Source organism: Heliconius melpomene, chromosome 4 (assembly GCF_056956725.1).
Source record: "Heliconius melpomene rosina isolate 202511_hmr_F chromosome 4, ASM5695672v1, whole genome shotgun sequence".
Lineage (NCBI taxonomy): Eukaryota > Metazoa > Arthropoda > Insecta > Lepidoptera > Nymphalidae > Heliconius > Heliconius melpomene.
Genome location: NC_140392.1, coordinates 2412791 through 2484879, shown reverse-complemented (window position 1 = coordinate 2484879; position 72089 = coordinate 2412791). Strand labels below are relative to the sequence as shown.

General features: G+C 32.9%; 1 protein-coding gene and 1 non-coding gene across 2 annotated transcripts; one reads left to right on the top strand and one right to left on the bottom strand.

Moving 5' to 3' along the window:
* Positions 1-20308: 20308 nt before the first annotated feature.
* LOC146539407 (furin-like protease 2) lies at positions 20309-67316 on the bottom strand. The gene is made up of 12 exons (XM_085208191.1): positions 67038-67316; positions 38481-38585; positions 32088-32210; positions 29084-29218; positions 28027-28334; positions 26199-27959; positions 26003-26118; positions 25379-25496; positions 24751-25305; positions 23631-23731; positions 22860-23044; positions 20309-22017 (listed from the first exon to the last, which is right to left on the bottom strand). Exons 1-12 carry the CDS (start codon positions 67176-67178, stop codon positions 21844-21846), a joined length of 3822 nt encoding a protein of 1273 aa, XP_085064317.1. The 5' UTR covers positions 67179-67316; the 3' UTR covers positions 20309-21843.
* Positions 33200-33270, top strand: TRNAG-CCC (transfer RNA glycine (anticodon CCC)). The gene has a single exon. It is a non-coding gene; the product is annotated as a tRNA-Gly (tRNA).
* Positions 67317-72089: the final 4773 nt, after the last annotated feature.

Genomic DNA, 72089 nt, shown 5'->3' with positions numbered 1-72089 from the left:
CCTTTGTCACAGTTACAGATTTAGTTCAACTACGCAAAGGCATTATATAGTAAAAAGGAAATATTCTAATCGGAATCGTCAAACATTTAATTTATTCGGAACATTAAGGTTTATATTTCATCATAAACATCCAAAGAAATTAGGACAGTAATTCGACGAAGCGAAACAAAGAAAATTATGCCATCATTTTATACAGTTTTGAATCTCAAAATATAGTTTCAATTCCTTAAATGCTATTGTTTCACGTTCTCTGCCGTTTTTGTAGGCTTTACATAAAACTTTGTTGGTTTCTTGCTCCAGTTGTTTATTTTCAGTTTTATATTATAATGTAATAAATTAAATAAATAAATTAGCTTCACGCTGTATATCATATACAGTAGAGTAGGCAGCTTACGTAGTGTTGGGACACTCCATTCTTCATTTTAAATCTTATTTTTCGGGGCATTGCATGTTGAGTGGTGGCACGCTAAACGCTTTGCCTCGACACCAGAGAGAAGAAATAGAAATACAAATTTAAATAAATATTTTATTCATTCTCCTCGAGTGGGGATCGAGCCCACAACCAGTCGGTTTTACAGTTGCACTCTGTGCCCCTGCGCCACGACTGGCCTCTAACTTTCTTATACATTATGGTAATTTAATGACCTTCATATTATAACACGAGGACTTACTTACTGATGGCGAAAAGAGTAGAACGGAGAAGTTGGACACTTATGTTATTTTTGGCTAGTTTGGTTATATTGGACAAAACTTGAAGCTAAGGTGAAAAATAAATAACTTTAAAATAAAGAATCGAATTAACAACCACAATTACATTAAAAAAATGTGTCAACTGTATCTACAACTTGTGTTCGTCCCCTCTCTCTCTTCTCTTCTAAAGATACATATGTCCTTTGCAGTTTCACATTAAAAAAAATTGCTTTAGCTTCATTTTTATTGTTTGTACGAAAGGGTGGGGAAGTAAAAAAATCTATTGAGTCAACAGAAGGTACCAAGATTTCCCACGAGTGCCGCTGACCAACGCTTTGCAGTAAAATGAGGTCCATGTAACGGGGGGGAGGACAAATATTGGTACCAAAAGTTTTTTTCAGGATTTATAGGAACCGGATAACGTTGATTGGGTTATGTACGGAACTCGCGTCTATCAACCAATAAAATGTATAAAAACTTTTATATGGACCTATAAAATGTTACCCTAAAGTTAGTCTAGTAGATTATGCTATTCGGATAGCTGTGTGGCTTTTTATTCCTTTTTTTTTTACTTTCTAGATGATTGAAAATGGTTATTTCTTTTGTTTAAAATATCGATATTTAAAAATTATAAAATGGTTGTGATATCGACATTGTTCGAAGAATTGATGACGTGACAATGGGCGGAACACATGGACGTTGAAGAACCGATGGACGTTGGGATATGCAGATTCCATAGAAACATAGCCAGTAAGTGTTTGGCTTGGAAATCATCGAATTTCATGACTGTAGAATATTAAATGCAATATAATAGATATTTCGGGCAACGATTATGATTTGAAGTTGTCGCCTAAATCGGTCAGAGGATGATCATTATCATTATATCTCTCTTCCTACCTGGCTTTGGACGTTAGGTACGTCCCAAACCAAAAAATCAATTAAAAAAATATGATATTATGATATTTAGAAAATTAAGAATTTTGTGAGAAATTGGTGTTAAACTTGATCTCCTAACCGCCAGAGTAAAAATTTAGTCAAATACAAAATACAGTGCCACCTTGGTCTCATGCAAAATTATGAGGAAAAAATTCAAATTCTATTTCCGAGAATGCTCCTGCCTAAAATGAAAAGCACTCGCAAGGATATTACGTAGAACATCTAACAGCCACGACTTTGAAAACTTGTTTAATCTAACTTGTGGCATTTTAGCCTATTTTTCTACCAGATAAAGGGTTTACCTTTGGTTTCTTTTGAAAAAAATCTTTTACTGTTTTTTTTCGTAAAATAACGTAAATATTTTAAAAAAGTGTAAAAAATACTACTACTAAAAAAGGCAAATACAAAATTGTTTTATTCATATTATATATCGATTTTTTTTTTTTCGTATTTTAACTTCATATTTTAAGCTTCAAAGCTTAAATATTTTTACAAAAGAAATATATCCCGATGAATACAATACGAGGGCACACAAAGTACTGGTAAACCAAGTTCACTGACATCATAGGTCATCTTAAATATTTAAATTGCAAAGCCACTTGATATTTGCATGTCTGGAACATTTTTTATTTTATCCGACTGCGGTCGAGAACGGAGAGGTTATGAGTTATTAGTAATTTGTTTGTCTATTACTGTTTTTTTTATGTATTTTTTTACACAATACTGTGCAAGTTATTGTGAGATCGTGTCTTTATTATTTTGAACTATTAAAATGAATTAAGAATATGATAATGAAGATGATGAATCCAATACTCCAGAATGTTTATACGTAACGCTACCTGTAAGATAAGGTCGCCTTTGCCTACTATCTCAATGCCTGCATAAAATGTACTTTTATTTTTTTTTATTCTATTTTTTATTTTTATTTTGCTTGTAGAAGGATTTCTTTTGTGTGCAAAAATTGAGATCAAATTTGAGCTCATTTCAGTTACAGTCTAAATTTTGTTGTTGTCGTGGCAGTTAAATGTCTAATAACTTTGACTGCCACACAGATAAATATTTTTCTTTTCCTTGTCTCTACAATATAATATTATAAGACATTGGCTTTTATCTGTAAAATAACGTGATACTTGTCATAGAAATAAAAACTGATATTCCACTGTGCTTTTAAAGGTTTAAGCAGAAAAGTCCATCTATTTGTTCACCAGACTAAATCTCTTTCCAGATGAACACTTTAAAACCATAAATTATACATTATACAAATTCAAATGTTTGCGTTAACCGCGAACACACTTTTCTTGTTGGTAACCGAAAATTTGAAAGCTTGATACAACGTCCTGGCAAGTCGCCAGACATGCTAATATAAGTTATGTTCAATATGTATATATCCTGAAGGAAAAAGTCAAATAAATTACTTTAGAATAGTCCGTTCCCGTAGGAATTTCTGGAAGTCCAGTCTAAATGGTCCCGTACTGCTCAAGGATACTATATGCTAAATTTCATCTTTCTAAACTGTGTATTTTTGGCTGTCTGTCAGTCAGCATCTCAACAGTTTAATATAACAGTTTTTTTTTAGCTTAACGATATATTAGCACATAGCAAGGTGGGCAGAGGAAAAAGAGATTACCCAGCGTTAAGTTACTCCGGTTCCGTTTAAGAAAAGGAGAAAGACTTGTTTTTAATTGTTTGTTCTGGCAACACAAAGGGTGGCGTTAAGCTCCGCTACTCAACCTGTAATGTCTCAAATTGAAATGGATAGAGCAGTGTCTTTTCACTGTCTGCTGTCTGCCTACTCTGCACGGGATCAAAAAGGATATAATTATATATTTATTATTATTTAGTCTATTGTGATTCAAATTAAATGAAAACCTTCTTTACTATTTGTGCTATGTAACTTTACGTATTTCCAAAGTTTGCACGCCATGTTTCACTAAAATAATGTTAACTGGTATTTTAATTAATTATTCTCTTTGTTTTGAATCAAAAGACGTTCCTTAGATTTCTAAGCTCATATTAATTTTGCTGTTACAGTATAATTAATCTTTAAAATTCCAAACAAATTTGTGAGCATTTCTTTAACTGAAAATGAGTACAAATTATTATAAAAATATAAATTTAAATACTGGGATAGCATTTTATGAACTCTTCTCGGGGAACTAATTGCATATTTTCCAACTTTATATAAATACTAGCGGCCCGCCCACGGCTTCGCCCGCGTGAACTACATTATTATTAATTTCTGTCTCCATGAGTACTTACGTCCTATAAGTGACGTCCATGCAAAATTTGCGACTCGTAGCATTTGTAGTAACGAAGTTTCATACAAACTTTCAACTCCAAAAACAACCCCTTAGAAGTCGAATATTGCAAATTCCTGTCTTAGCGAGCACCTACGTCCTATAAATAACTCCTATGCAAAATTTGAGATTCCTAGCACATGTAGTTTCTGAGATTTCGTGATGAGTGAGTGACCTTTCGATTTTATATATATAGATAAAAATAGTTATCCGTAAAACGGAACCCACAGCCCAACAACCATAATATCATGAAAAAGTAACGAAGTATTTATAATTTAAACACTTTTGTTGGATTACCCAGTGTTAACACGCTGTATTGAGTAGAACTCAACGCCGCACCTTGTCTTGTCAACGTCCACTATAACTAAATCCAGTCAAATACACTAACAACAATAACAAGGCGACTAAAATAGTTTAAATACAATAATTTTTAGTTTACAATATGTTCACAAATAGTGTTACGTGAAATGGCAGGAATAAGCGTGTAATTGAGCCTGAAGAGCTGTAAAGGGAGCACACTGCGATGCGACGATAAACACCCTCTAAGGAGTGCAAAGTATCGTGGATACTTTAAAATGCTTCTATAATATATTTCTATCTTGAATTTGTAGATTTTTGTTGGTGTTTTTATTAATATTTTTAAAGTATTGTACCTTGATATCGTCTTACGTATTGTTATTTTTATCCGTCTTTAAAAAAGAAGATTATCATTTTAAAAAATACATATGGAGTCTTGTTGGAATTGAATAATATTTAAGTATAGGCTTCCTAGCGTGTGTATTTCATAAATGTGTGTATGTTTAAATATGTTTTTTATTTATCTATCATTTTTTCGGGAAATAAGAGTCGAATTGAAATTAATTTCCTAGGATTTTTTAATCTTTATAAAAAAATAATTAATTTATATTTTTCTATTCGTCGTCCGCAACTTTGACTGCGTGAACACGTAAAATGGAAAATCTCATTATTTCCCTTTCCGTAGGAAATTCTAAAAATCCTCTTTCAGTGCTATCCTACGCTCCCTAACCTAATTACATACCCAAAACTCATCTTTCTTCCCAACAATTTTGTTTCTGCGTTGTCTGTGAGTCTCTAAATAATGGAATAGTTTTAACTTACCCCAAGATATAGATAAAAAATAATGATTATAAAAAAATTCTTTACAATCCGTTCATTTCATGAAAACTACATAGAACGACCATTAAAATCCTTAATCTCGATGCCATAAAAATAAGAAATCGAGTTTAATAAAGAAGCCAGCAGTTTATTTAAGACGAAATTTTGTCGGTAATGGCCCAGTTGAGGTTTCAGAACAAGATGTCCGTACAATGGCCGTTCATCCATTGTTGTTTAGCCTTTTGTTCCTCTAAGTAGGAAAATGAAAGGGTTCTTTAAGAATATGCTGATAAATTTAAACTATTATTAATAGTATTTTTATCTATTTTTGGTCAACTGTATATGTCGTTTGTTTATCTGTGGCTGCTAAGAAAGTGGTTAACATCAATTAGTAGATTGTATGGTTAATGTACTGTAGTCGCGACGGCCCTGGGCTCGATCCTCACTCAAGGCATTGAACTACTATCATATCCTCGCTCTGGTACCAAGAACAAAACGCAGTGTTAAGTTCTGCTACGTAACACGAAATGGTTCATACGCAATTACATGAAAACGGGAAACGTAGCGTCTTAAATCCGTCTTCCATATTATATTTAGGATACTATGCGAAGCTATAAAAAAAAATAAGTGAACCATCACTAACACATCACTACACCATACCTACCAAAAGTGAAAAATGGGAAATATCAATATTATCTTACTCCTAAACTATAACAAAAAACGTTAACCAAAAATCAAAAATATTGTGACAATAAATTCACAAATCATTTATTGCACTCGAAAGAAGAATAAGATTCTGAGCTTTCTAATTTAGAACATCGTAATATCTGACAGGCGGCTTCACTTTTAAAGCTTATCCAGGCCTCACTCATTAATCAACGTCCAAAGCTTGGGCCCTCAAAAATTCGGTGTTCTTTGTTCGGTATTCCGTCGATATTCGAGTCATGATTCCAACAAAACAGATTAAGTTCGAATTGAATGTTGTAATACCGTTACTTTTTAGTACAAATGTAATGATTTTTTTTTTTCATTGCTAGATGGATGGATAGTTGTATTAAAATACAGTGATGGTAATAGCAAAACAGAAGAGTAGATAGAGGGAACCTAGTTGTAAGACACTCCGTTCCTGTTTTCCGTTTTAAGCGTTTCATTTTAAGTGGTGGAACTCAACCACGTTTTGCCTCGACAGTGAAGAAATGAAAATATACATAAATAAATATTTCATTTCATCAGATAATAGGAAAACATGGCTAATTATCAATAATTCTTAGTGGATACCATCTTGATTGAATATTTTTTTAAGCAAATTGTTGTCCAGAACTTCATTTGCGTGAAATACAAAAAGCCGTGTAGTTGTAGCTGTACTATATGGCCACGATTCAGTTAAAAAACCGGCTAACTGCCTACCGAGGGGTCAGTATCAATTTCAGGTTCGTTGATGTTGAAATGAACGTTGAAATGTGAAATGAACTACAATTATGAATTCTACTCACTCTTAACCGTTTTTTATAAATATCCATACCAAAAATGTAACTAAATAAAAAAAAACGGATTGTTGAATGGAAAACACACAAAGGAGAATGCACGTTAAAAAGAGATCCAGCTAAGATACTGCAAAAAAAACGTCTTACCTAAAAAAAGGGAAAGACTTAACGTTGCAGCAGTACATGAGACAATTGAGAAATCGTTGGCGGTCTACTGCGACGTGAGACCACGGGCTACTGCACAATATTCGAATCGTCAAATTTTCAAAGGCTCAAGAGTAAAATTAAAAAATATAAAATACACAAAATAACTTCCTTCCCCATCTATCCATAAAACAAAATTTATTAAGCATCATCAAACGAAGATTCGGAACTTTAAAAGCCTTTTGGATTCAAGAAATGAATAATCCTTTCCAATTTGACTACGCTTTTTGTCCGGACAATAGAGTCCATTGAGAATAACGACGGTTTAAAACAAAACAGGCCATTTGACTGCTGACGGGATTGCTGAGAGATTCACGACTTCGCGTTGAATTAATAAGTTGATTGACGATTGTATAACCTTTGATGACGTTCAACGGTTGAATTGTAAGATAGATTGCTTATTCTGTGTTTTTCAATTAATTTTATTTTTTTACAACACACATTCTATTAAAAATGAGAAAAGAAAAATGAGTAAATACATTTAAAAGCAGCGTAAAAAAATTATGTACCAATGATATTCATTCACGTATCTACAATTTGATGTTAGTTATTTTTAGAAAACTAATATCTGTTTTTGTATTAATTTTACCAAAAATAATTAAAATTGAAAGAAGCTTATTTTGTCCTTCAAAATCCAAATCAATTTTCCTATATCTATAATTTGTTCAAGTACTAAAAATTCCCAAGAAAATGTAAAACGGGGCAAACGTAAAAAGGTGTATAGCTTTACGATTTCAATTAAGATAGAACGATGGATCGCACGAATCGGAATATCAAAGGATTTAGCTCTTGACGAAACGGAATTCCTTTCGTTTAAAGCGGTTTAGATGGACATATTTCACTATTATTCGAAGGAAGGTTTATTTTTGCCATTATGCACATGTAAAAATAATGTATGGAATAAAAAAAATAATGTTTACAGCTTATAGTTTTAAAATTGTAATGATATAATTATTATGTATTTGTTATATATGCAACCTTGGCACATTTGGAATGGAATACATATAGGTCCATTAGATTATTAATAATACTCTAAATTCAAAATAAACTAAATTTATTAATAATAAATGTACATAAAATAAACAAATCTCCTCCAAATTACAAGCTAACCATTTGTTTGCACTAATTAATATTAACAATAACGTTTTAGGGATTTTATCAAAAAAGCTTTTGGGAAATGACTAATTAGTCGAAAGCGTAGAATAATTTCTATAATGAAATCGGCTTAAAAATGTTTCATTAGACCAAATTAATAATCAAAAGTTAATTCTATTCAAAAGCGAACAATCGACGCTCATCAAGACTAACATTAATTTAGTATCTTTAGAATTACATAATTAATAAAATTATGTGTAATTTAATATATTATACATATGTACGTATAGGAATAATTAATGATATTCATAAAATATTTTTTTGCAAGTTACTATAGTTTCTTCATGCCTATTACCTTTTACACTGTCTTGAACTCCTTCCTCCTTCCTTCTTACCACTCACTCTCGTTTCATAAATCTTTTTTATCATTCTTTTGTCACTCATTTTTTGACGTACCCAAACACCTGATCACGTTTTTCTTCATTCTTATTATATATAGCGTTCGCTAGTACCTTTATGCGCTGTTATATAATAGTTGCCATTTTTTCAATTTAGACAAGGCGCTGTTAATTCTGTTACTATACGAAAGCAAGCAATAGCTTTTAAGCATTCATTTCGTATTTTCTACTCTAAACATTCTACTGAGCAGGTTTTCCAGGTATACCACTCCATTCACTTGTTGCTCTAACTTCACTTCTTGTCTATTTGCGTAGAGGCTTAGATATTTTTTGACGTGTTAGCAGAGAGATTTTCGTACCAGAAGGTAGAAAATGGCGCTTTGTTTCAATTAGAAGCTGCATTTTCTTCCAGCTTCACGTTTTTTTCTGCATTCAGCAGAGTAGGCATAAAGTACTAGGCTAGTGTCCTTGCGTAATGGTCTTTGCGCCAAATTTCGATAATGAAATAGCATTAAAATATAATATTATAATTAAGCTACAATGCCAATAACTTGATAAGAAACTCTAGCGTTTCAAAGGATTATCGTATTTAGGACATAAGCTGACGATAAATCCGAATTAGTTGGGTTTGTTTTGGCGTCTAATTCCTAGATAAAGGCGCCGTTGTCCTTATAACTTACTTGGTTCTATAGGTACACAGTTGCCAATTATTTAGACTTTATAAGTTTTATAATTTTTCTCAGTATTGATTTTTTTACGCGTAGGAAGGTACGCGGAGAGTACTAAGAATCGGGACACTTACTTTTTTGCTTCTCCCGAATTCGTGATGAGTGGTGGAAATTATCACTGCGCTTTGTCTAATGAGAACGAAGAAATAAAAAATATTTGATCATATCATTTGCCATAGATATCATTGCCCTATTTGATGTTAAGACCAGTTTGTAATATCTTCAACTTGAGAAAAACCGACAGACACTAGGTTCTCTCCGAATTCCCCGTTAGACGGTAAATTGTATGAAGTTTTAAGCATAAAAGGTATTGATATAGCTCAATGTTCTATCATTTACGACATCACCACCATCTGGATACTCTATTACTATGGGATTATGGGTTCAATTTCCACTTCAGAGAATGAAATATTTAGACATAACGCAGCATTGAGGCTCCTCAACACGAAATCCCTTAGCACAACGCGTTTAGCGTGTCTTAATGCAAGGTTTCCAGGTTCCGTCTACCTTCAGATACGATATGTGCGGGATACCGTGATATAGCGTGAACCCAAAAAAATAGTTTAATAACTCTATTCTTTCAATTCTCCGAATACAGTCACACAAACCAGTTTTATTATGATAACTATGATAATATGAAATTTAGTTGTATAGATATATATAGTGCCATTTTCACTAACCCAACGTCAACGCTAATAACTTTATGACTATTCTAAATGACCTCTGACCGTTTATTGTTGCCGCACGCTATTATTTTTTGTACCATAATATCAATTTAGTTTTACGTGTATACTAGTAAATTTGATTATTCGTACTTAGATTAGTTTTTATTGACGAAATTGCTTTTTGAATATTCTTTTATAAGAAAATTTCTTGAAAAAATTGGTCTAATCTTCTATTTCTATTTAAATTCGAGACATTGAATGTAGAGTTAACTTAGCACCGTTGTGGAAATTAATATTTTTTTTTCCCGAGTGGCGACCGGATCAATAGCCATCGTGTCATAATAGGATAGGCGGAGGGAACCTGGGAACCTAGTGTTAAGACAACCCGTTCCCATTAGATAATTCCGATCCCCACTTTCTGTTACCAGAGCGAGGAAAAGAAAATATTAAATATTTCATTCCCCCGAGAGGTAATCGAACTCACAACCATAGCTTTTACAGTCGCATTTTAAATCTAATATTATTTTAAATATTTGTGGGAATGAAACCCACAATAATAATTGCATTAAATACATAATTGTGCCAAAATGGCGGTGTTCTATCTATCAGCAATTCCCTTTTACGAGTGTTTTATTATGCCAAAACTAGTTAGTCTAGCTTTTTATTAACGAAATTGTATATGTATAATATTTTTGGTTGATGATAATGGAATTTGAGCTTTTAGTAAAATATTAAAACATTTTGGTTGATTCACTTTCATCAATTTAGAATATTAAATATTTGTTTTATATAGAAGTATAGTAAGCAAAGAGTACTCGGGGTAATTAATTATTATCATTTCTTCGCTCCGGTAACAAGATGAAACGCGGTGTTTAGTTCCGCCAATCAACACGCGATGTCACTAATATTGGGCTGTTCCTGGAAAACGGAGTGTCCTAACATTATTCCCCTAACTTACGATATGCCCCCCTTCACCCAACGTGAAGTTACAAAGTATAATTTGTCTTAGTTAAAGTAAAATGTTATTGGCAAATTATTCTGTCTTCAACGTTCTCACTCCCCTGTGGCGCAGTAGTACAGCATCTGACTGCAAAATACGATAGTTACGGATTCGATCTTTATTTTGGGCACTTGATTATTTTTAAATTGTATCTATCGTGAGGATTGCATCTTATCACTATATTTTTCTGCTTAGATTGCTATATGCGAGGTATATATTGTACCTAAAATAGTGAATTAATCTGTTAATATTAAATTTAATATCATAATTAATTTTAAAAAACTAAAATAATTCTAGTGCAAAATTTTCTATTTATCTACAAATAAGGCGAGCCGCTCCTCTTTGACAAGGGTCAAATATCGTTTCACATTTCATACATACATATATCCGCACACTTTTTTGTAGACGTGGCCTCCATATATTAAGAAAAATAACAAGAACAAAAATTTTTTTTAAATAATATGAGTTTATATAAAATATTTTACTAAAAAGAATTCTGCCAATATAAGCGACGTTTTATTAATTTTGGCCACAGTCCTATTGACCTATTCGATCTGTTGAGCGGTCACAAGCGAGGTCCTTAAGATATATCATTTGGTTTTCTATCATTATGTGGCCTACGAGGCGCAGGTGCTCAACAGTGTAACTGTAACGTGACGATTGTGAGTTCGATCCCCACTCGAAGGAATGAATTATTGTTTATTAATATATTCAATTCTTCACTCTGAAACCAAAGCAAGTGCCCGGCGCTGAGTTCTGCCAGTCAACACACAATGCCTAAAAAAATTCAACATAAGCTGAGGAACGGAGTCTCTTAATAGGTTCCCTCTGCTTACCCTGCTATGTGCCGGATACAGGGCTAAGCGTAAAAAAATAACTAATAAAAATATCTAATAAAATAACAATAGCTATTATAATCACACTATTTTTGAAACCAATTTAGGTTGAAAAAAATATACAATTTCCATTGAACATTACCATTCAATATATATACGGATACGGAACGGAACGGATTCCTGAAAGGTACATTCGTGTAATGAGCCTCACGTCGAGGTATGATAAATTGACTTGAGGTGTCCAATCCTCGTGCGTGACATAGTAGAGTAACGGTTATTGACAGCTCGGGGTGGAGCCTAACCTTATTAAATAATATCGAAGGTAATATTATGAAATTTCAGCTAGTGTTATAGTGTAGAGTATCGTACTGTAAAGGTTAATGGGTTCAATTCTGATAGAAAATATCGTCTTAAAAAGGCGGTCTTGGTGCAGCGGCATAAGGGAGTGACTGTAACGCGACGGTTACATCTCCACTCGAGGAAGAGAAATATTTATTTACGTTTATATTTCCATTTCTTCGCTTTAGTGTCGAGGCAAAGCGCGGCGTGGAGTTCTGCCACTCAACACGCAATTCCGGAATTCGGCAGAAAGTGGGGAACGGATTGTCTTAACATTAGGTACACGGTGCGTGGTCAATCTTCTTTTTTTTACAAAGTAACAAAATACCAATCTCCAAAATCCTTTTAGTAAAAAAGCTTTATTAACTTTCACGAATTACTAAATTTTTGATGGAAAGTACAGATTCATCAGTTTCTATCTCGAGATTACCGCCAGAAAGTCCGTAACAATTTAAATTGAGTTCATTAAAAAGAAAATCGCGAACCAAACCGTAGTACCACCTAATTTGACCAAACTTCAAAAAATAGAAATTCGGAATTTTGTGACGAATAAACTCTTTTATAGGCACCAAAGTTGATGCCGCTCGCAAAATAAGTCATTTTCAGTGTGTAATAACACTGTAAATATGTCAGAAAACTCTTATTTAATGAAACCAATCAATCTCTCCTTTTATTTATATTATTTAAAATAATTTAAGTAAAACAAATATGTATTTAAAATGAACTTACATATAGCAAGTAAAACATATACAACAGATAAATAAAAACCGATTTCAAACCACCCAGCTGGAATTGAAAATTAAAGTTTTCAAAGCAGAAATGATGGAAAATAGTTTGTTAGTCTTAAAAATATTAACAGATGGCAATCTAGATCCGCTCTAAAAGAGACTAGAAGCTTCAAACGGCGCTAGGATGTGTTCGCGTTGGACGTAAAAAAATGTTCTAAGTAAATCCTTATAGGGAAATCCAATATTTTTAGAGTATTTTTAGAGCCCGGCGCCCTTATAGGATAAAGTGATCCGTGATGAAAGTTGTCCATATCTATCAAGATGTCTATATATTAGGTCTATATAGACATCTTGATGATCGTCTATCCGTCTGTCAAGACCAATCTCGAGATGATTATCTGATCGCTTGTCAAGACCAAATATCTCAGAATAGCCTGGATGTATGAAGCTAAAATTAATATTAAATATCCAGGTCTACGATCTTTTAAAGAACATGACAACAACAAAAAATTAAGCTCGTAAGTAAACGTAATCAAATGGACAAAGACAGCTGCAATCTCAACTTTGTTATTTTTTTTATTTACAGTTAAAAAGTGCGGTGTTAAGTTACGTCACTCAATACACAATACTTCGAATTCGGATGAAAAACGTGTAAGTGTTTTTTTTTTTAACTTTAATAAGAAAAATGAATAAATGAGTACAACAAAATGTCATGTATTCATTTATTTCTTATATTTTTGGAAAGAACGCTTTTTGACTAACTAAGCTTAATATTATATTGTTAAATTCAATTTCAACTTCAACTCTATCAATAATATAAATAAGTAATAATAAAAAAACTATGATACTAATTAACTTTAGGTTTATTATATTGTTTGTTGATAGCCAAAATCTATTGTTGACGTGCTCCATTTCTCACGCACTAACATTATTAATCGTTTATAATTTCGATAATACTTAACTATGATGTATGATGACTCTAACATAAACAGAAAGACGAGAACGGAGTGTCTTGACACAAAATTAATGAGTTAAGTGCAGATGAAATTTAACGTATCACGTCATTTATGACGTCCCCATACAATGCGAACACGCGTTAAGATAATAAAATTTAAAAGGGCAAACTTCGTCGGGTACGGGATGGAATGAAAAGTGATTTGCCTAATCCACTTCTCAATTTTCCAACCCACTGGGCCCCCGAATTTAAATCCACTATACTATGAACTAACTTCCACTTGTTTGTTTATGTTCTTCAAGTGTTAATTTTTAAATTGGCCGTTATTTGTGTTGTTCCTTTTAAATAAAAATATCTATCATTTTTAGTTAGACTTTAATTAATTAAATTATTAATATTAAGCAAATAATAAATAATATTTAGGTTGATCTGTCTGTTTGTCCTCCTAACTTTCTGTCTTCTATCTATTCTATAATAACTCTATAAAACACAGGAGATATGATTTTTTTTGATCTTTATAAAATAAAAATATATATCAAAGAAAGCTCACCTGGTTAAAAGGTAATTTTTGTATGTAATATTATAAAAAATCTATAAAACACTAGTTTTTCCTGCGATTTCTGGCACGTGCAACTATATTTATTAACCTTTATAATATTAGTAGGTATAAATTTAAAGATATATTAAACACATTACCCTCTACATTCAATATCGGACAAGCAATATATTAAACAGAACGAATAATAACGTCAGCAAATAGTCGAGATCGTAGCAGATATCTCAACGCTATCGCCGACGGCCGCATTGTCGTTAGAATTTTTTATTAATTACTAACATAAAAATGATTTATGGAGGGCATCTAGAAACAATGTGGGGGATCCCGTATTTATTGGACGGCCCGAATATTTGTCACTAAGATATATAACGAGTTCGTTCTTATATTTCTGACATTTTACTTTCGTAAGCCTCAAATAACGAACGGTCTTCAAACAATGCTCTGGTACCAGAGGCTGGTCGTTTAAATTTTGTAAGAAAGTCATAAAAATTTTTGGCTGCGGTTAAGTTGAGTTAGATAAATTTCGATTATCTTGTAAAGGTACCAATGATATTTGTAGACGAAAAATTGGGAATATTCGATTCATGTAAATTCAGAGCTAAACACCGCAGTCTATCTTGCCATAATAGGGCTTACCTGCTTCTTTAAAAAATCGATTCTGTGGAATTCTGCGTGTGGAATTCAATGCCTCGTTTTGTCCTTTCTAGAAAAAGGAAAAAGAAAAAAACATTGACCAATAGAAAATCCACAACCATCGTGTTCAGTATCATATTAAAAATATTTTGAGATATTATGTGACCATATAAATTATGCAAATTTTTAAATTAACCTATTGTTAGAAAACGGAAGCAGTAACGTTTTTAAAATAAACTCGATAAAAACACTTACCATCTATATGTTTGCAACGTACTCAGACAGAGGTTCCTCGTAATTACAATAAGTGACATGTATCACTCAATAACAACACTACACATCAGATACCTTCCAATCAGGGCTTCCACCTTCAAGCAACTGTTCCCGTTTGACACAATTCCAATGCTTTTATTTTCTAAATCTACCCACATTTACACTTGTACTATAATAATGTTAAAAGCAGCTGATTATTAATAAAAAATAAACTGTATCGTTGAGAAATAAATAGATATTTCATAATAATTTTTAGATTAAACATTCCCGTTTCAAAACAAAGAACTGAAGTAAAGTTTTGACAAATGGTTGTCGGTGCGGAAGTCGGCGCTTAGACCGTATACACAAACCCTGGCACTGTATACTGATGTTTATTCTATAAAATTATATTGTCAATTATTTGATTGTAAATGTTTTAATTAATTATGTTATTTAAAAAATTATACTTTTTAATTATGAATTAATAGTGTATATTAATAGTGTTTGTCTGTGGACGGAACGTTTCCCATTGAGAGGAGTGAATTATTATAATTTCCTCGCGGCGTTGAATGCCGTCACTACTTAACATTAGGTTCTCATTTTTTACCCTGTCATAAATGGAATAAAAAAATGAAGCTACAAAAAATTAAAAAATAAAATCCTTCCTACATTAGACTCGTCTTCCCATGTAGGTATAAAGCCGTATTTTAAATAATAAAAAGGGACGAAATACCGAGTTTATTTGCTCGCTCAGAATAAATCTCTGAGATTCATTTGTACAATTTTGTTTTTCAAATGGCCTGTACGTACAAATACAATATGAAATAAACATTAGAATTTCTCATGAAGATTGATGAGGGCAGGGTTATCCTGGAACTGGCTTATCGAAAGGTTATATGTTTAACCTTGGGTTGAATTAAAATGCTAAGTCAGCCAGATTGTTTTATTTTGTTTCAAATTTTGGTCCTAATTTCTCTGTTACGTACTTAATTAACATTAATCTTAATCTAACTTAAAATGACGTTAAAAATCTAACGATATTGAGTTGTAGCTTTGGTGACAATACGACAATGTTTGAGCTGGTCTGATAAAGGGGCCAGAACCTAAATAGTGGATCTCTTCAGACAATACCAGCATGCCACTCGGATTTACCTGATATATCTATTTTTTTGTGCACAATTAACGCTACTATTTTTTAACTAAGCCGTCGTGACGCAGTGGCACAAGCGTGTAACTGTAAACAAGACGCTCCCACTCGAGGGAATAAATTAATATTTATTAATATTTTAATTTCTTCGCTTCGGTAACAAGGCAGAGTGCGGCGTTGAGTTCCCCCAGTCAACACACAACGCCTTGAATATGCGGCAAAAAGTGGGGAACGGAATGTCTTAACAGTAGGTTCCCTCTGCCTACCCTGCTATATGCGGAATGCAGCGTGAAGCTGAAAAATAAATATTTTTAGAATCAAATCGTTGCCCGCTTGGGCTTTCTCTGTTTTTGCATTAGCAGGTTATTTTACTCGTATTTATTTTATCATAGGCACCTTTAGAACGTAGTCCTTATATTTTGCTAATAGAAATTATTATAATTATAACTTTAATATTTCGTGATAAACGAATAAGTATAATAAAATTTTATGATTCCAAAAATTATAAGGGAAAGAAAGAAATTACTGCGCTTGTATATTGCTTTTAAAGTCATGTCATTATTAAACATCATAAATCACTCTAATGATATAGAAGCGATGTGGCGCAGTTGAAAATATTTTTTGTACCGCCCCTTGCACGCCATTGTCGCCAGTTCTAATACTAATGTTAATATTTTTTATACCTTCGAAAATATAAGAAAAACGAGTACATAACCAATTATATATACATACTTATAAAATATCTGGTGATGAGCACCGGGTCTAGGTCACCTTGTCACCTTGGTCAAACCAAGCAGTAAAAAAAATTACGTAAAATCATTCCCTGGAATATATTCGTACCCATAAACAATTATAATAATATTTTTAGTATGTCCACATATGATTAACACTAAATATTATTATGTAGTTCCCACTTTTTGCCAAATACTGGATTGCAGATGGTTGCTGTGGTGGAACTCAATGGCTTTGCCTTTTTACCAGAGCTAAGAAATAAAAATATTAAATATTTCATTTCATCGGAAAGGAATCGAACTCACAACCTATTGCGTTTACAGTTGCCCACTTGTGTCAGTGAGCCACAACTGGACTCAAATTTGTTGTTATCAGAATCTTAACAACAAAATTGTTGTTAAGAAAATTATTTTCAACAAACTAATATTCCATAGCGAATACCAAAATGCAGGGAAATGTCACAGCGGCGGAAAATGTGACTCTATAATATGCTCCATTCATCGGGAACCAAAGGAAATACAGGCTTATTTTCTCCACAGCGTTTGTTCCTTTCCAGAAGATGTATTTTCGGATGCGACAGTGTTTATCTCGAGTGTTGGGATTATACACACGGCTAGTGGAAATTTTAGACGATGTTGTATTTTTTTAATTTCTTTACTAGCAACCCGCGGCTTCGCCCGCTTTAAATATATAATTATTAATTTACTAATAGGCATTATTTTAAATCATATATGAAGTCGTCGTGACACAGGGGTACAAAAGGGTAACTGTACCGCGAGGGTTGTAGGTTTGATCTCCACTCGAGGGAATGAATTAATATTTTCATTTCTTCGCTCTGGCACCAAAGCAAATAATCGGTGAAAAGTGGAGAACGAAGGGTCAAATTGAATATACAAGATTTCTCACACACTAACACGACAATTTAAACAAAATCTTGTAAATATGTTTTAAAAAAGCTATATATGTTTAGAAAATAGAGGGAAAGAATGTCCCAACACCGGATTTTCTCCTGTTCCTTCGAAATATACTTAAAAATAATATATTTAGATTTCCATTTCCAAGGCTCGTGTGTTCCATAAGTTACGTATTATTGTCAAGAGCGGCAGTAATCTGTTTTTATTGTCGCGCCGCTAATGCCCTCATTTTTAAGTGCTACCCCATATTATTATATTCAGTAATGAATATAAAACGTCATATCACAGTGTTGTATATATTATGTTCACCTTATATGAGATTGTAAATTATATACAGAGAAGAAGAAGAAGGAGAGAGAAATTCTTTTTTTATTTCTCATGTTTGTCATATTTAGTGGAGTATCAAAAAAGACGTAATCATACTGAAAGCGGAAATATTTTAAGCTGAACGTGCGTCTGGTTTTCGGTGACAGTAGTGGATTCAATAATACTATTTGTCCCCTCTGGTAACGATTTAAAGCGCAGCGTTGAGTTCTGCTACTCTACACACAATGTCTTGAAAATTGCAGCACTTGGGAAAGAAGCTTTTTTTATCCTCACGCAGTATCCCGAACAGAGCAAGGCGGGCAGAGTAAACCTGGGAATTAAGTGAGAAGTGAGTGCGATGAGTTTCGAAAAACAACGCCACGCTTTACCTTGACATCAGACCGAAAAAATGAAAACATTAAATATTTCATTTCCTCGAGTGGAAATCGAACTCACAACCTGTCGCGTTTGCAGTGAAATACTTGTGCCCCTGCGCCTTGATTAGGCACTATAATGATAGAAATAGTTAATGATAATTATTTCTATCATTATATAGGCCAATTATTGGTGTTATTACTGACAAAATATATGATATTTATTTACGACTCCATGTTTGAATTGTGTAATACAAGCTTATATAATTTTCTACTCCGAAGCCAGAAATTATCGTAAATAAAATATTTCAGCGACGATATCGACCGACATCAGTACAGCCCATTTTCTACTTAACGACTAAAGTCACGTGCATAATTCACGTATAATCGATAAATCGTTTAGTCAAAGCATTATATGCAAGTGGTTTAATATTAGTTTGTATATTATACTTACTTAATAGGATACTGATTATATAGCTGTAGTTTATTTGGTTGAACGAGGTAATGAAAAGCGGAGTGTCTAAACTCTAGGCACTCTCTGCTTACCCTGCTGCATCCAGGATACAGCCTGAAGCTAAAAGCAAAGTGTTTGTAATAAGCATCTATCACGTTTTGGGATATGCAGCGAAAAGTACGCTTGAGCTAATCAGGAAAGGAAACTCTATGACGCAAAAGTTATAAATTTGACATGTCTGTTTGTTTGACTTGTCTCTTCGTGTGTCTGTCTGTGAAACTGTAGCTCCTGAATGAATGAACCGATTTGACTGCAGGTTTCTTAATCGAAAGCCTTGTTCATAGTGGTGGTTCTTAGCTATATTTTATAAAAATCGGTTTAGTTGTTTAAGACTTTGCCAAAATGACGTAGTGATATTTTTCATCTGGATTTTTTAATTTTAAATTTTGCGAGTTAAAGTATTTACATCACTTTTAAAGTAGATTTTATTGTCCTACATTTAAGCATACGATAAGTTCAAATATATTAATAATAATAATAAATACCTGCTTCTATTATATTTCTATAATATTGATGATGAAAAACAATATAATTAATAATCCCTATATAATAATAGATTAGATACTCAAATATTTACGTCCGGCCATCTGTCACCATAACTTGGGGTCTCGGGGGGATTCTTCATTTATCATCCCCCAAGCATTTGTTCGGTTCGGAGGACTCACCTGTCAAAACTTCACGTTGTTTATGGTGTCCAATCTTTGGAGTTTCTTTTGTTTTGTTTTGTTTTTTTTTTTGGATTTTGTATTTTGGATATACATTGATTTGTTCTCAGTGTTGTTGTGAAGATGGCTTATAATTTTGCCTTGTATTTTATTAGTCGAAAGTTTTTCCCGCATAACCGGGAAGACAGAGAGAACTCTATTAAAATTGCGTGTTGAGTGGCGGAACTCGGCGTCGTGCTTCGTATACCAGAGCAGAAATAAAGATAATTTAAATATTATTCCTCAAGTGGGAAACGAACTTACAATCATCACGTCTATAGTAAAACTGTTCCACTGAATCCCTATGTTTAATGTTATATACGGTTACGCAGTTCTTGAATAGTGGATAATGCAGATTTAAATACTTCTACAAAAGTGTAAATGTTTATGTTATTTACTGCTATTTAATAAATTAAACCTAATTACTTATTCTAGCTTCACGTTCTATCCCGCACACCGCAAAGGAAGCAAAGGGAACCCAATGTTTCACTTAATTTTAAAGACTTTGCGTATGGAAAAACTCAACGACGTACTTTTTCTTGTTACTAGAGCAACAAGAACATAACTGATGCTATCGAATGAAAATCAAACCCACTATCACCACATTTACAGTCTAACCACTGAGCCACGACCTGTTCAAACAACACTTAAATATTGAAATAAAGGGGGTTCCAGGGGGTTTCCAGGTGAAATAAAACAAACACATGCTCGTCATAAAAACCATCAATATATTTACATTGTAATTATTTACATATGTACAGAATGCCAACTAAATGTGTAGTATAATATAAATTATTTATTCCTATATACACCGCGGGATAATTTTATATGAAAATGATACTACAAACATTGATATAATTTAGACAGACATAGACAGGGAAGTAATCTAGTGTTAGAACACTTTTGTCATGTGGTCTCCATTTTCCACAAAATTTTTAAACATTGCGACTTTAGTGGTGGAACTTAACGCCGCGTTAAGTTAATGTATTGTGTGAAGTATTATAATTAAACTGTCTTCGAAAATCTTATTTTAAATGTATTAGACATTATTAATAATAATAATTTCTCCTTTGTAACCTTTCTCATATCAATGTTTGTAGTATTTGTGTTTTCCAATTACACATAAATAATACGATAGTATTTTCCGAAGTTATATAACTACATTGAACCCAATGTTTGCGGCTATTTAAAGAAGTTATTATATAGAAAGTAAATATTAAATATTTAATTTTAAAAATTAGAATAAGTTAATAAATTAAAATAATTGTAACAATTAAAATAATTAACCTACACACAAATGAGATCGTTTTCGAAAAAATATTAATATTGTAAAAAATAAATTAAAAATTAAATTAAATCAGCTTCACGCTGTATCCCGCACACACCAGAGATTGTAGGCAGAGGGAAACCTAGTGTTAAGACACTCTGTTCCCCACATTTTTGCCGAATTGGAGGTATTGCGTGTTGAGTGGAAATCTCGACACCGAGACCTTGAGAGAAGAAATGGAAATATAAATTTAAATAATTACATAATTTCCTCGAGTGGGAATCGAACCCTCAACCAGTCGCGTTTAGTCACACTTTGTGCTCCTGCGCCACGACTGGCTTAAAAAATAAATATATAAAAGTAATCTTTGGTACACCTTTCAAAACGTAATTTCGCACGGCCTCCGCTGAAAATATTAGCTTTTTACATCCCCTTTTATGTTCAAGTCGGAACATAATTAAAAAGATAATGAAATATTTCATAAATTATACTTTTTAATATCAGCAATGTTCGAGTAAATTATTATTTCAGTGGATTTTGTTTAATTACATATCATACAAATTGACGTTGTACTGAATGACCGTTACATAAGAGTTTTAAAATAAAATTATTTTATATATTTTAATTATTCAATAACGATAGAACGACATAAATATATAAATATTATAGAATTAGAATAAAATAAACAAAAAAACGTGTCCATTCTAAGCATCCAATCATCCTCAACTAAAAAAAGTCGACAAAAATCGTAGGAAAAAAATTAAGCAATTACCAATTTTTACCTTTCAACCGTATTACTAAGCAAAACACCTAACTTCCATTCACTTGGTCGATTTAACCGACCGTTTCAAAAATAATTATGGCCTTTACGAAATCGTTATTTTATATACACGATAAAACCTATAGACACATCTACATATCAGTCTGCAGTGTAAATTAATACTAAACGTATATTGACTTAAGGTTTAAATTGCTAAGTTGGTTCAGATAGTTGAGGAGTTCCTCCTGTTGAGGTCCGGACCTCATTCGGCTTTACCCTCAAAGTGGTGCTGGACAAACTGACAGAAGTATAATCTTCGTCGATTGATGTTAGCTGAGAATAAACGGTTCTGGGGAATGGCGTTGGGTGCTTTCTTCTTTTTGTTAACTGTAAATAAAAAAAATAATTAATTTGTTAGAATGTAAGAATAATTAATCGAGATCGTCGTGGCACAGTTTGTCTGTAAGTGCGACGGTTGTAGTTTCGATTCCCACTCAGGAGAATGAATTATTATTTAATAATGTTTTCATTACTTCGCATCTAGGTTCCCTCTGCCTTCCCTGCGTGTATCTAAAAACAAGCATTCCTCTGTCAAATATTTAAACATATAATCTCCAAGTAAACATTTAAAAAACTATAATTTTGTTAAAATCCCTCTCACGCTTGATGTCATTATACTATTACAGAACAGCTTAAATCAATTAAGTTGGTCATCAGCTACCCTGCTCTCATGTTAATTATGAGCTATTAGGTATTTAGCTGTCCTATTCTAGTCTATGAATGAACTAACATAATTATAGTCTATATATCCAAATCCTCATTATAATATTTTTTAACTTGACGTTCGTTCTCAATCATTTTTTGGACTGGGAATCGAACCCACAACTGTGCACGCACGTTTGTGTCATTACGCCACAACTCGTCCCATATTGTTATTATTATTTTATCTTATCAAAGAACTTAGTGTTACTTTACTTTCAGACCAAATTATTTTATCAGAGAGTAATCTAACACACACTATTAGAGACAAACACGTACAAACTCCCGTTTGCTCGTTCTCTATGTTACAAATATTATAAATGTAAAAAAATGTATATAATAAAAATAAGTTAAGCGGGCGAAGCCTTATTAGGGTCGTTAGTACATTATGAAACCCGAAAAATTGATGCATATTTAAACTATATCATAGCTAGCGTTTATATAAATAACTCACCCTTAGGTCAACTTACCCTTAATAACACAATAACGACGCATATAGCCACAACTGTCGCGCCGGCACTCAGCAACACTAATAAATCACGGTCGAGATTGGTGGACTCCTTCGCGTGGTTCACAAAAAACGAAGCTGTCATATGAGCACCGATGTTGTCAGCGATACGACGCTTCCCAGCGGATGAGCCGTTTAGACAGCCGCCTGGAAAAAAAATTCTTTATAATAAATACTGAAAATATTTTTATACTCAATATACTCTATACATAAATTTTTAAAAAAATTATGTATAGAGATTTTATGTATGGAAAACATTTATTATAGAGTATATTTATACTCTATAATAAATGTTTTCCAAAAAAGGAATCTGGCTCTTTAAATTATAAAATTATAAACCCTACATTCCCAGTGACTTTTGCTGATTACATTTTTAAACTAGAATGTGATAAGTTTGTCCCATATTAGTCCAAGAATTGTAATATTTCGGACACTACAGTTATTCCTTTTAATTTCGTCTTCTTCAAAGAATTGTAACAATATTTATGAAATAAAAGCAAATAAAATAATTATACACATAAAAATTTGAGATTTTCGCGGCGCAGAGCTACGGCGATTGTGAAAGAGACAGTTGTGTGTTCAATTATTACTCTGTGGAAGAATGTATTATTTTCACATTCCCCGTAACTAATAAGAGGATGAAGCGTTGTCAGCCCCACTCAACACACAATGCTAAGAAAATTGAAGCTCAATAAAAAACAAAAATAAAATAAAGAGAATTAACAAATCTTACCCATATCCTTATCACAGTGACAACAATCACTTGTTTGATTCGTATTCAAATAAAAGGACACCATGCTCTCTGTACAACACGGCAGGCATTTATGATTCACTCTGGAATGAAAAAAAGTCTATAGCAAAAACTTCATCTAACATTTTTTACGTTAATGCAAAAGAATTTTTAATTTGCGCTTTAAAGCGAATAATATCAGAAACTGTGAAAATATGTCAACAATATAAAATGTTAAAAATGATAATGCAAACGAAATTATGATATAATTTTATTCTATTTAAAAAAAAATGAAACGTTCATTCAGTGAGACCGAATATAATAATATAAAGGATATTTCAAAGTCATTAAAATAAATGCTTTCCTGGGTTTTATACTGAAAAGTAATGTAAATTATGATTTATGTAAGATATAAAATACTTCATTTAGACACCGAATTTGGGGACAGTACAAGTATACTTTTATGTTAAATTTAGAAAGTACTTAAAGTTCAGAATTAAATTTCTAGATACTGTTCAAACTCAGGTTCAAATTTTAAATATAAAATAAAAAATTGGTGAAAAATAAAATATTGTAACATTAATACTGTGAAATGAATTATTTACTAGCGCACCACAACGCAGGTACAATGGGTCACATCTAATGGATAACGGCTTGTAATATAGCACTATACAAATTGAACTAGTAGTTATTAAGATTAACGTGTTCTACAATATAAACTCTCCAGTTTTATAATATTAAAATACAGATATAAAAACAAAATAAAAAATAGAAAAATATAACATTAATGGGATTGAATGGTATATCATGTAAACGTAAAATATAACCTTATCAGAAAATTGTGTATTTATTGGTAACTATCCATTTGGTTACCAACAAACGCTCATTCGTTCAAAAACAGGTATCAAAGGTGAATTAAAGTTTTATAGGGCAAAGTTAAAATGAGTTTCACATGGGACCACTTTATAGATAAATATCACGACCTCTGATATTCATTGGTGTATGTTGTAATATTTCCTTTGATGACAAAAATAATCGAAGTAGTAGTAGGAAGTAGACTTGTATTATTGAAAGCATTTTTTATTTAATAATTAATGTTAAATATAATATAGAAATCACTCACCTATCTAATCTTAATGGATGAGCGCAAGTAACACAGCTAGTAGGTCCAGGTCCTGAGCAAGACCGACATGAGTCGTGACATGGACGGCAGGTCCTCGTTCTAGGCTCATAATATTGAGAACTAAGGCACTCAACGCATAAACCGCTTTCTAAAGAAAAATGTGGCGGACAAGATGTACACCTTTGGGGGCCAGCACCGTGGCAGTCCTGGCAATAATGATGACATCGTCTACAACTGTCTCCCCAAGGGAAAAAGTTTTGAGGGCATTCAGGCCTACATTCGCCTGCTGCTAGTCTCCAATCTATCGGGCAAGATGCACATTGATCTCTCCTAGGACCAGTGCAGGTTTCACAGGACAAGTAACACTTGGAACATATCCCTTCATCAGGATAGTACCCTGGGGCACATGTAGCCCTACATGTGCCAGATTGCAATCGCAACGAAACAGCACACGATGTACAGTTCAACCTTGACACACAATTCGTGCATGTGTGTGGACATTTAGAACAACTTCCAGCCGTCTGATAGTACCCTTGTCCGCATTCCGCTACGCACCTAAAACGAAACTTTTGTTAGGCGAATTCTCGACACGGGTATAGAAGGGTCCGCCTTAATAAAGAGCCCTCACCTCGATCCCTGCAATAACAGCGGGCTTGAACAAGATAAACAGTCCCACTCATTTGGTCCGCTACATTTCTCACAAGTGGAATGACAATTTTTACACCGCCCTCCCTCGTAATATTCATCTGTAAATAAAGACTTTTTAAACAAAGGATTGTGATGGCGCGACGTAAAAGCTTCGGTATCTGTTAAATTGACATTTTTCAACTCCTGTTCACGCTCATGTAAAAATGCTTTGTAGAGCTTTGTGTGTCATTTCATACTTCTTCTTACAAAACATAAAGGAATGCGAGAACAAATACCGAAACATGGACTATACGAGAATACGAGAATATTTAGTAAGCTTTTATTTTATATATTTAATGTAAAATAATATATATAGATAAATAAATATTTTTAATAGGTGTTATTAAGTATATTTAAATATACTATGTATAAAAATTTTTAGAATGATTATTCTACAATTTATACGTATAAATTGTTTTTAGCGAATTAAGTTACAAAAATATAATTACAAAAAATACTACCATAAATTACCTATAGGTATATAAAGAAATTCCGTTTTAAATTTTACATAAAATATATACAGTATTGAACTAAAAATAAGTAACAAATATATTTAAAAACATACTTGTATCGCACTTCTGGTTCCCATCTGGCTGGCACCGGCCCCTCTTAGTGAGCATCCACTTTTCTTTACAAACAGAACAAACTGCATAAGTGCAAATCGAACAACCAATGGCGCACCTAAAACAACACAAATTTCCGGCATTTAAAAACGGAAATGGTCGGATATAAAACAAGGGTAAGGCTGAATTAACACTCACGGTATGCATTCTCGTTTTTGAACGTCTGCATAATTCCCGGCGGGACATTTGGATACACAGCGCCCCTTGAACGCGTAATTGCCGATTCGACATGATACACACTCTGTTTCACTCGATCCACTGCAAGATTCACACGATTCGTGGCATTGCATGCAACCTAAATTATCTTTTCGAAATGTGCCCAACGGACAGGTTGCTAAACAAGATCCGTTATACAGCACGTAGCTATGTGCACACGAGGAGCACATGTCTGCTTTTTCTGAACACGTATCGCAATGTTCCGCGCAAGGAAAGCAAGCGTTTGCGTCTTGATCTTCGTAATAACCGTCAGGGCACTGTTGAAGACATACCGCTAAGTCGATTACTAGTAAATGTGCTGGAGCACAAGTAAGGCAAGAATCTTGTCCAGCTCCAGCACAAGTTTCACATGACTCGTGGCAAGGCCAGCACACCCCGCCCTGGTTGACAAAACTTCTTGGTGGACATCTAGATACACAAGAATTATCCAAACGGTAATGTTTACAAGCAACACATTGAGTAGGGCCTTTTCCGTAACATCCTTGAGAATCGCACTCTGGGTCGCACATTCTCTGCACTTGTTTATCGTTAGCATCAGCCAAAACATTTTTCCTTTGAGCCGATGGAATATTTTTCGGATAGTTTCGTCTATCTGAAATACCAAGTTCGATTTCGTTGAGAAATTGGGAATATTCAGACGCATCGTAGACATCGTTAATGTGATAGGTTTTTTCTTCTTGTGGAACGTTATTGGAGTTGAAATAACTTTTATTTCGCAATCGTATGGGATTTGTAGATGTTCCGTAGAAAATAAGTTGCCATTTTTTCAGGACGCCTGGTTGCGTAACGTGATTATTTCCTGCGTTTATTATTTGAAGTGTCCATCGACCTTCCGCATTTTCACCCCAAAAATGTACGCTTAAAAATGGCCAGTCGTCGAAGTTTGAACTAGTCGCATCGTGTGTTCTCTCAAATAATAAAGTGGACGTAGTGCCCATCGGCGACGTAAGCAGGATTCGTAAATTACCTCTTGGAAAAAAACTCAGTGATATTTTACATTGAACGTGTTCCAAAAATCTGACCTCATTCATTGTGCCACTACAGCCATTAACGTCCATATGAACGGATATCGTATAGCCGAAAGATGTTTCTATCGACCTGTCCTCGTTTATTTCTTGGGACTTACATATGTGTTGTGGCGGTACATTCACCCACTGCTCCGCAAGCGAGACCATTTGACCTGCGTCCATAAGACCGTAACCAAATTTATGACTCACTTTCCGTTTCACACCGTTAACGATCCAACCCTCCTCCTTTTCTAAAGGTTGGGACCTCGATGTCATTACAATGAGATGTTGCATGTCTCTCCAAGTTAATAACGAATTCGCTTCTAAAGCGAGAGCACAAATTCCCGCAGCTAATGGGGCGGAGGCAGACGTGCCCGTATGATCGACGGTGCAGATATGATCCGGTCGTAATTGAACATCCATATCCACGGTCGCGACGCTTTTATCCCTTCCCGGCGTACCCGAACTATATGTCGAAGCTAATGTCGAAGAACATTCTTCTAAATACCAAGGTTTATAGCCCCCTTGTGTAGCACTAGATATTGATATCGTGAATATGCTATTCGCGTAGCCATCACAGTTACAGGAATCGGTGTGCCTACCGCCGTTCCCTGACGCCCATATAAAAATAGAGCCTTTTCCCCCTCTGCCATTTGTGACACCGTTTATAAAAGCCCTGAAACAAAAAGTAGTTTTTAATGAGCTCGCCTCTAGCCATCTCTTTTATCGTTATTAGACAATACCTTCTAGCTAAGGGGCCTGGTCCGTCAACGGTTTTCCCGTCGTCCTCGGGTCCCCAGGAAGCGCTATAGATATCTATGTGGTGGGTGTTGAAGCCGAGTGCTTTAGCTTCCACTGCGTCGTTAACTAGGCCGTCTAGCATTCTCACGCCTCCTATGCTGGCGTTGTATGCGATGCCGACACCACAATATAGGTTGTAGGCGACCGCAGCGACTTCGCCGGCACAGCGGGTGCCATGTTTATTATCGCCATTGTCCTGCGGCGTGGGATCCGTGTCGTTTCCATTTATGTCGGTCGATGCCGCCGGGTCCTGGACATTTGTATAAATTCTATATATTTCACAGAAAATGTGGCTATTTAACGCAAAAAATACTTATTATTTATAAACATTTTAAAGAAATGCTCAACCCTTAGTAAAAATAAATTACAGCTGTAAATTCGCGTATAGTAAATTATATAACCACAATCTAGCACAGTAAGTGGTAGTTGAACTTTGGACGTAAATTAAGGTTACTTAATGCTACATAAATAATTCCAATTGTTAGCAGTAAACAGAACCCATGGCATTATACGTCGCAATCGATAGTGAAACCACAAATGTATCCTGAAATCCCTTGAAAGCAATGAAACTTAAGTAAGTAGGGGGAGCTAACTCACCCTATGAGCATTATATAAATGAAGAAGCCAGTACTGTTCCAACGAACTAACTATCCCATAAAATTGGCTTCTATTTCTGAAGCGAGAGCAAATTTGTAAGGAAAATTACGCTATTAAACTTTTCATGCTGGAATAAGCTAAAAAGTCATTTTTGTAACTTTTTAGTTCTGATACTAGAAATTTTTGCGTTAAAGTTTTTTAATATTAGCATACATGCTTTCACTTTTATAAGTTTGTTAAATTATTTATATATTATTTCTTTATTTTATGAGATAATTATAATCAATTCTTTAAAAAAAATCTACTCGAATTTTATGAAAAATAGTTTTATTTTATGCAGAATTCAAAATACTTCTAACGAAAACAACCAAAAAAAATTATACATAGAAATAGTCTATTTACATAATTTTGTATCAGATCCGGGTGATTGGGTTGGATACCATCATCTAGTATCGTTATAACGACGCCCTTGCCGGTGTACCCTTTACGCCACGCGGTCCCAACGTTCATGTCCAGGCCATCTGCGGCACCGCCGTTCTGGAAATCAGACTCATTAGAAGGAATCTCAATTATTAAAATGAAAATTCTTCAGATGCCTTGGCGCTGTGTGGTTGTAAAAGCGATGGTTGTTAATTCAAGTCTCACTAAAAAAAAATATTCAGAAATGGCAAGGCAAGAATGCGACTGAAAAAGGTTACAGGTTCGATCGGGATGTTCGCTTCTCACTCAACACGCAATGCCTCGAGAATTTGGCGGAAAGTGGGGAACGGAGTGTTTACACACTATGTTCCCAGGTTCCCCATGCCCACCCTATACTATATGCGATATAAAGCATGAAGATAGAAAAATATAAAAATATAATACCATAAACAAAAAAACTTGAAATATACATAATATAAAGGACAAAAGTTAGTAGCTCAGTTGCGTAGTACAGTTTTATTATTGTATTCTATATAAGCGTTATATTGTATTTCAGGCCATTAAACAATAAAGGAATAGTAACACGCCTTATTAATTTTTCTACCATTGAATATCTAAAAAAATATATTTTATATTTATGCCGGTTCCTCTGTTCGACCCCGAGTGGAAATCGATTATAATAATATATGTTCAACGTGTAACGTTTGTGAGGCCAGTCGTGGCGCAGAGATACAACCGTGCGTCTGTAAACGCAAAGGTTGTAGGTTCAATCGCTCCTTTAGGAAATAAAATATTTAATATTTTCATTCAACACTCTGGTAAGAAGGCGTTAAGTTCCGCTACTCAACACTGACTCCAGAACTCAGCGAAAACGCAATATATTTTAGACGAACAGAAAATGTAGAATTTATGAAATCTATAAAAATATGTTAAAATAAATTAAATAATATTTATAAACTCAGGCGTCAAAGAATTCAAAGGAAAAAAGTAATTGCCTTGTGTTATTTTATTTAATTAATCTTAGGTCGGAAATGAAAAAATATTCTGTAAAAATGTATGAGGCTAATTTTAGGTTCGACCAAAAATAACAGTAATAACCTTAATTATGTTTTCGTTTTAATTGGTCTTTATGAATTTAATGCATTCTATTTAAAAATAGGAATAAACATTTCAGTAAAATTACCTATATATATTGCTACTGATATATAAAAATTGCTCCAGTTGGATTTGAATCCAGATTCATTATACAAGCTGTAATTCGATTGACAGATCAGCGGTGGTCTATGAGTAGGGGACCTCAGTACCTTTCCATTTTACCCCCATGTATGTTCAGCGATTTTCAATGATTCAGCAGATATTGGGGTATTTTTGATTATTTGACAAAAACCGGATTAAACAAAAATTTTCAAATGCAGCTCGACTAGTGGGTGTGCTCTCGTGATTTTTTTCTGAGTGGTGTTGAATTCAACACAACTTTGCCTCGTTACTTTAGCAATTAGAAAAAATATTAAAATATCCTTCAATGCCACGAGAGGGAATTGAACCCATAACTGCCGTGCTTACTGTCGCATACTGGTGCCCATTCTACGACGATCTCAATTTTAAAATCTAACCCAACAAATTTCAACACAAGCAAAAATACAAAAAGAAAATTTTAATACAATCACAAACTAATAAAATACTTAAGTACAAAAGACTAAGTTAAATAAAAAGTATCTCATTCCTTAGAGTAGGGCAATAAAGAGATACAATCAGTGCTCGTACATGATTTTGAGGCGAACGAACCCTTCGCGTTGCAGACAAAGAAATTAAAACGGGTGGTATGTTGTAATAGAAAATAAAGGATTCTTCAAGATATATAATGTTATATGAAATAACATCAAGTGTGGAAGTGTAAAGGCGATAGGTTGTAGATTCAATGAAGAAATGAAATATTTTATATTTTCATTCTCAAAGTGCAGCGTTGAGTTGCGCTACTTGCAATATAACAATTCGGCGGAAAGTGGAGAACGGAAGTTATAGATAGAGCGTAAAGCTAAAAAAACTTTTAGTTACGCAACTAAAGCATTCAAGCTTAGTGAAGCAGTATAACTAGTAGTGTATTTGTTATACGTTACACGTTGTTATTCACGCTTAACCTATTAACCATTTTCCGCTTTCCGCTTATTTAAGATAATTAGATACTATGCTTTAGTTTCATACTCTACTATCTACTATCTCGCAAATATCCAAGGATAACCTATCGTTAATACACTTTGTATTTTTTATTAGAACCTGGGATCCTAGTGTTAAAACACTCAACTCACATTATAACATTACATATATCATTTGCTTCAGTAGGAATCGAACATATCTAATTTAAGCTTAAATGTGTCTTTCGATCGTATCAAAGAATGTTTTTGTTTGTTCTTTGTTTAATTTCATTGTTTCTAACTGAGTGACAGGTAACGCATGGCAGGAACTACAGGTTGAAATTTAAAGGTTCCTGGGGAGTGTAGGAGAGTAGGTAATTAGAAGAATTTCCCGAAATTAGAAATTAGAGATAGGGAAAACAAGGGATTTTGGAATTTATTCATAAAACCGACGGCGTTTACGGTGAAGACTAGTATATATATTGTTAGCAAACTCGTGTAAAAGAGGATAGATGTAAGTGAATAAGACTATATCATAGGCAGTTGCTTGTAGGCAACCGCCCTTATTGGAGGGAAACTCGTGGGAAGTATGGTTATTGGGTGATACATATCACTTATTGCAATTATGTAGAATCTCTTACCAAATAATTAAGAAACATAGATGATATGAGTTTTTATCTTGTTCTTTAAAAAAACGTTAACCGTTTTCGATTTCTAACAATATACTAATTTTACTAACGAAAATATCTTCCACTTAAAGGTGTCCTCATTTTACTTTATTATAATTTTATTTTTATACTATACTTTTATAAAATGTTCCGTATCATTTCGTATCAGAATCATATAAAACTTACCAAATACCATTGTTCCTTGAATAAGGGATCTGGGAACGACGGCATAGACTGTCGTAACACGTGCCTGGGACGGTGATCCCGTTTTACCCTCCGCAGCTCTCTCTGCTGCATCACCCATCTTACCTGTTAACAATGAAAACAATTGATTATTTACTAAGTTTATGTATGTACTGAGAATGACAAAAAAATCGCTAAAACAGCGATTTCTTCCACGGAACCTTAAGGCATAGGACGTAAAGGGCTGGGGGTGTGAATAGAACATAAAATTAAAAAAATATACAGTACTAGTAATACATACAGATCTACATACAAACTTACATGTGATCATTAAACTTACATCCTATATCTTATAAAACAAAGTCGCTTTTTGTGTCTGTCTGAACTTTCTAACTCTTCTTCTTCTAAACCACCCAACGGATTTGGATGCGGTATTCACCATTAGGTCGAGTATTTCTCAGGGAAGGTTTATATATAGTTTATTATTTGTACATTCTTATGTAAATTAACATAAATACGATAAATGTGTCTAAAGTCCTACCCGCTGAGACACTTTCGCGCATGCGCTGCTTTAATGGTAAATACTACATGAAAAAAATGTACTGGAGTATTGTTCCTCTTAATAAGATATACAAAAAAGTCCGCGATGGCATATTCGTATCTTTTAAGAATAACGTGTAGTGATCATATTTCTGTCTAAAAATAGTAATTTCAATATATTTTTTATTGTGAGGGATATTTTTCCATAATGGTATTAATCCTTATCCTTTAAAATACTTTATTAAATTTCTACGTTAAACGAAGATAAAATTTGCTTTTTAAACTATTTCGAAATTGCGAATAGTTTTAGAGAAAAACGCATTTAATTATTGACACATCACGCCGTTCACACATCAACTGTATTGAGTCAAGTTTCACTTATCCCTTACTCTCAGCATATAAATAAGTATATTAGTTACGTTGGCCATTTAATGTAGATCAAAACTGTCTTTTCTGTTTTTCATTTTCATAAGTACTTTAGAAGTTGTTACAATATCAAAAAATCCTTGCTGCGAAACGCGCCTCGCGACGTTATGCTTATACAAGCGAGTCCGCCGCGCCCGCCTGCCTTACACGCATCGGTGGTTCAGTGGTAGAATGCTCGCCTCCCACGCGGGCAGCCCGGGTTCAATTCCCGGCCGATGCATTCTATTTAATTTTCGTTACAGGCAGCCACGTAGTGCTTGCTTTTCATCAGGGACAGAATACCCTCTTCAGCATTAACCACAAGCTCGAAAAAAAAACCCGCCTGCCTTTATAGCAACGAAGATTTAGATGCGTTTGCACTAATTATATTGGATATAATAATTAATATATTGGATAATTCGAGTTTAATGTATAATTTAATGTCATTTAACTATCTAAAAATAGTAATTTAAATATATTTTAATAAGTACTTGAAAAGATTAGTAGCACAGATTTAAAATTACGGTACCTACTAAAAAATCCTTGCTGTGTAAAACAATTGGAAAATCCTTACTGAAACTACGAAAATGCGGGTTGCAGTAGGGTTTAATTAATTTTCACATTATCTTAAGTGCTTTGCAAACATACATTATATGAATAATCCAGTAGTAAAAGCGGGGGAAGCCGCAATAGGGTCGCTAGTATTATATATAACCTGTAGCTTAAAAGTGTAAAAGCGAAAACAATATAAAAGATAAAAGACGCACCGAAGATATGAAAATGGCGTTTCTAGCCAAATACTGATATAACTGTTGATTGATTGATTTCTCGAAATATGGCGTTTCGAGCGTGCCAGTTGAGCACAATTCATTTCGCCAATGTCACGTTGTATGGAAAACACACGAAGGAAATTGACCGAATATAACTGTTCACGTAACTTTTATAATAAGTGACAATGACGTTTATCATTGTCAAACTTTTAAATTTTTCATTTAATGGCATAAATAGAAGTATATTTGGCACGTTTGGAACGCCATAACCAAAAAAAAACAAGCTAACTAGAAGTGTATTTGTCAATTTATCTAACAGAATTAGTCTAATGAAAGGAACAATAATAACGATAAACCCTCTAATACCTTCTAATAGATATTCAGTGCTTTCAAAGCTAGTACAGTCTGTCTATATGTAATATTGCTTGTCTATATATAACTATAATATAGTTTGGTATGGTGCAATATTATGTATAGACAAGAATACTCGCTTTGAATTCATGTAAGATGCTAAACTTAGAACTTCATTGGTGTTATTTCGTCTATAAATAAGATTTAGAGGTGAAATTATTACATTTCCTTTAGCTAGGAAGTAAGAACTTAGTGTTAAAATACTATGTTCTCCAAATTACTCTCATTCAGAGGAAAGTGAGGAACGAAAGTGTCTTAATAGAAATATTTTAACACTGGGTCCCCTTTGTCTACTCTGCTTATTGCTGGATACAGTATGAAGTTCAAAAATAAGGGTTCTTTTTTTCCTTAAAAAGAAAGAACCCTAAAAATATTGAGACCTTATTTCTGTATCAAGGTCTTGTATATATTAAAATTTATATGACATCTAAGATTCCACCTTGACCCAAGTTACAGTGTATCAGACAAACCACTGCCCTTGAAATTTCTCAACTTAACCCCACTACATTATTCATGAAGTAAAAGCTTGGGATGTGTGTAGAAAAAAGAAAAGATATAACATACATTTTATGAAAGAAAAAAATAATTAGAATTCTGTGAATGATAATACTTTCATCGTTATATGTTAGATGCAATATTTTTTTTTAATAAAAAGTTTTTATGAGCTTATTAGTAACAGTTGCAGTGCTCTACAGTCGTCTATAAGAGAAATAATTAATTTTCTTCTTTATAATAATTATGTATAATATATTGCTTTTCGTTTGATTTTCATACTCTAGTTTTATAAAAATAATTTATTTACCCACTCTGTCAGAAGAAAAATAAGCTTATGGATATCCGTATAAAATTTTAAAAAGATATCTCCAACAAATACCGAGGAAATAAACTGTTACGTTAAGGGTTGTTGCCCCCACAACTCCCTTACTCTAAGGGATAGAGACAATTTTTTTATAGATAGGTATCTAATTGGGATAAAAATCAATACAATCATAGTAAAAATATTGATTAGAAGCCATTGCAGCGTTCCCATACTTGTGACTGTTGACTATTTTAGTTTCTTTCCAAAACAATTTTTCCATACTATGGAATAACATTTTCACCAATATTGTAGCAAATACTTAAACCGCTATTGCCGCGCTGAGTTTCGCAACTCAACATTCATGTTCTCCTCGAGAATTCAGCAGAAATTAGGTAACAGTAGTGTCATAACACTAGCTTCCCATGTTCGCACTGCCACCCTGCTATGTGCGGGATACAGCGTGAAGCTTAAAAACCGTACTTTCTCTAAATTCTAATACAAAACGATAAGAAAAGATTACAAAATAAACCAGCAATATGCGTTATCTCATTTATTTAGCTCGTTAATTTCATATTCATTTATGATACAAAATTATAAATGACTAACGTGTTATATTAAATTACTAATAGCGTGATAGTGAACCTCACTTTGTTTACTTTTACACGTGTTTAGCTTTAGGCCGTATAACAAGATTAATACGTTAAATAGCAAGCAATTTTAAATTTATAAGGCCGTCGTCGTTCAGTGGCACACCGCTTAAATGTAAAAGTTTCGGTAGTGGGTTCGATTCAAGATTAATTATTTGATCAATTATTTGTGTTTTATTAGCAGTGTTGACAACACCGCCACACAACACACAGTAGCTTGCGAAGAACGGAGTATCTTAACACTAGGTTTTCTCTGCATATCTTGCAAAATGCAGTATAAAACTTTAAGTTAAATATTCCTTGACTAAGATTTAATCTGAGAAACATCGAATTCAATAGTAATAATAATCTCACTTAAACATAATTAGTTATGTTTATTAAACGCAACGGTTGTGGGTTCGATTACCGCTAGGATAAATTAAATACTTAATATTTGCATTTCCTCATTCTAGTAAAGAGGCAAAAACGTGACATTGAGCTCTACAATTCAATATGCAATGCTTGAAGAATTTTGGGGAAAGTGGGGAACAGAAGTGTCTTAATAGGGGCGGAGTGTCTTAACATCAAGTTCCCAGGTTCCCTCTGCCTACCCTGCTGAAGTGTGAAGCTACAAAAAATATAGAACATTATATGGTAAACTTATGTATATTATTAACAATATTGGCATAAAAACGCTTTAGGCTGGTTTGTACCATCTTTGACTACGATAACGAGAATCTACTTTAAATAGTTGGAATATTTGAGTTACCTGATGGAATGTAAAGTGTTCGTACATAGCATTGCTCGACTTAGTAAGCGCTTCGAATGTTCCACATAAACATTCTTCGATTAATTCTATTATAGATGTTTAAGACCTTTTCTTTAATTCATGCTTTATTCCTAACATAGGGCACATAGAAAGTAGTAACAAACGTTATTTTTCCTCGTCTACTGTCATCAATCTCTTTTCCTCTGGAAATGACCTCTGGAAGTCCTCATGTTTTTTACGCGAGTTCCTCATCATTGACTAAGGTTCTACTCTCAAAGGTCAACTGAGGTCTTTTATTAATCTACTCTTTCTTCTCCTCTTACTACTCTACTACTCTATTAGTTTATTATTCCTACTAAAATCATTATTATAACTTGCATTATATAATCGTATAAACAATACTTTTAAAATAAACTAATATATTTAAAATAATCTTATCTTCTTTATACTGTTACTTATCCACAAACGAAAATCAACCAATTCTGAACACTTCCCAAAGTAGAAAAAAGAAAAGCATCGATAACGAAATTTGCAAGGCGTTTGTTTCTATAATAAAATTGTAGCACGCAAATCTCATTTTATTTGCCAAATTGAGAAGATCTCAAATAAAATAATATTACAGATTGATCGGAAGTTTCCTTTTCGGAAGCGATTGCCAAAACACTTTAAACTAGTACTGTTGTTATTTAGTTATGGTTATTGTCTATATTTATTATTAATTGTAAATATTAGAGCTAGTCGTTTCTCTACTATATATAATAAGATTTTTAATAGATTTTTTAAGGCTTCTTAACGATGACCATTTCGTCTAAGCATTGCTTTTTTGTCTTTCGATATGCAGTGAAAATAATATTAATATGCTGAAAAGTTAACTATCTGTAATATTAATTACTACTAACTATCTTTAATATTATAGGAAGACCACCTATAAAATACTCCGGATATGTTTGTCTAGATTAAGCAAAAGAAATATACTACCTAAGATTCGAAAAACATCTTTGAGACATTATATAATCTTGAAAAAATATTAATATATAAAAAAAAACAATATTTAAAAAAGTGATGTAAAATTACGCAGATTTATTATATAACGAAAAAAACTCGGAGAACTCAATTTTTTATATCTATTTAACTTCGACACAGCTATTAAAACTGAAACGTTACCGTTTTCAATAAATCTTTATTGAATAGCTTTAGCTTTTGAAGTATTCAGATTTTTTTTCGCTTTTCAATTAACAGAAGTTTTGGTGGTGCAGTTTGGACGGGGCCGGCTAATCGCTTTGGTTTAGGTTCGATTTCTTGCTAAAATATTATAATTTGGTGTAAATAGATTGTTGTGAACGCTTTTAACTTTATATCACGCTTATAGCAGGGTTTGTAGAAGGAACCAATTTTTGTTGGTAATCCTAATCCTTCGTAATGAGTAAAGAAATTCAATTACGCTTTTTGTCTTATTACAAGACAATGAAAATAATTAATTCCCCCAACTGGGAATCAAACCTATACCCGCCACTTTTACAATCAATCTCTATGCCTCTGTATCAAGATACTATTTGAATATTAAATCTGAAATAAAATCCCCAATTCCTCAAACCCAACTCTTATTTGAAATGAATAAGAAACTCAGTACGTATTAAGCGAAATCATCCTACTCTCAGCAGGATTTCGTTTACGCGATTACATTCACTTTGCTCGTTTCTTTTGTTTTTTTATTATTGAAATAATAATATTTTCTTTTTTATGTAATTCTAACTGAGTTGTATTGAAATAAAGTATTTCATTTTTTTATTATGTTCAACAAACAGTATGTAAGTGTTATCATTTTTGTCTCATTTTTGTATGTACATATATATATATATATATATATATATATATATATATATGTATAGCTTATAACAGGGTAGGCAGAGGGAACCTGGAAATCTAGTGTTATGAGACTCCATTCTCATTAAGACAATTCCCTTCCCCACTTTCTGCTTCTGAGGGCTTTGCCATTTCTCTACTTACTCTGTTATATAAATAAGTAAAATAGACACTCTAAGTACTCTAATATAAGTATGGAATTTTTTTACATACCTGGGGATCATTTTTCAGACGATTTTCAAAATGTCTGCTCGCGTTTACAGATCTTTTACTTAAGTGTGGATGTGAAAATAGGAAAAAATGCTTTAAGCTCCCAATCTGTAACAAAAACAGAAATATTTAAATCACAAAAAAATATTTTGATAGTAGAATATTTTTGATAGTAAATAGTACAAATATTTGATAGAATTTTTGTATATAACTAACCTTACGTAATAATGACCGAAACCATCGTGGTCCCGCGATACAAAAATGTGCCACTAAACACGGAGGTTGTGGATTAGATTACCACTTGGGGGAATTAATTATTCAATATTTGATGCTCGGGAAAACAAATACGGTGTCGAGTTTCAACATCAACCCACAATACCTCGAGAATTTGGCGGAAAGTGGAAAACACTTTTGTTTTGGTATGGGAAAGAAGAGTTTTAACACTTGATTCCTTTTCGTACCCTACTAAAAAAAACTATACAGGGTGGAAGAGGCAGCGCTTCTTTTACTGAAACTGCATATAGGGTAAAAAATTTCAAACTCAATATTAAAAAAAATAATCAAGGTACCTCAACGGTTTGGACATAGGATTTTTTTTACATTTCACGATTTTTATCCATACCTGTATTTCGTGTCACGCACACATACGTATGCGACGTTGCCGCTTTGACAGGTAAGTGTGTGCGTGCCTATGTTATACTTTACAAATGGCGTTTTATTTTAAAACGATAATTTTATTATTTGTTTTGTTTGAAAAAACTTTTTCATTTTTGAGAATTATTTTTTTTCCGAATTATATTAGGCTTTTATAGAGTAGTTAAAACTGTGGTTTCATTTAAAGTGGCGCTGATAATTCCACCCTGTATATGGATGGTATTACAGAATTACTTAATAACTTTAAATAAATAGCTTCCCAACCATATAGAACTTATTACGTCGCTAAGTAAAAACAAGCTAGCACTATTTTATATAATTACCGAGTTAAAGCGGACCTATTTATCTAATTTCGGACGTTTTAATTCACCCAGCAGCAGTAAACAGCAGTTGTTTGGCACGGACCGACGGTTCAAAACATTTTTGGCTCGTACCTACAACGTACATACATACAAAATGAAACGTTGGAAGTTTGGTGAAATTGTCCAAATTGCGCATTGCAATCAAGAGGCAATTGCTATTTGTCAAAATGTTGGACTAAAAGGTCTTTTGGCTGTCTAAGTGTTATCTTTTTAAGATAAAGATTGATGTGAATGCCAGTCGTTGAGTATAGGCACAAGTGTGTGATTATATGCGTGGCAGGTTGTGGATTCGATTCCTATTCGAGGAAATGAAATATTTAATCATTTCATTCCTTCGATCTGGTATAGAGGCAAAGTGCGGCTTTGAGCTTTGCTTTAAGAATTCAGCGGAAAGTGATAAATGGAGTGTCTCAACACTACAATATAATACAGTTACATTATAATAAAGTTACCTTAAAAATATCTGGCAAGTAAAAACTTAGTAACTTTTTAATAAAAACATTAAGCAAAGAGAAATTAGAAAAAGTCGCTCTCTCCTTCGACCACATACATATTATATGAGAAGACGTCTGGTAATATCGTTTTAAAAAGTATGACAGCTTTACATAAAAATTATATTTAGAGAAATTTCAAGTCTAATTGACAATTTGACTGAAATAGTTTGGATATTATTTCAAAATTTAATTTTAAAAAAGTCTTTCATATCATCCATACCTATATTATAAATTCCAAAGTAACTCTGTCTGTCTGTCTGTCTTTTACGCAATCAGGGCCAAACCGCTAATTTAATTGTTATAAAATACTCATATAGAGATACTTGAGGGTCCCGGGATGAACATAGGATACTTTTTTTTCTCATATTTGTTATATTATCGATATATACCAATATATTAAAATACTTATTAATTTGACATGCAATTTATTCCGCCATATTAATAACAACCGTCGCTATGCGACCGTTGCTAAGCAACGATTTGCAAAGTTTGTTGTTAGAAAACGTCACCCAAAATGAGCTTGCTTAACGCATCTCTCTATTGAAAACTGAAAATAATTTCATAAATATATTTAATAAATATTCGTATAGTTTAAGCGGGCATAGCCGCGTTCGGGTCCACTAGTTTCTAATAAATACAAGAATTTGTGTACAAAGTTTTATGATAATCATTGAGCAACTTAGGCGTTAAAGCGTAACAAACAAACTTACATTCACATTTACAATGTTAGTATGATAAGCATGATTAAGTGGGGATGGGGGAAAAAAGGGCGAAATAGGTACGTAGGTACAACAAGGGAGCGATATTAAATATTTACATTTTGGTTCAAGTGGACGCTTCGAGTTGTTACAAGGGATTATACTTTTTGTTCATTTGTTATACAAATGTTTTAACTTGGAAAAGAATGAAATAATTCAAAAGTAAAAATATTTTTCCACTATTTACATAGTATTAGCATGAGACGTGTTTAGCTAGGAGACATACATTGTCTGACTGTAAAGCATGGTTTTAAGTTCGATTTCCAGTTAAAGCTATTTATATTATAAAGTAAGGCGTAAAGTATCTTCTTGTAAACGCGCTAACTTCTTGTATTGCTATTAGCACACGTAATATCTCTACAATCAGGCAGAAATGGAAAAAGAATAAGTGTAGTATCATTAGGTATATGTGGGATGCAGTATGAAGCTATAAAAAGTACAGATTACACCTCGTTATATTTATGATTTTTCTTCGAAAAAAGAGGTTTTCCGTATGATACGTACTCGTTTGTATGTGATATTCAGAATTAAATAATATTTCTAATGATCTATTTAGGGTTATGTTTGTTTATAAATCCCTCAGAAGAAGGATAGTGTCAAGATTGTCCTTTTCGTTTTAACTGTTATTTCAACTTAGAGAACAATTCAAATTACATTAAAATCAATTCAGTAGTTTTGGGAATATGAGGATCCGCACTTTTCCAGAGAGACATGTACACTGCGCTCGAAAGTATTTTGACAAATTGACATTTCTTCGAAATTTAAAATAGATTAAAATAGATTTAAAATAGTTTTTATTTATTTTTTGCTTTTTTACTTGTAGTTTATGAAAAACTAGACGCTCATAAATATTTTGATAACTAATCAAATTTCAATTGCTAATAGTATAAGTAGGCCAGTCGAGGACAGTCGTAGCGCAGGGGTACCAAGTATGACAATATGATAAACTCAACAGGTTGTGGGTTCCATTCCCATTCGAGGAAATTAAACATTTAATATTTTAATTCCTTCACGAGGTAGACGAGGTAAGCCGCGGAAAATGGGAAACGCAGTGTCTCAACACTACGTTCCCTCTACGTACCCTGCTGTGAGTAGTAAATTAATTAAAATAGTATAACAAAAAACCTTAGTCTTAATAAACACAAAATGCCTTTTAATATCTCCATTTTGAATGAAATGGCTATCGTAAATAAATTAAAAAAAATTAAAATATTATATTAAACTCTTACCATAGCTTTTAAAACAGTTTCAACATAAAAGTATAATAATAATAAATCACGAAAAACCCATGAATCTATTATTATTTTTTCCTATACTATTAAAACCAGTGGCACCTGCTGTTTCATTTTATTACTTGTAATTTAGATTAGGCCAAATGTAATTGTCAGGTTAACACGAACTGATTGGCATCTAGCTTTTGTTACACGATAAGGGCGTAGCATTCGCCATAAATATTGTTACAATTAAAAATAAAGCAATTATTACTTTTAGATTTATTATCTATCATTTAAAGGTTCCCTTCCGTCTAGGTTCCCGCTGCCTACCTCTCCTATTTGCGTGATAGAACGTGAAGCTATAAAAAAAGGAAACGCACTTTGTCTACAAAAGAAAGATCGAGAGAAAAAAATCTTCCTCCGAGTTTAATCGAACCTGCTAAAACCACAATCGGACTCTGTTCCTACGCCACAATGATTTCTAAGATCACTCGTATAGTGTCTTCTTCTTCTTACATTTGTGTAAAATTAATCATTAAATTTACAGCTACAAAGTCAATTACATTTTTTTCTAATTTAAAAGTTATTTCGCTACTTTATTAAAATTTTAATGAAGCTTCGCTCACGCTATTAATAAAATAATTTCTCTAGTTTTCTTTATTGCTGTTTTCTTTCATAATGAGATACGGTATTAAATTGTAATTCTTGTTTGAATAAACTTTAATTTGACTTATAAAATCATAATATAGTACCTTGACCTAGTATTTAAATATTATTTTTAATAATTAAAGCCAGTCCAGTCTGATGAAATATATAATATTTTCATTTCTACGTTCTGGTACAGAGGCAAAAAGCGGTGTTTAGTTACGTCATTCAACAAGGATCGCCTCCCGAATTTGGCGGAAGTGAGGACCGAAAGTGTTTTAATTGGAACAGAGTATCTTTTATTTTACCGTTATAACACTAAGTTCCCCGATCCCTGTGCCTAGTCTGCTATATACAGTATGCTGTATCCCGTAATAAAGGTAAAAAAAAATTATAATGCATATTTTAATAGAACGATCGACATCTATAGAGCAGTTAGAAGATACCTTGCCTTTGTATATAATTATGAAGATCGAATTGGTTTTTGGTGGCTCAGGCTTAGAATTGAACTCTGCCATGCAATATCTTGAATTTGGACGGAAAGCGGAGAAATTATTTTAACCCTAAAAATAACAAAGAAATAGCCCAAATAAAATCTCAAATAACATAAACTGGTTATTCTTACCACTAAATAAGCAACCATCAGTCATTCCTTGCTACAATTTCCGTACTGTTTCACCGGCAAAAACGAAAATTATAGTAATTTAAATAAAGACCTGCAATTGCTAGAAATAAAGAAAACGTGGGTCCTAAGCACCCATTGTTATACCATGACCAAGTTTCTCGGAAAATTTTGCATAATTGTACCGTAGAGTACAAAGTAGAATAGAAGTACGTAACATACTCGTTTTTCAAATAAGTTTAATTTCTAAACTAAAAAAAAGTATCGATTTGTCTGTAGTGTTTGATGTCGTCGACTGAACTCCGCGTTCCGCCAAAGCCTTCAGTTTTATAATATTAATATTGATTTTTTGCTTATTATTGGGTTATTATTTAGTTTTCGAATTGGGCAATGAATATAAAGAAACATAAGGTAGTTAAGGAAGGAAGGGAATAACGTAACCATTTTTTTTTAAATAAATTAATTAAGCTATGTGCGGCATACAGCGTGTAGCTAAAAGCATTGATCCGGTATTTATTTATTTAACTTATTTTATTTTCTTTGGGTAAGACGTTCCGAGCATGCAAAACTTAATCATTATTTCCTTATTTTTTACTTATGGTATTTTTATGGGACTTTTTTAATTGATTTTTATCTACTTCATACCACTTCTATAATAATTTTTATTCAAAGGTACAAAAGAAATTTCATGACTGACTAAAATTAAATATAAATTGTGTAAGACTTGTTTTATTTAATCGAAGCCAATAGAGCTTTCGTTGGCCTCAGCTATTAACGATCGAACAACTCGTTTCGTTTTCAACGTTATCTATATTTATTCGTACTGTATATAATGTTCTATTAATTACAGTTTATAAATAATAAAAATTATATTATACTATTATTATATTTATAATTAATAATAAAAAGAATATTTATTCTATTTTATATAAATTAAATGTTTTTTTATTCTCAGCTTTCTGTTTGAGTTTTTGAAATTGTTTTTAAGTCACAGCAACTCAACGCTACGTTTTGTGTGGTTTGTTGATGTTATTTTCGGGAAGCCCGAGGGAACCTGGGAAGCTAGTTTTAAGATACTCTATTGAAACACTTTCGTTTCCCACTTCTTCTTCTACCACGCCGAATTCACAAGGCATTGTGTGATGAGTGGCTTACCTCACTCAACACGCATTGCCTCGAATGCCTCGAATTGATATAATTCGAGGCATTCGAGGCATTATTTATCAAAGATTTGACGAAGTCACCACTACGAAAATAATATTTTTTACTTTGTCTATTTCTATATATCTAATTAATTAAAACGGTTTATTCTGTTCAAATTCAAGACTTAACAAGCAATTGTTGAATGGCGGAAGTCAACTTTGTTCCACCATAGCAAAAAAAAAATTATTTCATTCATTTCTCCAAATAGGAAAAGAACCCACAACCATTGCTTATGCATTAAATCCTTAAATAATATAGTTTTTATGCGACATATATAAAAAAGACAATATAGTGTTACACACGCATATAGTACTTATTCCACATATCAAAATCTCATTGATAGGCAAAAGGCTTAGCTGCTTAACGCAGAACACGCACCCCTTCGCGTTTTTGATAAAGATTAGTAAGCGAATACGTTTTATCAACCGACCTTATTACTTCTTGTAGAGTATGTAAAAAGCTGCATATTACTGCTTTTTTAGCTTTATGCATTTAGTAGGCCGGGTTCGATCACCACTCGAGGAAAACAAATTATTTATTTACATTTCCTCGCTCTGGTGACGAGAGATAGAGCGGCGTTAAGTTCCGCCATTAGACACGCAATGCCTCTAGAATTCAGCAGGAAGTGGGAAACGAAGTGTCTTAACACTAGGTTCCCTCTGCCTACCCTGCTGTGCGCAGGATACAGCGTAAAGCTTATTTGATCATGTGTCTATTTTTTTAATGGAAAAAACAACAAAGTAAAAAAAAAAATTTCATAAATATCTATGTATAGCCTTGAAGACTTTAGAATATTATCAACTATTTTTCACTTTAAGTTTAACTTTAAGCTAAATTAATTCGTACTTCAAAGGCGTTACTGAAAGCCCGACATATAGTAACGTGATATAGCACCGATACTCAAGTTCCAGTGCGGCGTTCAGGTATCTCGTATAGGGGAAACTTCACAAACAACTTTGATCTGATGCCTCTAAACGTTAGCGTCTTAGGCAAATATAAACAAAGTCTATGGGCTAATCGGAAGGAAATGGATGAATAGTTCGATTTTAGATCCTAATTCATCGCCATCGGTGGGTTGTGGAATAATATCGGACTGAAGGGATTTCTTAAGCTTCAAGCAAGCAGAGGGAACCTGAGAACCTTATGTTAAGACACTTCCGTTCCGCATAGGCATTGCGTGTTGAACCAATAAAACCCCAAACCTTCACTAAGGATAACAAATATATTCCTAGAATGATCCGCGAGGCTATTGAAATACAAAAAAAATCTACTTTTAATAGCGAGGTCGGCTGGAAACTTTCTACCACCTGGGACCTACTCATAAAATATTTGAAGTCTCAAACCCACCATACCAGAAAGCAAGATACAATTAGCTCATTCTGCAGGAATCCAGGGCAATACCTACGCAAGGCGATTAAGAAAAAAATATATGAAATTAATAATTTCCATTTAAAAATAAAATTCCTTAGCGCCACAGTAAATTCCACTGTTTTATCTTGTCAGCGAAATTGCGGCACGGAATATAGGTAAATCATTTTAACAAAAACAGTTCCGGTAATCCACCTGCAACCGCGAGCTCTGCAATGCGCGCCGTTGATAAATGAAAGGCGAAAATATTATATACAGATATTTTCCAATGATGAAAATATATGTAATATAAAAGAATTAAAGTAATTTCATATATATTTCATTAATATTAACAACGTTTTTAATTACAGCGGAATTATTTAAACTGTTTGAATAACGTATTTACGAGTAATACGGTTACTTTGATAATAATGGTATGTAAAGATAAATGGTCAAAGTTAATATTATGGAATGAAAGATATTCTCTATTTATTTAATTATATGGGACCGTTGTGGCGCAGGAGCTCAGCATCTGCTTATAAGCGCGGTGGTCGTGGCTTCGATGCTTATTTGGGGAGTGAATTATAATTGAAATGAATTATATTATAGTATTTTTTTTTTCTTTTATATTGTCAGGTCTCACGTCGTGCCAAATTTCGTAGCTGCAATAGCGTGGGATTATTCTATATATAGGTCTTGATTACGCAATGAATTTCAAACATGCGTTGACGTTTCAATGCGTTGACTTAGAAACTTAATTATTTCTATGCCTTAAAGGACCATAGAATTGATATTAATATTTGATACTCATTTCAGCTTAATACCTCCATGCGATCTTGAGATAAATGGCCATGATAGAAGAACAGACAGACAGAAGAACAGATGCATTGATACTATGAGGGTCAGTTTTTGCCTTTTGTTATACGGATCCCTAAAACCCACACAACCTTTCTTGCGAGTCGGACTCTTGCAAGAAAGTTTCCGTTCCACTATGTATAAAAATTAGCAATAAAACTAGGTTTATTGTAATAGAGCCCCTTTAAATATGTATTTTGTATTGTTTTTTACTATTTTTTGTCATAGCGGCAACAGAAATTCATAATCTGTGAAAATTTCAATTGTCTAACTATCATGAATATTAAGATACATCCTGATGACAGACGAACTGACAGAAAGGCAGACAGATGGACGGACGAATAAGGAAGTCTTATTACTAGGGCCCCGTTTTTCCCTTTGGGTACGGAACCCTAAATATTATTGTCGCTTAAGCAAGTACAGAAAAGTGGCAAAATTCTCCGTATTTCACTTTCCGCCTTAAAACGGGACATTTTGTGTTAAGTGACGGTTTGTCACCACAGCTGATAGCAGAATGATATGAAAATATTTCATTATCCCACCTTACAGTTTTGAATCATTGCCCCTTTAAGCTGATGTTGACATCAAAAACTTTCTATTAAATTATATAATTATATCTAGAATATCATGAAATAGCTTTACTCTTGCAGTACGGCTTCATTTTACTGTCTGTGCGTGACTTTTAATCTATATAGTCAGTTAGACTAAAACGAATGTGACCGTTTCCATAGAATCAAAGGTATCTCATTAGTAAAGCCTCTGGACTAAATTTAAACATGCAAAGACTTATAAACGAGCCTATTATAGTCCACTGACATCATTTGGTATTAACTTTATGTGAAGAATTTTTTTTTATTATTATCTATTTTTATCTCCCACATCGTGCATCCAAATAGGTGGAAAATATGGAGATTTTTAAATTACTTTTTAATTCAATTCTAAGCAATATTTTTATATACCAGATGAGTTTTTTATAAACATTATTGATATATTACCTTTAAAATATTTAAAATTGGATTTTCCTCTATTATCTCTAAAAAGTCAATGAATCAAAAATTGGGTTGAAAGTGGAAAATGGTATGGACCTATCCTACTACATGCGGGATGCAAAATAATGCTAAAAAATCCATCGAAAAATGAACTAATGAAACATATATAAAACTAGCAGACCCGCGAACTTCGTATCGCCTAACAGTCGATTTTTTTATTCTGCTATTAGCGACACCGGGTCAGCTAGTAAGATATAAAAAAAAAACTTAAATCATTTTTAATTCTTATAATATTCATTAAAAATTATAATAAAAATAACAATTTCCGATATTATGATGCCTACTTGTTATATTTTATTTTATTTTTACTTATTCTAAATTCAGTTTCATTTTCATTGTAGTACTTTATGGTACACGTTATTTTTTGTTTGGTTATCTGGCGCGTAAACAAACAGAGCAGATGGTTTTCCAACACGGGAACAAGCAGAACAGGGGAATAGACCATGCGAGAAACATGAGTTTTCTATATTAATACCTCAAACACTTAATAACTGCCCCTGGGATTTGTTTATAGTCATTGCGAAAGCAAGCCGTACTGGAAACTGTAGTCTTTTAAGCTCGAATGGTATGTCAGTCGAAATCATTGGGATGCCCCGCATCATCAAAAAGTCTTCTCCTTTATACTTTCCTTTTAATATGATTGCTTCTATTACGTTATTCATTATTTTTTTATCGCTAATCGTGTGCCGTTACAAAGTTTCAGTTGGTTAATATTTCGCAACATTATAACTACACATTCAAGCTTTAATGGAAGGTTGTGAGGCGGCAATCCTGGCAAATCAAGTGAATTTAAAAATTCCGGTGGATAGTTCACGACATCATGTTCATTAGTTGCCATATCAACTGACTTATGTGTCCTTATTTTGCCAGGAACGCCATCTTGAAAATTTATATTTAATTCATTTACATCAGTGTGTTTGGCAGCCAGTAAAGCTCTTTCGCTCAACCAATTATGGAATAAATAATCAGCAACATTTGGAAGCACTATATGAATGAGTTCATCTTTTGATTACGTTAACTGACAAGAACTATCAGGAAAGGTGATGCAGCCAGTCAGCGCATCTACAGGAAGTTTGCCATTACCAATATCAATGAGTTGTTTAGAGAATATGTCTCCAGATTGATCATTTTGCAACATGACACGCATATTCTTGCTTAAATGTAATACCTTGACATGTTTCCACAATTTCGAGGACTTTAAACATGAATTCAGTTCATCAGCTTGCATTGAACGTGGAATCACTGGCAATCCTCCTCCTTATAATAAAATCATTGCGCCACCAAATTGATTGGCAAACTGAGTTTTTACAATAACCTTACAATATTGGCAAGCGGAGTTCATAGGTCCAATAGCAACACAGGTGTAGGCACTGCTGGCATCAATTGATATATCGTAACAAAAAGCAGCTCGATTCAAATTTGCAACATTATCAGTCAACTATCGTGGTCACGTTCATTGCAATTTTCACGTTCTGGGTACGATTAGATTCTTCTGGCTAAATTTGTCCACCGACTTATAGAAGGCATTTTTTGTAAGTCACAAATACACAACACTTTATTAATTTTATAAAATTTAATTAATTACAAATTAATTTATTAAAATTTAATTTGTAATATAGACGCACAATGAGACGTTTACATTTCAATTGACATCTTACCATAGAAATATTGACAAATATTGACATTAGTAGACTGAGATCCCAGGGCCCCCAGACCTACATCATTTTAACAAAGCTGAAATTTTGAGGATTGATAGTCTAATATGTACTTAAGACTCTCTAACTTAAAAAACCTTCAGAGATAGTGCCAACTTAAAGCACACTTTCAGTTGCGTTAAAGAAGAAAGTCTCTTTTTTTTCTCATTTATTTATGTACCACACAATAAAGAAAGTACAGAAAACTTATGATAACAGAAAAAATGTGTACAATGGATAACTTATCTCTAATAGAGAAACCAGAAACGGATACGGAGCGGATGTTAAAAGAAATGATTCGGGTGCGGTATTTTAATATAATGTTAATAATAATAATAAACCTACATACAAATATACATAATATTAATCAATATTACTATACCTACATAAATATATACAATGACATAAAAGAGTTGAAACAGAAAAAGAAAATTAATAAAAAAAAGACAAAGCGACTACTAAAGATTCTAATTGAGATTAAGAAATGTTGTTTTAATTTGAATTTAATAGTATTTAGAGATGGATTGCCCGACAGTATAGAGTTAGGTAGTGAGTTCCATAAGCGCACTGCTTGAACTGTGAAGGATTTTTCATAGAAAGAGGTATTAAATATAGGGCACTCAAGTTTTCTTAGAGTTTTACATGAGCGTACAGGTCTTTCACTTGGAAGTGTCAATTGAAAACGCTCCCTTAAGTATGGAAGAGAGTTTTTATATATGTTTTAAAGTAAAAAATGTATATTTCACATTCTTTCACGTGGACCTTTACTTCTGCCAGACGTCATAAAGGTTCTTTAAAATTGGGGCAAATTACATTAAAGTAAATCTAAAATTTATGATATATTATTTACGGACTATTTCAAGACCCCTCTAGCCCCAGACCCTAAGCAACCAGATCAATCCGATGGCTTTATCATTTTTCCAAAAAGAGATATACCGTTATTTTTCTCTACCTCTGAAAGGATCCCATTTTCAAGTTAGTGAGTAAGCATACTGTCTTAACTACATGTAAGACTAATAGTCCTCAAAATTTCACCTTTGCTAAAATGTCGTCGGTCTGGCAGCTCTGGGTTCTTGGGCTATAATATTTATACGATACTAACGTCACTCAATTGTTTTGCCTTCCAGGAATCCAGCTACTAACTTTGTAGTAGTGTACATGTATTAAAGTCCAAATTGACTTTTAAGTAGATATTAATACGAATCTTTTGTATGGGAATATAGAAAAGTCATGTTTTTGGACCTTTTCTGGTAAATTTTAATTTTTTTCTGTCCGTTAGAACCATCCTCGTACTTCAAGGAATATTATAAAAAAAGAATTACCGAAATCGGTTCAGCTGCTCTCGAGATTTGCGCTTAGCAACACATTCAGCGATTATTTTTTATAAAAAAGAAGATATTTCGTATATTGTATTGATATTATAAAATTACTTTTGCCTCCTTCCAGAGTGAGGTAATGAAAATATTAAATATTTCATTTCTTCAAGTAGGAATCGAACTCAGAACCTGTCGTGTATACGGTCCGGTGCTTGTGCCACTGCGCCACAACGGCACTCAAAATTATAAGAATTTAATTTATTTTATCTGTGATACACATATATGTTACCGATTTATGGATTTTCTTTTTAAATTTTATTTAATTTGTATATATTTATTAAAAATACTTACTTAAATTTATATCATTTGGTGTTGAACCATTTTAAATAATAATTATGGTATTACGTAAACGTCAAAACAAATGTTTATTACGTAGAATAATTTATTTTAAGACGACTGACGAATTATATGTAATAAAGTTTAGCTGGGTAACTGGGGTTCCACATTGGATCGAATTTTTTTTTATGTCAACAGAAAATGCTCATTACGTTGAATAACTTTTCCTAATTCGTTGTATTGATATCTCTTATAGATTAGGCCGGCTGCTAGGGTCTCACATCAGGTATTCGGGCTATCAAAATAAATTATAGCCTATATGTTGCCGAAGACTAATAGCTATGCAACAAAAGAAGTTTCATTTAAATCTGTCCAGTAGTTTTTGAGTTAAAGAGCCACAACAGACAGACAGACAGACAAGAATTCCAAAAATCATATTTTTACCTTCTATTAGTTGTATTGAGTCCCCCTGAAGTGTTTTTTTTAGTTTATATTCAATGTACAGATTTTACCCCCTTTACAGTTTTATTATATATATTGTTAGAAATAATTAGAAATAATGACCATAGAGGTTATATAAGGACGACTCTAATTACTGGCTGGCACTTTTATGAGCTGTCAACGGCGACCGAAAGAAAAGGATCGCTAACGTCACTCTGCCCGATGGATTCTTTAGAACCAGATATTGTTATTAGACTGCTAGATAATTCCCTTTGGTTGTTTAATAATTATTTGAAGCCTTGTTTTAATTCATTACCTTTCCCACTTTATTTAATATTTCCAATAGTTTCTTACAATATAGATATAGATGTTGCCGAAGACTAATAGCTATGCAACAAAAGAAGTTTCATTTAAATCTGTCCAGTAGTTTTTGAGTTAAAGAGCCACAACAGACAGACAGACAGACAAGAATTCCAAAAATCATATTTTTACCTTCTATTAGTTGTATTGAGTCCCCCTGAAGTGTTTTTTTTAGTTTATTCAATGTACAGATTTTACCCCCTTTACAGTTTTATTATATATATAGATATATAGATATATAGATATAGATAAAGTAAATATCCGACCTGTTTCTATATTATATTTATACCTACAGAAATTTCTAAAAAAAGATATATTTCAGTTGCATAGTATTAAAAAATCTAATTACAGCACGTATTTCTAACATGAAAAGTATATTTTTATATTAAATGATATAAAAATTGTTATACCTCAATGAAAATATTTCTCCACTCTCGAGTCAGTTTTGAATACAGATTACGTTCCCATTTTTGTTTTTAATCTTAATAAAATCTTTAGCTTCGGGCTAAATATAACAAGACTTGTATAAAGCTTTTGTATGAGCGGCCTTAATTTTTTGTTACGGTCATTCCTTGTTACGGAAAGGTATAAGATTCGATTTCTGACTATTACAAATATTTTTCATTTGCACAATCCTTCTGATATATAACTTGGTACTTGCAAAACTGTAAAAAAAATTGTTTGTTGCTGCCGCCACTGGTTGTAGTGTGATGTCATGTTATTAGGGTCGATAAATATAATATTTAACTTAAGAACGAAATCATTTTGAACTAATAGTTGTTGAGATAAGCCTGTTTAATGAACAAACTCTTCAGTTTTAAATTAATTTAAATGAGCAATCATGTAACTGAGGCTAGTCATGGTGCAGGGGCATAAGGGTGTGACTGTAAAGTCGATAGGTTGTGGGTTCAATTACCACTCAAGGTAATGAAATATTTATTTTTCGTTTCTACGCTTAGACGTAGAGGCAATGCATAGCGTTGAGTGCCGCCACTCAACACCCAATGCCTCCGAAATTCGGCAGCTGCAGCGGAGTGACTTAACACTAAACTCTCTTCGCCTATCCTGTAAATGCCGTATACAGCGAGAAGCTGTTTATAATTTTTTTAAACAAAATAAAGGAAAACTCAACTACCTAAATTAAAAGTACAGTTGTATTTCGTGTAGCGAGCGAAGGTTGACGTTGACAAAATGAGCTTTTTTAAAGCTTCTAAAATGTAAACTTTAAATTAGGTCGTGATTTTTCTAGAAGCACGAACAGGGACATATGAATTACCATTTTAATATAGATGTTGATTTAAGCTTGATAACATTATGTTCGCATTAGTTATTAACTGAAACCGTCTTTCTAAGAATGCATAGTAAATATTATAAGTTTGTGAGGTTGGATGTTTGTTCCGTTTTAACGCAAAAACTACTAAATGGATATAGATGAAAATTTACAGTGACACATTTATACATCAAAATATCAACATAGGCTAGAATTTATGTAAACATTTTTTATATTTGGCTATAATAATGCAGATATATATAGAGATATAGATTTAAGCAGGCGAAGCTGCGAACGGGTAGCTACTGTATTTGATAATTGTCAGTAATACATATTTTTTATCAAAATCAAATAAATTAAATCAGCTTCACGCTGTATCCCGCATACAGCAGGGTAGGCAGAGGGAACCTAGTGTTAAGATATGACATAGAATAAGTGAAATATTTATTTACATTTATATTTCCATTTCTTCGCTCTGGTATCGAGGCAAAGCGCGGCGTTGACTTCTGCCACTCACACACGGAATGCCTCCAGAATTCGGCAGAAAGTGGGGAATGGAGTGTCTTAACCTAACATTAGGTTCCCTATGCTTATCCTGCTGTGTGCGGGAAACAGCGTGAAGTTAAATTGATAATTTCCCAGTCTAGTTAGATAAAACACGGCGCTAGGCTCTGAAATATCTTTACTATATAGGCAGTAATAGATAGCGGAGGAACTTAACCGTAGCTTCATAGCTTAAATATAATAAAATTAAACATTAAATAAAATATATAGAAATAAGGTATTGAAAAACATGAATTTATACGAAAAACAAGAAATTTCTTAGTAAGTAAACGATGAAAAAATATTGAAAGAATCAACGGAGGCAATATTCGCAAAGGGTCGCTTTTATTTACAAATGTTCTGAATTGTTAAACAGTGGCCGAATAACGCTAAAGGCTACAATATTTATTGACTCATAAAAATATTAATAACATATGAAAAACTTTATTTACGTACAACTTCCCGCTGCCGTCCCCAGCGACGTGGACCTGGGTTGTATGAAAAATTGAACGGGACCAGATTTTCCTTATGAAAATATTTCTTGTTTTATCTGTACTCAATTAAAACAAAAAAATATTATATATTTTTTTTATTTCTTATATTATTTGTGTTCGATTAAAACAAAAAACAACTTAAACGAAAATTTAGACAGATCACAAGTGTGTGACTGTTGTAATTATATATTAATTTCCTCGCTCTGGTAAACAGGAAAACGGCAAAACGGCGGCGTTGAACTCAGCCAATCAACACGAAAGGCCTCAAACATTCCTCTGAAAGTGGGGAACCGAGTGTCTAAACACTTATTTCTCAAGTTCTCTCACTGCTATAAGCGTGATATATATGAAATTATATAAAAAAACCCTTACTTATCATGTGTTTTTGCTTATTCTAAATATTTCGGTATAGGTGTATTTTTATAACCAAAGCTATAAATTCCGTTTTATAGTATTCAGATACTTGAATTCAAAGCGCGGAGTCATTTCTTATATTACTATTATTTATTTCGTTCTATAGATATACAGACAGATCTATAGCTACTTATATGTAAGAAAACTTAAAAAAAAACAGATGTAACAAAACACCCGTATATAATAGTGTAGATACAGGGAGCCTAGTGTTAAGACACTCTGTCCCCGACGCACGGAACGCCTAAGGTTCGAGATATAACGTTTTGAGTGGCGGAACTTAACGCCACCTTTGTTGAAACCAAAAATAATTAAGCTTCCCGACTGAACCCGCTACCACCGCGTTTACAATCAGGACCATTGCGCCACAACGGACACTAGATAGAATAAAATAACATAATATTATATTATATTTCATCCAAAATAAATATATACATCAATTTCTTTATAATTTCAAACCAAATCCAAAGTAACTAAGATAATTTAATTTATATTCGTACATTTGAGTTTACTTTCAAAGTTAGCGTTAACTTTAAATTAAGTTAACTGTACTACCCATCGAGATCGTATGAGGGTTTGGGATAATTTAGTAGGGGATCTAAATTGATAATTTTGTACAATAATATACTGTTATTTGCTTTTGCTTTCACTCTCTCTCTGTCTTCTTTCGTGGTATTTTACATTTGGCACTTTTTCTTATGTAGAGAAAACCTAGTGCCAAAACACTCTTTCTTTTCTTTCTGTGTGAATTTAAAATTGTGTGCTTTGAACAGCGAAATACTGCGGCTTATCTTTTCAGTACGGGCTAATGAGAAAAACATGTTTCTCCGACTGTGGATCTTACCCACAATCATTGCCTTTAAAGTCAGAAGCCGTGGCCCACTGAGCAAAAATGACCTAGTTTTAAATTAACTTTTTCTAATTTCACTCTGTAACAGCACATATAGCAGGATAGGCAGAAGGAACCGGAGAATTTATTTTATGTTACCCATTAAGGCACTTCCGTTTTCCACTCTCCGTCGAATTTTCGTGATATTGCGTCTTGAGTGGCGGTATTCAACACCACGATTTGCCTCCTAACCAGAGTGAGGAAGTGAAATTATAAAATATTTAATTTCTCCGAGTGCGAATCGAATCTACAGCCTTCGCGCTTACAACTTTTGAAAACGATACTTGAAAGTAAAACAATAAAGAATATATTTTTTGCTATATACTTTATATCTATAGATTTTTTTGTTTTTAGCCGATATATTTATTGACTTAATACTAACTTTAAAAAATGTATGCTAAAATATAATATTAATTACATATACAGTTACTGCAAAGTTTCAGTTTTGTTGATCTAACTAGTCTCATTAATGACGAGTGTGAAAGGCAGAGGAGAAAGGGGTCAATTGTCAGTCAAGCCCACTCGATTTTTAGGTCGAAGTGATACTAGCTCGAGTGAGTAAAGCTATTGATTTGTTTCCCACTAATTCTATTTTCGCTATTTCATGGGACTTACAGAGAAAATTTGTGTTTTAATGTCTAAATTAAAAGATTGTTTTAGTAATTCATGTATGACATTATATGTATGGAATTTTAGATATATTACAGAATATTTGTTTGTACGGAAAAACAGACAGACAAAATTTTTATAATCATAGATATTCGTGTTCTATTGCTTTTTTATTCTATACTGTAATATTTTAAGGTCAGTCGTGGCGCAGAGGCAGAAGCGTGTGACTGTAAGCGCGACAGGTTGTAGGTTCAATTTCCACTTGAGGAAATGAAATATTTAATGTTTTAATTTCTTGCGAATGCTTTCAGAATTCAGCCGATACTGTGTTTCGAAGTGTTTTAACATGTAATCCTCCTCCTTCTTGTAATGTGGGCAGTAATATTCCGCAATTTATCCATTTAAACAAAATGTTTTACAAGCCTGTTATTATATTATTGAAACGGTAAGATTGAAACGGAAAATCAAAGAATTTTTTGTTTGCGCCATTTTTGTCACTCTTCCTCTCGACAAACACTAAGTACGAAATTATATCACACTAGCGGACCCGGACGCGGCTACGCCTGCTTGAAATATAAGAATATAATTTCTATAGAAATATAATTTCAATCTAGATGAAATGCTAAAAGTCACTATTATATTTATTTTCATAAGGATGAATATCAAAATGACGCGGTAACGAACGCGGTCGCGTAGCGACGACGGTTGTTATTAACATGGCAGAATAAATTGCATGTCAAATTAGAAAGTATTTTAATTTATTAGTATATATGTGTAATGTAATGTTATATAGCCTATAGCACTTCTGAAGAATGCAGCTTTCATACAAAACAAAAACAAAGTAAATCGATCCAGTAGATCCAGAGATCTTAGCGTTCAAACAAACAAACAAACAAACAAACAAACAAACTCTTCCGCTTTATTATATTAGTATAGATTTGTAATGTTGTATGTTTATTTTATGATTCGCTATTACTGTAATTATTAAAAAACTTTTTATGCACCACACAGCTCTTATATTACTATTTATTTTTTGTTAATCTTTCCGCTCAAGGTTACCTGTAAGAGATCACTAATAGTGATAAGGTCGCCCTTGCATGCTAGTTATATTACTATAGCTATCGTTTTTCTTTTTTTATTGTACTTATAGTTTGTGTATGCAATAAAGAATTTTATCTATCTATCTACGTTCTTATATGCAACGGTATCATATATTTTTTATTTTTTTTACATCACTTATTCAGGATTGTTGAAACCTGAACAAGAGATATGCCCGTTGCAACGACATATGTTACATTTTTACATTTCCCAGATAGCCAACTCATATTTCCGGAATGAATATGAATGAACTTTTACTTCAAAGAAGAAGTTTTTAGAACAAAATTCACGATGCATCCGAGTTGGCAGTCAATTTGCGTAAAAACTGGGAACTTTGAAACTGGGCTATGATAACAAGTTTCTTATAATAAAAAAAAATAATATCGCTAGAAAATCGTTACTTCGGATTATATATTTTAAGAATATAAGAATATTTCATTTTCCCGATCTGGAATTGCAGAGTTGAGATCCTTCCCTACACACACAATGTCTCGAAACTTGGGCGGACTGTAGAGAATGGAATGTCTTAATGGTCCCCTCTGGCTAAGTGAAGAAGAAAAAAAAACGTAAAGTGCGCTTAATATAAACGTAACGAAAAATATTAAAAAAAGAAACATTCGTTATATTTTCTTCTAACCAAATAAAAAAATCCATTCCAAGACAATTCATAAAGTAATCTAGACTTTGATAGAAGTTGTCATAAAATCACAAGTATCTCGTGAGATTGACCAAGTGCTCGTATCTACAACATTTTTATTGGTGGTATAAGTTTCAATGAGTCATTTATATGTGAGAGGTTTCCAAGTTTGCGGGAAGTAAATTATGTTAGTACTGTCCTTTGGGTCGATACTTACATAATTATTATTATATAAGAAAATCTGCTCAGATGTGTTGAAAGAGTAGGCAGAGGGAACCTGGGAACCTAGTTAATACACTCCATACCTATTAAGACAATGCCGTTCCTCACTTTCCGCTGATTTCTGGAGGCATCGCGTGTTGAGTGGTGGTATTCAAGTACACATATTAAGTATCTCATTTCCTCAAGGAGATATCAAACCCACATCGCTTATAACCTTGCATACGTAAGTATATTTACTCCAAAATATATATCTCAATAGTCTCCAGTATAAAAGTAATTCGAACAAAACGCAAGCGTAAGAGCTAAAAGCATTATCTTTCAGTCATTAGTTAAATATAAAATTCGTATGAACAGTTTTAGCTCAGAACGAGCAATGAGCAAAGGATTTTTTTAATATTACGTTTGTTCACATATTCGTTTTTTATGTAAATTTTAACGTTTAATTTTATTTGTTTTATACTATTTAGAATATAGAAGTAACATTTCGTTTTTTTTTATGAACAATCTAAGATTTAGAAGAAGACTTAAAGAAGAAATTTCATTTCCCCGAATGGGAATCGAACCCACAATTGTCGTGTTTACAGGTGAACCCTTGTACCATCGCGCCACGATAGCATCGCACATAAGTAAATTAATAACTTTTATATTATTTAATAACTTTAACTTTGAAAGACAGAACTGTTAAGTTGCTTACCAGCCCTCCTTAGCAAAACTGTCTTCTAATCCGATGGTATTTGACGATTCAAAATTACTTTTTTTCCATATATATAAGATATAAAAGACCAAAACGATATTTGAACAAAAACTAGCCAAAAAATATACTATGAATGTAAACAAGTAAGGTTCATCCATCTTCATTGGAGCTAGGTCCGGTTACTAGCATTAGGAATTTTATAGAGCGCAGGAAGCTATATATCTTGACTATCTGCGATATATTGCCAGTGTTCAGTTTGCTATGTTGTTGTAATACGTGGAATTAGTCAGGATTCTGGCCAAATGATGGAGACCCTATGGAGGGGGTCTCCATCATTCACCCTGGATAGTTCATAATATAATCAAATGGTTTATTATACGAAATTATATTATATCGTTGTATATAATTTTTGGGACAATTATGTTTTAAGTTTAACTTTGTTAGATATTTAAAATGGATTATAAAATATCATATTTTATTAGGAGAAGGTACATACGTTATTGTAATAAAATATAGAGTTGGGTCCTGCTGCTTAGTGAGTCAAGACACTCCGTTCTCCCGTCTCCGCCCGAAGTCTGCCACTTGACGTAACTATGTCTCATCTGAGAAACGCAAATAACTCATAACTGTAGGTAGAGATCGAATATACTACTGCCAGATATAGATCCACTGCGCCACGATGGCCTCGCCAACTAATGGCAGTTGTAAAACTACTTATTGAGAAAATGTATTTAAAAATTTGAACGATCAAAATTCTTATATGCTTGTTTCGACGTAGCTTGGTTATAACGTATGGCTTAGGTGGTCGCGTGGTCGGTTTCCAGGAGGCGCGGGTTCGAGTCTCGCTACGTTCAAATTTTTATACGTTTTATAATATATATGATAAGTTTTTTTTCTTTCTCAAGTGTGGAATAACACTTTGGAAATGTTAAAAATAGCTCTAAAACTGACGGAAAGCGTAAAGCCTAATCACTATAATCCATGCAGCAAAAAAAATCTATTCTTTGTCAATTTGCAGACTGAAATAAAATAAACGTATACAAAAATATGGAAATTTCTTTCCCATTGAAAATAATACCTTTATACTTTATAACATTTATTTACTCGCGCCTATTTTAGCCAATTCAAATCGTTCTCGTATATAATAAATTTCTATGAAACAGAGAAACGAAATGGAGTTACCTTTATTTCCTTTGGTCATATAGAATATAATGAAATAATTGAATTTTAAAGGCAATTAGTTCAGAATTAGCTTAAAAATTCATACCTACGTAGCCAGGTATAGCGAATTAGAAATTTAAAAGAGACTTGTATACTAATTTATATAATGCATAAATTAGTATATACGTTTTATCTATAATTATATAATTTTCTGTTTATTAAGCTGAAATTAAATTCTTCCGAGTGGATATAATTTTCTTTTCATGTTATAAAAAAGAGGGTATTTGAGTGGCGTTAAGTACCACCACTCAACACCCATGCCTTACCCCTATAACTTAACAAAAAATGAGGAACCAAGTTAAGGAAGTGGAGTCTTAACACTAGGTTCCCAGGTACCCTTCCCCTACAACGCCATGTGCTGGATACAGTTTTAAGCTTAAAAGTAAATTTAAATAAAGGAATAAAACATAAAAAAATAATATCGTCGTTTCTTGCTAACTTGCAGAAATCTTTAGGAACCGAAGCTCCCTAAGATTCGTCCTACTTTCTTCGTAGTGAGATGTGAGCGTATAAATTATTTGGCTACTCAAAGTTCTCTTTGGTCAACATTTTCTTATAGACTCCCAATATTTTTATGACATCGAAATATTTTTTAAATTCGTCATGGCGTAGACACACTGCAAATGCAACTGGTTATGGGTTCGATCCCCACTCGAGGAAATGAAAGATTTAAATTTATATTTCCATTTCTTCGCTTTGCTGCCGACGCAAAGCGCAGCGTTGAGTCCCGCCACTCTACACGCAATGCCTCTAGAAATCGACGAAAAACGGGGAACGGAATATATTAACACTAGGTCCTGCACCCTGTATTGTGCGAAATGCAGGGTGAAGCTGAAAAATAGAAAAATACATATTTTATTTCAATTATTCTTTTAACATAAATGAATAATCCTAGTGATAATTCGCAAAACACCGCCTTCTCCAATTTTCTCCAAAGCCCAAATTTCCCAAAATCGAACTTAAATTCATCTCCACGATGGTTTCCTCCCTTTATTATTATAGTTATATTATAAGCAGAGTATTCCGGTAGGCTTCACCACTGCGTGTTTATACATGTTAATTGGTACACCAAATGCACTTACAAACTAGGCCACAAAAATATTTTCATATATATTTCTCTAGTGCTTACTTATAACTTAAAAAATTATATATGTTAAAAAATCATAATTTACATAGCACATATCTATATTTTTATTGAAATTTTATAATTTTATCTCGTTGAGATCATCGACATACATTAATTCAATGACGATGTTAAATACTAATATAAAATTTATTATTAACTTACCTTAATTTAATTTAAGTTATTATTTATATTTATTTTTTAATTCCTTTTTTAAAGTTTAGGGTTCTATTACTAAGATTTCGCTTTCTGTCTGTCTGAATTTCGGTCTGTCATTAACCTGTATCTCATGAACTGTGACAGTTAAACAGTGTGTTGTTTTACTCGTATTAAATGAAATAAATATTTGAGGGCCCATTTAAAGAATATGATTTATTTATGTCGTTTTTACAGATAATAGCACGGAACCCTTCGTGCATGAGACCGACTCACACTTGACCGGCTTTTTTTACTTTTACATTCAAATCGTACAGCGAAACTAGTCATAATTTTCACATCAACAATCCCGCACAGCTATATATAAATAATCAGACGATCTGTCATTCTCAAATATTCAGGTCCCTGGGGGTGGAGTAACAAATTGGGAGCCGTTCTCGAAGCTCGATACGCAACCAATAAATTTCACAGACTACAACTAGGCAAAGTTCAACGGAGAAACAAAATGTTATAAATGAAAATAACTTATTTATGATGCTATAGAACCTGAATTTAGAGAGTGAAACGAATGTAAAAATGTAGTGTGAGGGTAGTGTTTTCAGAATTAATACATTTACATATACCGATAAATTCATTGTTTTAGCTAGTGCAGGTACGTTCCCAACTTATCACTCAATTTTCGAAACATTGCGTTTTGAGTAACGGAACTCATCACCACGCTCTGCTTTGTTACCAGAGCGATAGAAGGAAAATACGAGTATATTATAATATATTAGAGCTATCGAACCCATTAACGTCGCGTTTTCGAGCGAAGGTAACGAGTTTTTTACTAAATTATTTTAAAACCAAATTTTAATATACAAAACTTTTTAAATGATTTCGCATCCAACACTGTGGAAAAAATAGTTTTTGTATAATATAAATTGGGAAAGAAATGATTTTTCTAAATGTTATCCGCGATCTTTATTATAAAACGTTGCGTTAATTCCGTGAATTTATAGACATTTTCTTTTTTGGGAAACCTTTAAAAATGTAAAAACGCCCAACGAACTGTTTCCACGGCAGCACAGGTTCAAATTCCGATACGTTAAATGTTTTATACGCTTTCCAGAAAATCCTTAAAAAATAAAAATTGAAAAAAACAAATATTTTAATTACAACATTGTTTTTAAAAGTTATGCATTGTTTGGACAGACTAAGAGTGATATAATCTCCATACAAACGCTCGAACTACCCGGTTTGCGCCTACCAAAGGAAATATTTCATAAAAAACGAGTGTTAATTAACATAATTGGGTACTTTAGCCCTCGCTGTACTCCAACTAGCGTTTGTTCGTCTTTATCAAAATACTAGACAATTATAACGAGAGTATAGAGAGTGTAGAGAGTAGAGTATATGTTTATATGAATCTCATTAGTGCGATTCTCGATTTTTGTCTCGGTGGTGGGTTCGATTCCTACTGGAAATTAATAATATTCTCATTTCTTCGCTCTGTCAACAAGGCAAAGATCCGTTGCACCATACGCAATGCATTGGAAAATTCGGCAGAAAGTTTCTCTCTGCCTACCTTGTACATGAGGAATATAGAATGAAGCTGAAAAATAAAACAAGAAATTATTGTTACAAGTTTGTATCTGCCTTGTTAGTTATATTTAAATATTTGGACTTGAATATGTAACATAAGATTTCAGTAATAAATTATTTTTGTTGTTTTTGTACTTATATTTTTAAAACTCAGTGAACTTCTCGAAAGTCCTACTGAAATGCGAAAAAACGGAATTTCCTAAATTCCACGAACACAAATGAGAGCGACGACTTTGTATATATAAACCTAATTCGGATTGAACCCACTACCATCAAGTTTGCTGTTAATTCGCCCGACCGCACCAATTCATAAATAACAAAATAATGTAATAAGCTAAAATTAATATGCTCCATAAAGTATATGATAGCTAATAACTACAAGATATTAAAGTTATTACTAAGCGCTGTGGAATTTCCCAAAGGAATAACTGAACGCGGTTCAAAATGATACCATTTTTTTAACTAAAGTCACATTTTACTTTTAACTTTAAATATTTCGATAAGATTTTTTTTGTAAATTAAGTTAGTAAAATATAATAAGAATGTTTTTACAAGTTAATTTTCTTTATTGATACGACCTGTCCACCGAATATATAAATCCGGTAAAGAAAAAACGTTTTTAGGGTTTCTTATCTCCAAAGGAAAATCCTTAATCCTTATAGGTACACTCTCACTGTGTTGTTCATCTGTGCGTCCGTCAAAATAATTTTTATCAATAAATAAATATCAATATCAAATATTCAATCCAGTTCCTTAGAGCACAGAAAAATCAAGCTTCTAAAACATCTAAAGATACTGCGTTTACCTATGCAACGTTTTTCCGGATTTTATATTAAATTCGCCACATCATCAAAATCTAGAGGTTACTTCTCGTGGACGTGCAGTTATAACATTTTGCATGAAGTGAAAATTTTCATTGCAAATAAAGGAGAAAATCCGAAAAATTTCTAGGTATCTGTAATTGGTATGGAACCCTACAGATATACGGCCCAAGAGTTGAAAGTTTTATTTAGTTATATTTTAATCTTAATACTCTCCATTTCTCCTTATATTGTAATAAAGAAAAAAATAGGAACCTAGACATATTAGTATTTGTACAAAAAGAGCTTTTTATAAATAACGAGACGTTTTAAGTTGACAAAGTAAAAGCTCAAAAGGCTAAGATGCTTCATATATAATTGTGTATGAAAATATAAGTTTATATATTATACATAGCAATTTTTTTTCTTTTCACTTTCTTTTCAGCTTCACGCTGTATCTCGTACAGGCAAAGTAGGAAAAAAAAGCCTAGGAACACCCTAAGACTCTCCTAGCCTAATTCTGGAGGCAATGCGTGTTGAGTGGCAGAACTCTACGCCGTGTTTTGGTCGTTACCAGAGCCAGTAAAACAAAATAAAATAGATATTTAATTTCCTCCAGTGGAAATAGAACCAACTACCTGTCGCATTTAGAGTCATATGCTTGTAGGGCATTATATATATATACCTAGCGGAATATACCTAAGTATCTGAGGCAAAATGATAATAGAGAAAGTAATAAGACCACAATACGAATCGGAGTGGATGTTATTTGTAATAAATTGCTTTGTACAAAATAACTTATTATTTGTGATCCTTCAACAATAAGTATAATGTAAAAATTAATTAGACCATCGTGACGCAGCGGTAGCGGGTGTAGGTTCGATTTCCATTTGCTGTAATGAATTATGTGATTTTTTGCCAATCAGCTATATAACTATAATGTCTTTAAAATTAGGCAGAAAGTGACAAATGGAGCGGAAAGGAATACAGTGGGAATCGAACCCACCTCCTCTTATAAACATATTTTCTTCCAGAATTGTACCCAAAACACGTTCAGTACTACAAAGACGACCACTCATTGATTAAGTTTAAGAATCTCCTTTGTGTAAGCAATTAGTTAAAATTACGTCAATACGATTTTTGTCACAAATATAATTAATCGAACTTTTCTTTCAAGAAAATTATTTTCCAAGGGAAGCTTGTTATTTTATAAGGAAAACGCTAAATTGGTACTTTAACTTAACGATCTTAACGATGTTTACTAAATATAATAAATATATATTATAGTTTCTATTTTGTTGTTTCTGTGTGAGATAATTAGACAACGTCGTAGAGTGGTCGGTCATTTGGATTATAAGCACGGTGATTGTGGATTCGACTCCCAATCAGGGGAATAAATCATTTTCATCTCACGACACTATTAAAAAAAGTGCAATAGATTCCGCAGAGATTTTCCGCAGATTCTTAAGGCATTGCTTAATCGCTATCAGAGCAGAAAAAAATTAAAATATTAAATATTTCACTCACACGAGTTAGAATCGAACCCACCCCTGCGCCACGACCTCACTATTTACTTATATATAGAGATAAATAAAAAAAAACATTTCAATATAAAACATAATTTCAACTTCTTTTCACTTTGATTCATTAAAAAATAATAAACTTGCAAAAGCAAAAGTTTCATTAAAATTTATTTAGACGAATGCGTTATTCATACTGCCACATAGAAACGTAATAGGCAGGCAGTATAAAGAAAAGCGGGCCTTGACCGTAAAATGTCATCTAACACGTATGTAGCTTCGTATTTCTGTCACACGCGTTATAATTTTCTATTTTATATTACTTTTATAGTATTTTTGTATATTATGCAATTATTTATATACTATTTGAGGCTAGATCGTGAATATTTTCATTTCTAAGCTCTGGTGTCGAGACTAAGCACGGCGTTGAGTTTTGAGTCAGTCAGTCAACAGACAGTGCCTCAAGAATTCAGCGGAAAATGGGGAATGAAGAAAAAAGAAAAACATATATGTATTACATTCACTGTCTCATTTTATGAATCACGACCTATGTACATAGATAGACAGAAAAGGAAGAGTAGAGTGACTCACCACTAACATGAGACAACAAATTAAAATTAAAACATATAATTATATAAAAACTATTTACTATTTACATTTTTTGTAAATAGTTATTTTGGTAGGACTATATAATAATAATCAAAGATAATGTTAAGTCGGTATTTTGGAAATGTTTTTCTGTGTATATTATTTTAAACGTTACATTACATTTAAATATTATTATTTAAATATTACTATCAATATATTTGGAAACCCGGCGTAGAGTTCTGCCACTTAAATACAATGCATCGAAAAATTTTGCGTAGTGTCCCCGCATTACGCAAAATTTTTCGAAGTGTCTTAACATTAGATTCCTTTTGCCTATCCTGCTATATGCGTGAAGCTGATAAAAAATATTTTTGTCACGCATATACCCACTGATGTACATATAAATATTTCAAACTATTTTACGACTGTGACAAACAAATTAGTTCCAACAAGAGTAAATTCTTAAATTTGAAACTTATTAAATTCAAGGTAATTCTTTTTAAAATTTTAATCCATTAAAATAAAGTATTTTGTACAATTTTCAACCTCTAGCGACAACTATCATTAAACATAGATTGTTAACTTGTTTATTATTTTTTAACGCTCTATCCCTTAAAAAAAATAACTCAAAAGTATAATAAATTACCTATACAGTTACCTTATTTTTATTTATACTTGTATGTATATTATATAATAATGAATAATAATGAATGAATGAATTCTCATTTAATTTCAAATCAAACTACAATGTCTTGTTTTCAAGTCTCACTTAGCTTAACTAGAAGTAGAATTAGTAGCTAAATAGTCTAGAACTTCAATAATGAAATCAGGAAAGTTTTATAGCGCTTTTTACGATTTTTTAGTTTAATCCATTTCTATAGTGAATTTAGAAAACAGTTTTTCAGTTTTCTATATTAGCTTTTAAATAGAAAATTTTCATACTATTGTTTAATGATGTGAAAATGAGAGTATTTAATAAGTAACGAAGTGTATTAGCAAAAGGTTCTCTCTGCCTATGTCGAGCTAAAAAGGTGCCATGAAAAGGATAAAAATATTTTTTTTTTATTTTAAGCGTCTATTTTGGAACTATTATTTAGCTTTAGAGATACGTTCAAATGTTTTATCGTATTCTCTTAATATTCCCTCTAAACACCTTTACTATATTTCTGTTTCTTTGTCAGCATTACATAAGATATTTTTTTTATTACATTTCAACTTATTTTAAATGAAATTAGGTTCCCTCAACATTAAATTAACTTAATTCCCAAAATGTCTAAAATAAAAGAAAAATATCTAAAATAAAAGAAAATCGAAATTTTCCTTATCATTTAACATTTCTATCAAGACTTACCTCCCCATGATTTATAAACCCATGCCGATGAGCCAGTTCATCTGCACGGCCATCGGGCACTAGTATCGCGAACTGATCGTGATACAACGGAACACACAAGTCCAGAACCCCCAGGAGCACGACCAAGTAAATTGGTGGCATAACGCAGGTCGATCATTGCACTTCATTCAACTATTAATAATATAATAATCATTACGTAATTTTTTCTATATGGGAATGCACACGCGAAAATTTATCTATTTTTTTTATAGATTTTGGTACACGACCACCCTGGACGGTGGGTGAGGAAGGACTGGAACCGCGTGACCGGTTGTATTCCTTCTGCTTTTGTTGCGCATGCGTTTTAGTTGGCGCCCTTTCTTTATATTATAATGTATCAATTGAGTTATGTGTGTACTATGCATCAGTGTGAAATACATTAAGATAATACTGGCTTTTCTTGATTTTATTTTATAAAAAAAAAAGCTTCACGCTATATCCCGCACACAGCATGGTACGAAGAGGGAACCTAGTTAAGTCATTTCGTACCCCATAAGCGCGTATGATTTTTATTAATTGGTAAATTTTAACTAAGTAACATGGTAGACACTACTTCAGATCCAACTTTCCAGACATTGTGTGTTAGTGATGGAATTATACGCCAAGTTTTGCTTACCAGACCGGAAAAATGAAAACAATTGAAAATAGAAATCCCGCAAGTGAGAATCAAACTCACAACAAATATCGAATCCCACTGCACCACAACGATCTCTCCTTTTACTAAAACACGAAAATAGAAAAAAAACAAAGAACTATTACCTTATTCCTACACATTTCGCATCGAATCGGCTCAGTAAAGCCCACATTTCTTGCATGTCATTCCTGGATTTCACGAAGTCTTTATCAATTATTCATCAGAAGGAAGACGTGGTGCTGTGAATAGTTCGTAAGTCGTATGTATGTACGTTACCTCGCATATCGGCAAGCTGTAAACAGCTTACTTTGTCTGGATAAGCATTTTATGTTCTTATAAATTTTAATATTTTTTGTTTATTATTTATTTTTTTAAGACCTTCACGATGTATCCCGCTTATAGCAGGGTAGTTACAAGGAACCTGGGAATGTAATGTTTGTTAATGAGAATAGTATTCTCATTAAAACACTTTCAAACTCAACGCCTTTTTTTGCTTTGCTCAACGCTTTTGCAACGGTTTTGCCTTGATACAAGAGCGAAGAAATAAAAACATTCCAATAAATTAATTCTGTCATTCCCCCGAGACGGAATCGAACCTACAACCGTTGCCTTTTAGTTACACATTTGTGCCCCTGCGTCATATCAACTCCCGTTGATTTCTTTACTCTCTTAAAACTGCTGGTTGAAAATTCCATAAAAACCTCCGCACGAGACAGCAATAGATGTCTGATTTTTTTATCCTTTTGTATTTACCCTTCATCCTGTGGTTCACCTAAAATACATTTTTCATGTAGACTCGCCATACTCTGTACGCAAATAATTCCTAGTATTCGAGATTCGGGTCTATTTAGTATCTGTGGCCCATATCAGTTTCTGTTCCAATTTGTCTGCAAAATGCAAAATTGTAAATTCTCTTATGAAATACTTTTCCCACTCGTACCTATTTTTGCATGTATTTAAACGTAAAATGGACACCTAATTAAGTTTTTTCCTTTCCTTGAGAATTTCGAGAAACCCTCTCTTAAGTCTCTCTGACTCCCTAACCTATCTAACAGCCATATTTGAACTATCTAAGTCAATAGCGCCTGTGCGTTACCTGTTTATCACCCAATAACATAAATATGTATTCTACAATTACTTGAATAGATTATTTTTTTCCTACATAATATTGACATGATATTCGAAATTTCTTCTATCTCTAATGAGATAGAAGGAATTAATATCAAAGAATTTTTATTGAGCACAAATACCCTGGTAAATGGGAAACTGTGTCTTTTAAAAATAGGTTCCATCTGCTTACCTTACTATGCAACCAAAACCGTAAAGATGCTTTTTAACCGACTTCTGTAAAAAAAGGAGGTTATCAATTCGACTGTATTTTTTTTTTTTATTATTATTTTTTTATACAAAATATTTTTGTCTAAGAATAACTAAAACTAATTAATATACAAAAAAACAGCATTAACAGGCACCAACAATAAAATAAAATCTTAATTGCCTTATATAATCGAAGTCGTTAACGAATATCAAGCTGAATAACAGGAGAATTACGCTTCACGTTTCAACGACAGCTTAATTAATATAATTTTCGTTAGTGTCAGTGGGTTAGAAATGCATTCATAGCCAGGTGATGTCTCGCGACGTAATTATATTCAGATGAGACGGTTGGTTGTCTGTACATATTAATTCACTCATAGTATATATGTTATGTAGGAAATTATATTACAATTTTAATTAATTGGGTAAAATTAATTAAAATAATAATTGGGAATAAATTCGGTGGCATATTCTCAAATATTATTAATACCATCTGGATATGTAGCACTTTACTACTGTAGTAGGAAGGTTTCGTAGGAACTTCCTTCCACGAGCTAACCAATTGTGAATGGCCTACCTGCAGCAGTGTTTCCTGGTCGAATAACGCCGATTCCTTAAAAAAGCGGGTAATGGGTTTTTAGATAAAAAAAGCACCAGTACTAATACACACTCCTCAAAGTACTGAAAGAAGTTTTAAGAAATTATTAAGTAACTAGCGACCCCCTTGCGGCTTCGCCCGCTTTTACTACTGGATTATTCATATAATGTATGTTTGCAAAGCACTTAAGATAATGTGAAAATTAATGAAACCCTAATGCAACCCGTATTTTCGTAGTTTCAATAAGGATTTGCCAATTGTTTTACTCGGCAAGGATTCTTAGTAGGTACCGTAATTTTAAATCTGTGCTACTAATCTTTTCAAGTACTTATTAAAATATATTTAAATGACTATTTTTAGATAGTTAAATGACTATTTTTAAACGGAAGAAATTAAAAACAAAACCCTACCTACTAATAACTACTACAAAAAATATGAAACCAAATATATCGCGCTGAAATAATACATTTAACTCCAATTATCCAATACGTGCAAACGCATCTAAATCTTCGTTGCTCTATAGCGAAAAAAAAACCCGCCTGCCTCTATAGGCAGGCGGGTTTTTTTTTCGAGCTTGTGGTTAATGCTGAAGAGGGTATTCTGTCCCTGATGAAAAGCAAGCACTATGTGGCTGCCTGTGAGGAAAATTAAATAGAATGCATTGGCCGGGAATCGAACCCGGGCTGCCCGCGTGGCAGGCGAGCATTCTACCACTGAACCACCGATGACGCGCTTGTATAAGCAAAAGGTCGCGGGGCGCGTTTTTCAGCAAGGATGTTTTGATATTGTAACAACTTCTAAAGTACTTATTAAAATGAAAAACAACAAAAGACAGTTTTGATCTACATTAAATGGCCAACGTAACTAATGTACTTATTTATATGCTGAGAGTAAGGGATAAGTGAAACTTGAGTAACATACAGCTGATGTGTCAACGGCGGGATGTGTCAGCAATTAAATGCGTTTTTCTGTAAAACTATTCGCAATTTCGAAATAGTGTAAAAAGCAAATTTTATCTTCGTTTAACGTAGAAAATTAATAAAGTATTTTAAAGGATAAGGATCAATACCAATATGGGAAACTATTCCTCACAATAAAAAATGTATTGAAATTACTATTTTTAGACAGAAATATGATCACTACACGTTATCCTTAAAAGATATAAAATATGTTGTCGCGGACTTTTTTGTAGATCTTATTAAGAGGAATAATACTCCAGTATATTTTTTTCATGTAGTACTTACCATTAAAGCAGCGCATGCGCGAAAGTGTCTCAACGGGTAGGACTTTAGACACATTTATCGTATTTATGTTAATTTATGTTCTTATGTACAAATAATAAACTATATATAAACCTTCCCTGAGAAATACTCGACCTAATGGTGAAAACCGCATTAAAATCCGTTGGGTGGTTTAGAAGAAGAAGAGTTAGAAAGTTCAGACAGACACGAAAAGCGACTTTGTTTTATAAGATATAGGATAAATAATTTAATTCTCAAATTTAATCTTACTTTCGATACTTGTATTACAAAATACGTGTACCTCGACATCATTGAATCCACAGCTAAAAAGTGACTAAAAGGATTCCCATTATATAAAATATCCAAACCCCTCGAATATAACTCCCATATATTTCGATAATGACTCGTATTCAACTCAACAATACACTTTCTTCGCTAAAGCCGACCATTCAAGGAGGTGCCTTATTCAAGATCTTCAAATAAAACGGGAAAGGCTCTATCGCAATTCATTATAATACCGTTGAAATAAATCTATTGTGAATCTGATCCATTATATTCTCATTTACTTTAAATCTGGATAACAATACTGTCGCGTTCTAATTAAACTGATTCATCGATTTTAATTATGCTCGTATACGTACCTTTATTTTGAAGGGGTAGAAATTTCTTTGGCTTATTTGCATATTCAAATGTGATTTTCTTATAAAATAGAAATATATAGTAAAGTAAAATCTTGACATCAAAATTACATATATATGTAAAAAGATAGATGTATAAACAGATAGACTTATAAAAAGTTCAAATTTTACAAAAAAAAAAAAACTAGGAATACACTACATATTTTCTCACTTCAGTTGTTGACTGTACTTGATAGAGGTGAGTCAAATTTTACTGGAGAGCTATCATAGTTCGAATAGACAAACTATGTATAACATTCGATATATCACTATAGAAAGTTTACATAGTTAAAAAACAGGAAAGCACAAATTTGAGGCCGTGAAAAACGCGGTACGCGGTTCGATCCCAGCCCAGAAAAATGAATATGAACTACTTTCATTTACCCACTCTGATATGATGAACGCGGCGCGGCGTTGAGATCTGCTCCTTACTGATATATTCAGGACAAAAAGTATTAAGAAACTACGTAAATAATTTGTTTTTTCAATATTATATTTAAATATAAAAATACTTAAAAGAAAAAACAATAATCTCAACTAAAATAA

Excerpts from the sequence above, each read along its gene's own strand:
- LOC146539407 (XM_085208191.1), bottom strand. The coding sequence starts at position 67,178 with ATGCCACCAATTTACTTGGTCGTGCTCCTGGGGGTTCTGGACTTGTGT. Across the intron at positions 32,211-38,480 it reads GTCTGAAAAATGATCCCCAG|GTAAGATGGGTGATGCAGCA; the intron begins GTATGTAAAAAA and ends CATTGTTAACAG. Across the intron at positions 25,306-25,378 it reads CTGTTATTGCAGGGATCGAG|GTGCGTAGCGGAATGCGGAC; the intron begins GTGAGGGCTCTT and ends GTTTCGTTTTAG.